Raw genomic sequence first — 61,280 nt, forward strand, 5'->3', positions numbered from 1 at the left:
CCCACTTGTTCCTTGGGAAAAAACAGAGACAACGTTTCTGTGTTACCATCTGAATGGTACCTCAATTTTTCAAGTTTAATTTGACACATCGGTTCCTGGTTAGGATGTCTTTTTTGGACTGAGAATTTTTTTTTTCATTTTAGTATTACTTCATTTTGTTGTTCCTATAAATATGGATGTGGATGCGCATGCGTCGAGAACAGTTCACATCTTTTTCGTAAACTATACACAAAATAATAATTTACTTAAAACTTTCCAACAATATCCTTAATTTGTATAACTGGTGGTGGTAAGATACTCATTAGTTAACCAGCTGTGTAGATAATTCATATTATCTTCCCAGCTTATTGGATGTTTTTGACTCGTACTGCAACTATACAATTTTCGGATAATTACACAATTCGGACAAAGAGTTGCTGGTTGGTATAGAATTATACTAATCCAGCAAGGATGGAACTAAGGCTGACATTGTTATGCCTTTTCATCTTTACAGTTGCACATTATATTTTTCCCTGCCCAGCAAATCAGAGTAATTTACTGTGCGACCATTTCCCTCCAAAATCCAGTATTGTTGGTATCTCAGTTGCCAACGTCCTCAAAACAGTAATTCCATCTAGAAAGCACAAAGAGAAACCCAGTGCTAGTAAGACCTCCTTATTATTTCTTTTTTGTCTTCTGGCATGTCAGACCCCAGACATTGAACCAAACCCAGGCCCGCCAGGCGCTTCCTGTCCTAACCAGTACCCGTGCGGGATATGTTCCCAAAATGTGTCCTGGTCAAAAAAAGGTATCCTGTGTGACAACTGCGAAACTTGGTTTCACACAGACTGCGAAGGCATCGGCAGTCATACTTACGATAAACTCTCAGACTCAAAGTTCAGCTGGTACTGTCAACAGTGCGGCTCTCTTAACCACTCAAGTTCACTGACTGAATCCCTAGATACTCTCAGTGACACTTCTTATTATTCACCTTTAAGTCACGACCACAGTAAAGCAAGTTTCAGCTTAAATAGCTCTTCTTTTCTCCATGAGCCCCCAGAAACCCCAAAGGCCTCATCTACCCCAATCCCTAAAAAGAAAAAGGTTACTACCAAACCTAAACTAAAAACATCTGAACGTCTCACAGTCCTTAACATTAATTGTCGCTCTGTCAAAAACAAAATCCCTGAATTACACCTAGTCATTGACCAAACTAAACCAGATGTTATATGCCTTACTGAAACATGGCTTAAGCCAGACATCAGTTCCTCCGAAATATTTCCTGATAATCTTAATTATAAGGTATATAGGGGTGACAGGAGTGAAGGTCAAGGCGGAGGAGTGATGATAGCTATATCTAACTCACTGATCAGCCAAGAACAACCAGACCTCAAGACTTCATGCAATATAACCTGGGCCAAAATTACCATCACTGGCCTTAAAGATATCTTTGTCGGAGCCTACTACAAACCCCAAGAATTAGACGCCGACTCCCTGTCCCAACTTTGGTTATCCCTTAGTAAAATACCCAAGGGCAGCATAGTATGGCTACTTGGAGACTTCAACCTCCCCGACATTGACTGGTCAAAAGAGTCCCCTAAACAAACTTGTAAAAACAGATCCTTTTATGAAGAATTTATTGAAAGATATTCCCATTATAATCTTGAACAAATAGTTAAGATCCCATCTAGGTTATCCAACACCCTTGATCTCTTCTTTACAAACCATCCATCCCATGTCCACTTGGTCAAATCCCTACCGAGTCTAGCAACCTCGGATCATGATATAATTTTTTCATGAATTGAATCTTAATAGGGGCCGCCCAACCCAACCTAGACGCCCTATAAAACTCTATACGAAGGCTAATTGGGAAGGGCTAAAATCTGACATGAAGGCTTTTGGTGCTAGCTTTCTCACCGAAAACCATTCAGACCTGAAGTAGCGTGGAATTCATTCAAGGACTGCCTTAATGAATCCCAGTCAAAACACATTCCATCTAAAATGTCAAAACCCCCGTGCCGACTTGCCATGGTTAACCCCAAGAATTATCAGGCTTATACACAAGCGTGATAAATTTTACCAGAAACTACACAAATCTCCCTCCCCAGCCCGCCAACAAAGATTCAGATCCCTTAAGTCTTCTATCCAGAAGCAGATAAGAGCCCAATACTGGTCATATATGGAAAGTATCATATTTGACCATGACTCACAACCTGGTAAAAACAAAACGTTCTACAGTTTCATCAAGCACAACAAAAAAGAAAATGTCGGCATCGCCCCCCTCAAATCAGATGGTCTTACCTATACGGACCCCATCCAAAAGGCTACTATCTTAAACAAACAATTTGAATCTGTCTTTTCTCCTCCCCAGCCCCTTAGTCTGAAGCATATATGTTCCAACGTTCTCTCATCCCCAGTCTCCAAGATGAATAAGATCCAGGTCACCACTGAAGGTGTGGAAAAACTGCTCCATGGCCTATCCCCACATAAAGCCTCAGGACCTGATGAACTATCCCCACGCATCCTAAAAGAACTCTACCATGAGATTGCTCCTGTACTTGCCCATATATACAGGTTATCTCTCGAATCTGGCCTAGTACCCAGTGATTGGAAAAAAGCCACTGTAGCACCCGTATTTAAAAAAGGTCTCAAGTCTAAACCTAGTAACTATCGCCCAATTTCCCTAACTTGCATTGCTTCTAAACTCCTTGAACACATTGTTGTTTCCAATCTTATGACCTATTTTGACAAGCATAAGCTACTTAGCCAGTTCCAGCATGGCTTTAGATCAGGTCACAGTTGTGAGACTCAGCTCATTAATTTCACTCAGGAACTTTACAATAACACTGAACAGGGTCAACAAACAGATGTTATTGTCATGGACTTCTCCAAGGCGTTTGACAAGGTCGATCACATAAGACTAATTTATAAACTACGAAGCCTTGGTGTCAACCCACAAATTACCAATTGGGTCAAATCTTTCCTGTCCAACCGATCTCAGAAAGTCGCTGTTGATGGTCATTTTTCGAGTGAACTTCCTGTACTGTCTGGAGTTCCCCAGGGGTCTGTTCTTGGGCCGTGTCTCTTCCTGGTATATATCAATGACTTACCAGACTCGGTCAAATGTAACGCAAGAATGTTTGCAGATGACACCATAATATTCCTTACCATCAACTCCATTTCAGATAGTGTATCTCTGCAACAAGACCTCATTAACTTAGAAACCTGGGAGAAGACATGGTCCATGGAGTTCAACCCGGACAAGTGTGAAGTCCTTAGAATCTTTAGAGAGAAAAATCCCGTGGTCTACCCCTACAAACTTCACAACATAGAGTTAAAAACTTGTGAGGCAGCTAAATACCTAGGCATAACCATTTCCAAAGATCTAAACTGGTCCAAACACATTGACAATATCACTTCCAAAGCAACTTCCACTCTTCGCTTCATACAACGGAATGAAAACTGACAATAAAAAGGTCAAAATTGCTGCCTATAACACCTATGTCCTCCCTCAACTCGAGTACTGTTCAAGCGTCTGGCATCCCTGGCAAAAAACCCTCACTAGCAAAGTCGAAAATGTCCAAAGGTCAGCTGCTAGGTACGTCATGTACGACTACAGTTACACCAGTAGTGTTACACAAATGCTGAAAACTTTAGAATGGAATACACTCCAATATAGAAGGTTACACAACTCATTAGTAATGTTTTATAAAATAAGGACCCAGACAGTTGCAGTCGATCAATCTCATCTTATTCCAACTAGAAACCTAAACTACTTAATCCCCATGTCTCACACTCAGTACTTTTCTAACTCCTACTTCCCAAGGACCATCCGTCTCTGGAACTCCCTACCAACTTATGTTAAATCTAGCCCCAGCCTCGGTATCTTTAGAGAGAGGCTGGCGGTGGTCAGTATGTAATTCTATTGCCTCTGCCCCATTTTAACTGTAGCATACTGTCTTTTTTAGCTTTTATTATTTTAACATTGTAACATATCATTTCTTTAACAACTGTTTCTCTGACAGCGCCGCCCAGTGATAGTCGGAAATCGACGGTTGGGTGAAAGATGTAGATGTAGATGTAGAATATTTTATTTTGTAACTCTTTTTTTATTGGCTATACGGAAAAACATACACCACTTTTCGTTGGTATAAAGTTATTGGTACATCAAATATTTATGTGTATTCTGTCATATCACTACCTGGTAAAGATGTTTTGTGGACTTAGAATTATTTAGATTGATTTTGGATGATCGTTTCTGTTAAATAACTTTAGTTTGTGACAAGATATGGAAATGAAACTTGTTTGGCTGAAATACTTGCGTCATTCAGGTGGTGTGACATCCTTTGGGCTTCAACATTCGAGTCAACTTTTGTAGTTAATATCTAAATATAAATATTTTAGTGGATATCTTTCATATAGGTTTAATAGTGTACATTCAATTCATGCATACACTCAATGTGGGAGATTTAAGGCCAACCAATATATGTCTTTACCCAGCACCAGTATAATCGAGATTTTAATATGCTTTTTGTAATTTGAAACTCTTTGAGGGTTTTAGAAGCTTGAAATTTGTAAGCTAAATAACACCATCTAAAACATTCATTAATATCATTTCATTCTTTATATTTATTAATCCTTTCATTGAATTCTGTAATTGCTTTGGTAATTCTAAATAACTTGAAGCAGCCAGCAGTGTATGGGGTCCATTTCTCGTGAGTTCCGATTTACGAGAACATTTATGATTCTTGCAAACCGTCTTATCAACGTCCTCGTAGGTCCGCATATCGCAATCCTCGTAACTTTCTCGTAACTGGTTAAACACAGTGACGCAGTCTACATTTTTTTTAACGTCGTGTGATTAAAACGGGCACTTGCTTAGTAACAAAACAACCGGCATAATCTAAACATAAACATGTAATAAAATCTATGAATCTTATTTAATAAGCATATTTTATAAAAGTTTTCTTCGGCAGAGAGATAAATGTTTAAAATAAATGTGTTCCAAAACACAAACAAAAATATTCGCACCGGAAAACTAGTTAGTTGAGATGATATTGAAGTGTTCATATTTCGTATGTTTGCATTCGGACTGGTAAAAAAGCAATTTTTATGCGTACATCATATTCAGAAGATCTGACGTTGTGTAAAATGAACAAAGCACAGGTGTAGTTCACACCTGGGATAAACATGTCACTTTTTTCAAAACTAGTAGGAAGTAATTGTACGGATGTGTAGCCTATATTGAACCTCGATGTGATTTCTGATCGTCCAAGAATTGGTTTATCGTGCGCAAATGATAAAGCATGTTTCATTTTTAAATGATCTGATAATATTTTAAGTAGATATATTTTACAATGATTGATCGTACCATAGAAGAAATTTACATACAATTCGAAAAATCGTGATTTTTGCGAGTCTAGATTGTGCGTTGGTGTATAATCTGAAATACATTTTCATCTTAATCACAGCCATTTGTATATAATTGTGTAACCACAAGGCATTAAGTCATCTTTTTATCAAACAAACTATAATAATGTCATAGCCTTTATTTTGCTATTGTCATAGCAATTCCCGGCGTCGGTTCGTTACTCTCTTTCTTATTCCGTAATATGAAAAGCCTAACATAAGATGAAATAGGCCTAATAGGCTACAAAATTGCACAAACAATAACTCACGCATTGTGTAAAGAAATACAAAATACAATATCAACAATATATCTAAATATTTTTACCACAACTGAAGTGAATTAAATAATTCAAAATGATTTGAATTTGAAGTAGGCCTACTAGTATATGTAAGATTTACCATCTTACAATTAGGAGTAGAAATAAAATCTGGAAATTAGATCCCTGGAAAGTAGATCGTAGGAGTAGAAAGACTGTTCTGAGGGCCGAAGGAATTCGGGGGTGAAAAGTGCAAAGGGATTTAAAAAAAAACAGACCAATGTATTTCTTTCTCTCATTCAATTTCTCATTCAGACACGACGATTGGACATACTAAAAAAAAACATGACAAGTGTGCACAAAGACTGCATGGACAAACATACGGATGAATTGCCTCTGGAACCTACGTTAGTATCTGTGATATTACGTACATTACCGTGGATCCCCGATTCAATAAAATAGCAGACGACACAAACATAACCCTCGGGAACCTCCGTTAATATTCGTGATATAACGTACATTACCGAGGATCCCCGATTCAATGAAAACGGAAGAATAGGCGAGCGGATCAGGCGACGCTCAAACCCCTAAAGCTTACTGGGTATCGTTTTGAAATGTTAAAATAAAGATATAAGTCATCAATTACAATATTTTCGGTTTACTCCGAGCTACAGTAAAATGCTAATGTTTGTATTGTGAATTTGGATGACGAAAACGGCCAATGTATTATGAAAATTTAAAATCATCACCAAATTTCTTTCTTAATTTTTCACGGTAATGATACCTCCAGATCTTTCTAGAAAACTCACTACTCTCACTCAAAATCTTGGAGCCATCATTACCATCACCCGTCTTATACTTCCTTTACATACGTTTATTCCCTAACTAAATCTCAGTTTTTCAACAGTCTATATCCGGAAACGCGCCTTTTTTGAAAATTAACTTTCATTTCCAAGAAATAATCTTTAATTCAGACAGAACTGTTATGTGAAAATGATACAAAACAAGACATTTAAAACTGACTGCTGAACTGAGACCTATGCATGTATCATTGAAGACTTTATATAAAATTTATACATGTGCCATGAAAGAATGTATAAAAGTATAGTTCCTTGTTACGGTCTGAGTACAGCATTCTGGATATTGATAAGTGTCACGCAGACGAATTGTTATAATTTGAAGGATTGTGTAAGAAATAAAGAAACTATTGATGTGAATCGGTCAGGAACATACCCTGAACATAACTTGAGGCAATTTTCGGACATTTGGGAAAACCATAGGACAGGCAATGGAGCTGATGTACAAACTTAAAAACAGTACGATTTTTTTACATAACCTGAAATGATTTTGGCCCTGTTAAATGCCCTATAAACTACAGAGGATACACCATTGAAAAAGATCCGATCTATCACGGCCAAATTTGCAAGATTTTCAAGTCCTTCTGGGTAATACATATGAGCCGCGCCATGAGAAAACCGACATAGTGGTTTTGCGACCAGCATGGATCCAGACCAGCCTGCGCATACGCGCAGTCTAGTCAGGATCCATGCTGTTCGCTTTCAAAACCTATTGGAATTAGAGAAACTGTTAGCGAACAGCATGGATCCTGACCAGACTGCGCGGATGCGCAGGCTGGTCTGGATCCATGCTGGTCGCAAAGCCACTATGTTGGTTTTCTCATGGCGCGGCTCAAATATACTTAAAATAACTATGAATGTGTAGAAATATACACAAGACAATGTACGGTACCATGTTTCCATGCATTGCGTTGCACCAGTTGCTTGGTAAGATTAATGAATGGTGTCTCCGTGTGGTAAAGGTCGCTGACTTCGAATCACTTGCCTCGCTGTGGGTTCGAAACATCACGTGAGGATGTTGTCAGTTTGGCTTACGGGAGGTCAGTATTTATAAAAGTGTCCACTCGTTCTTAAAAGAATGCCCGGATGGCACCTGTGATTAGTTATTGCATGTACTATTCAGAATTTTTCTAAATGACAGACATATCTATCTTACTCTGTCGAAATACTTGCAGTTGACAGGACAGGTGTACAGAAATAGTGTGCTAGTTTCTATGATTTCAACTAGCGACGTATATTTTGCCTATAAACTACAGAGGATACACCATTGAAAAAGATCCGATATAAAAAGATACGTATATTTTGCTCGCAGATGAACAGTTTTTAACTTGAATTCATCAAAACAAAAACATAAAGTAGAAAATGTGACATTAGTTGTAAACGTGTATTTTTGCGATTTGATCTAGTTTTTGATCCGAATTTCAGACTTGGTCGCGATTTTACGAAAATAAACATTACAGCCTTGTTTCGTACAGATCATGACGAAATGACACTTATGGCTGTTTCTTTCCTAACCTAGTGATAACAAAAAACTTCCCATACTACAATACAGGTTCAAACCCCAGCTTAGTATGTAAATCATATGAATGAGCATCTTTTTCACTTTGACCTTGACTCATCAACAGCAAAAACCTCAAACTGCATATGTTGAAAATAGAAAATAAGTCTGTGAAGTTAGGGTTTTTCTTGTTGTTTAATTCACACCGACAATTATAGGTCATATGGCGATTTTCCAGCTTTGATGGTGAACGAAGACCCCAGGTGCCCCTCCGTGCATTATTTCATCATAAGCGGGCACCGACCTTCCGTAAGCCAGCTGGATAGCTTCCTTACATGAAGAATTCAACACCCTGAGTGAGGCGCAAGTGTTCTATAGTTATTAAGCAGAAACTTTTCAGTCTAAGGGTCAGTGACCCTGACCTCCGACATACTGACACGTAAAAAGTATAGATCATTTACATTTAATCTCCCTAGGACGTTTAAAGGCTATAGGCTAAAGGGTTCTTCAGATATTGGCCGGAGAACATTTTCAGTCTAGAGGTCACCATGACCTTCAAATGATTATTTGATGACGACAGGAAATCATACTGTAGTTCTAAATCTGTCAGCTACAGCACTCTTCAAGTATACAGCAGACAAAGTTTTCAGTCCCAACGTCCTTGTGACAATAGAAGTCTACTTACCACAGACAATTCTATAAAGCGTCAGTAGGCCAACGCACCCTTGAAATATTGGTCGGAAACTGTTAACAGTCTCAAAATTACTATGAAAGTTATTCCACTCATCCCAACAACAGTAAGGGTCATCTGCTGTCTGCAGGTAATAGTCCGATGAAGTTTGACTACTGTAGGCACAAGTATTATCTAGTTATTGATCAGACAAGGCAATCTGAAAGACAGCTGTCCCCCGCCGCTGTTATAGATAGTGAAAGGGCTGATGGTAATGGGTGAAAGCACTGACGTTGTTAATTATATGACAACATCTATGAATTTGAAAATTCTTCAAGGGGTTTAGAAGATACAGACCTGACCCAAAATGAAGGCTCAAACCTTTGACCTTGAACCAACATGGCTGACTCATAAGTTCTTAAAATTGTCTTGATGAAGTGATCAATTGACAAAAATTTCATGAAAATAATTCAAGGGGTTTTGGAGATACAGAGCTCAAACCTTTGACATTGAGCCAACACGGCTGACTCGCGAGGTCTGCATATTTTATTGATGAGATGATCATTTAACCTAAGTTTCATGAAAGTCCTTCAAGGGGTTAAGGAGATACAGAGCAGACACGGTTGACTCATAAGTTCTGCACATCGTTTTAATGAGGTGATCATTTGATCAAAGTTCCATGAAAATCCTTGGAGGGGTTTAGGATATATACTTAGCGATAGAAATGTTACGGACGAACGTCAGGACAGAGACCATTCATATTAAAACGATGCAGACAGACCAACAATGAGCAAAACAATTCACCACATATTCTTTAAAGTTGGGCATAAATATGACATTTTGACATCTTCTCCCTATACGAGATTCAGAGACACAAAAGCATTTGGCTTGTGAATAATGGCCTTAGAGCTTGATCTTTCAGCTATTGACCAATCCTCCTGTTACAGCGTTTCTATTTAGTCATTTTAAACTGAACTTCACGGCATACATTTATGTCTGTGATCAATCACACTATGGTTAAGTGTTAGCTTAAAAATAAAAGAAGTTGTCTGTGCTTTTCAAATTGTATTTCCATTTAGAACTTTATAATAAATTTTCAAAAATCACAGCCTGGCTTTCAGTTCTGTAAACACCATGGCCAATCTTTGATGGATACCTGAAAAATAAAAAAGAAAGAAATCAGTCAAGATACACATATTCATAAGAGCTGTTCGAAGAACGTGTATGCCCCCATGATGGGTTGTTCCTCTGATCTGTATGACCTTGACCTACTAATCCCCAAAACATTAGGGATCATCTACTTCTAAAGCCTTATCATACCATGTATGGTAACTGTAAGAGCAATTGAGTACACCAGCTAATGCGACGGACGAATTAAGAAGGTCCAAGACCTTCACCATATGACAGTGAATATATTTATGACACACAGAATCATGAATAATAATATTTGTGATCAGTATAAAAGCATAAAATAGATCATGTGCCCTCATTTGAATAAATTTGAGAGATGACCTTACAATGATGCTATAGATGTCACAGGAGTGACGAATTATACCCCCACAATATGTCCTTGTCACAGAACTAAGCCAATGTCGATAGTGAACATACTTGACCTTTGACCTACTGACCTCAAAATCAATAGAGGTAATTTGCTGGTCATGATCAACTTCCCTATGAAGTTTCATGATCCTCGGCCCAAGCGTTCTCAAGTTATTGTCTGGAAAAGGTTTAAATGTTCCGGGTCACTCTGACCTTTGACCTTTGGAACTCAAAATCAATACAAATCATCTGCTGGTAATGACCAACCTCCCTATTAAGTTTCGTGATCCTAGTCCCAAGCCTTCTGAAGTTATTGTCTGAAAACCGTTTAAATGTTCCGGGTCACTGTGACCTTGACCTGTGACCTATTGACCTCAAAATCAGTAGGGGTCATCTGCTGCTCATAACCAACCTCCCTATAATTTTCATTAACCTAGACCCAAGTGTTCTCAAGTTATCATCCGGAAACCGTTTAACTGTTTGTGTTATTGTGACCTTGACCTTTGACCTACTAGCGTCAAAGTCAAACTTGACCTGTATTTTATCATGTTACACCTGTGTACCAAAATTTATGATCTTAGACCCAAGCGTTCTCATGTTGTCATCCGGAAACCGTTTAACTGTTCCGAGTCACTGTGACCTTGACCTATGACCTACTGACCTCAAAGTAGAACTTGACCTGTATTTCATGATGTTACACCTGTGTACCAAAATTTATGATCCTAGGCCCAAGTGTTCTCAAGTTATCATCCGGAAAGCATTTAAATGTTCCGAGTCACTGTGACCTTCACCTTTGACCTTCTGAACTCAAAGTAGAACTTGACCTGTATTTCATGATGTTACACCTGTGTATCAAAATTCATGATCCTAGGCCCGAAAGTGTTCTCAAGTTATCATCCGGAAACCATTTAACTGTTCCGAGTCACTGTGACATTGATCTTTGTCCTACAGACATCAAAGTCGAACTTAATCTGCATTTTATGATGTTACACCTGTGTACCAAAATTAATGATCCTAGGTGCAAGCGTTCTCAAGTTATCATCCGGAAACCGTTTAACTGTTCAGGGTCAATACGACCTTGACCTTTGACCTACTGACCCCAATTTTGAACTTGACATGTATTTTCTAATATTACACTTGTGTACCAAAAATTAAGAAAATCGGTCAAGCCTTTCATGAGTTATCTTTCGGAAACCATGACCCAGTTTCAAACTTTACCTAGAAATAGTCAAGACAAACATTCTGACAAAGTTTCATAAAGACTGTGTCACAACTGTGTCCTCTAAAGTGTTCACAAGTATTTCCTTTGATTTGTCCGGGTGACCTAGCTTTTGACCCCACATGACCCAGCTTCAAACTTGACATAGAAATCATCAAGGCAAACATTCTGGCCAAGTTACATAAATATTGGGTAATAACTGTGGCCTCTAGAGTGTTCACAAACTTTTCCTTTGACCTGGCCTACTGACCTAGCTTTTGACCCCACATGACCCAGTTTCAAACCTGACCTAGAGCTCATCAAGACTTAACATTCTGACCAAGAATCATAAAGATTGGGTCACAAATGTGGCCTATAGAGTGTTCACAAGGCAAATGTTGATGCACGACGGACGTCGGACAATGACCGGTCACAACAAAAACAAAGTTCCATAACTCAGCAGAATATATGTTAACTCTTATCATGCTGGACACGACTGATCCTGTCTTTGCGACCAGTGTAAATCATGATTAACCTGCACATCCATGCAGTCTGATCATGATCTGCACTGTTTACCATTCAGTCAGTTTATTTTTCATAAGTACCCCTTTTTACAGTTAATGGTACTGTGACAAATTCATTATAGAAACTTAGCAGGATAAGGGTAAGACCCTAACATGCACAATGCACAACTAGAGTTTGTACTGATCACATCTGAACTAGCTTCAAGACAAGGAGTTATCTACTTCTTTTCTATTTTTAGCTCTGGATATACCAAGTTTGAAGAAGATACATTCAGCTGTTCATGACAAGTGTAGGTTAAAGGTATTTCTTTTTTTAGCTCAGCCTCTAGCTGCCCCTAAAAGGGGACCCAAGTGCCCTTTGGTGAGGACCTTTAATTAATGCTACAAACCAAATTTAATGAAGATCCATCAAGCGGTTCATAAGAAGGAATCATTTAAAAGTTTTTCTTTCTTTAGCTTTTGATGGCCACTAAAAAGCATCAAGAAGAATCTTCTAAAGAAAACTATTTAATTAAAAGTCCATGACAGGATGTTACTGACCAAGTTTTGTGTAATTCTGACCGGTAGTTTCAGCGAAGAAGATGTTTAAATGAAATTACTAACACAGGAAGCCATGCGATGTACAACGAACCATCCACCTACACTAACAGCTCAACCTGAACAAAGTTCAGGTGAGCTAAAATGGTGGCACCATTCATGAAATACATGTACTGGTGCCAGTTGTGCACCTTGTGTCATGTGATGTGGGTGATGATGCCAAACAACTATTTTAAGTTTGAATTAAAACCATTTAATAATAACAGAGGTAGAGTGAATGTTCATCAAAATAAAACTTTTACCTAAAATTTAAGTAACAAGATGGCCAAGATGGCCTAAGGTCGCTCACCTGAGTAACATACCATAACAGTGTAAACATGTTTAACCTAGTGATTTCATGGAGACAAATATTCTGATCTATTTTCATTAAGATTGGACCAAAAATGTTGCCTCTTGAGTGTAAACAAGCTTTTTCTTTTATTTGACCTAATGACCTAGTTTTTGGCCCTACATGCTTCAATTTAAAACTCATTCAAGATTTGATAAAAACAAACATTATGACAAAGTTTTGGGAAGATTGGAGCAAAAAGTCGCATCTAGAGTGTAAACAAGCTTTTCTTTTGATTTTACCTAGTGACCTAATTTTTGACCCCACATAACCAAGATTCTACAACATTAAGGACTTATTGATAACAAACATTCTGACAAAGCTGTATAAAGATTTAATCAAACATGTAGGCCCTAGAGTGTAAACCTTTTCTTTGACTTGACCTGCTGACCTAGTTTTTCATCCAAGGTGACCCAGATAAAAAATCCTCTGAGATTTGATAGAGACAAACATTCTGAATAAGTTTCATGCACACCAAATGACAAATGCAGCCCCTATTGCAGACACAATGTTTTTCTTTGACTTGACCAGGTGACCTTGTTTTTGACCCCAGATGACCCAGATTCAAACTTTATCTAGATTTCATCAAGAAATTAATTCTGATAAAATTTCACCAATATCCATTCAAAAATGCATCCCCTATTGCACATACACCCGTTTTTTTGTTTATTTGACTGGGTGACCTAGTTTTTGACCCATATTAACCCATATTCAAACCTGACCTAGAATTTATTCAGACAAGCATTCTGACCAATTTTCATGAGTTTCAAACTTAAAATGTGGTCTCTACAGTGTTAACAAGATTTTCCTTTGATCTAGCCACATGACACAGATTCAATCTTGGCATTAAGATCATCAAGATAAACATCCTGACAAAGTTTCATGAAGATTGACCTAGTTTTTTAACTCCAGATAACCCATATTTAAAGTTGACCTATAGATTATCAGGACAATTATTATAACCAATTCTCATCAGGTCCCAATTTAAACTGTGAACTCTAAAAGTATTGACAAGATTTTCATTTGATCTGGCCTAGTGACCTAGTTTTAATTCCACATGACCCAGTTTCAAACTTAGCCTAGAGACCATCAAGATAAACATTCTGACCAAAATTCATAAAGATTGAGTCACAACTGTGACCTCTAGTGTTTACAAGCTTTCCTTTGATTCAACAGAGTGACCTTGTTTTTCACCCAACATGACCCAGATTCATTCTTTAAGTAAGTACAATTTGGCATAATTCATTAAAAATTTGTGTATTTTTTGGGACCTTGTGTCATTATGATGTGGGAGATGACATGGAACAACTGCAATGTATTTCAAGTTTTAATCAATTAATAATTAATAGAATGAAATGTGCACTGAAAATTTAACCTGAAATTTTTAGTACAAAAGGGGAATAATTCATGGAATACTGGTGTCAGAGTTTTGTCCCTTGTGTCATATAATTTGGTTTTAAGTTTGAAGAAAATCCACCTTGTACTAACAGGTGTAGACATGGATGCTGATGCCGGGGCAAGTAGGACAGCTCTCCATATACTCCACACAGTCAAGCTAAAAAAGCTTCAAATGAATTCAGTTTAGCAAGTACTTACTTGACTTGTATGTAGAAACTCAGTAGATAACAGGGCAGCATTAACAAGGTGTCTTGGGCTGTTGCTCACTCAGAACTGTCTTCAATAGGATGTCTTGTACAGTTGTCAACTCATATAATACCTGAAAAAAACCAAAAACATACATTTGTGTATATACATGTTTTTCCATCAAATAATGTAAAGAACCACCCTCAACTACTTCAACTGACTGACCAAAATTGTTCCAACCCTCATTTTAATTTCTCTAGATGAAAACAAATATCCTATTATCTTCTTTCAGTCATAATCACTTTGCTACTTTAGTGCAATTTTCTGAAAGAAGTTTAGTTGAATGTAAGAATTGTTTACAATTTGCTCCGTCTGCAATTCTAGTTTAAACACTTTAGGCCACACCAAATTGATAAGTTGTTCATCGGATTTTTTTCTGAAAAATTTCAGGCGGCGAGCGAAAAAATAATTTAAATATTTTTTTTGGTTTTTGAGAAAATCAGGAGCGAGCGAAGAGCGAAGAAATATATTTGTCTTCATTTGGCTCTCGACTGACTAATAAAAACCTTAAAATAGAATGTATAGCCCTTTTAAATTAAAAAGTAAGTCCCCAGGGATTGAGAAAATCTAACTCGCAGATGCACAACAACGCGAACTCGTGAAAAAAGGTAATAACATTGTCATACAGTACACTGTAATCAAATATTGAATCGAATATTTACTGAGCTATGAAAATGTAGCATTCTTAGCTGACTTTACAAAGTTTTTGATACATCAAATATCTATGTGAGTGTTGCTAGATTTATTAAAGCTTCTGATTTGAAACTTAGAACAGTTATTTACTGTCAAAGTCTACACCAGGAGAAACAATACTCTTAAGTCTGAATCTAGACAGAGTTACGCCCCTTTTTAACATAGAATATTTTTAATTAAGTTTTATATAATGACCAATAGCTCTGTACTTTAATAGCTTCTGACTATTATGCCCCTTTTACTGGCAAAGCTCTGATTTAGAAAAGTCGAGCATGATGTCTTATGTACAGCTCTTTTTTCAAACTTCAAACTTTCATAACATATTAAATTTGTTGAAACAAAGTCTCAATTAAAGTCTGAAATGGAGATTAACGTGCATTAACATTAGTCTACTAAATGATTGGAAAATTTGAAAATCAAAACTGTCCTGAAAACAACTCGTAATGTAAATTCCTTACCCCACCAACTTTCGTATGCAAATGCTGATCATTTGGACAGGAAAAAAACAGAAAACAGCTAAGTGACATGCATCAATAAGTATTTACCCTTACTAAAATAATGCAGATTGATGTTATCAAACAAATTAGTATGTTTTTCTTCATCCAGTTTCAATGAAATAAATCGATTTTTTGTAGTATGTAATTTGGTAAACATTTGAAGAAAATGGCGTAACTGCATAAAGGGGAAATAACTTTAATGCAACTAAATATAAGTATTAGGATTTATTATAGACGATGTGTGCGTACTATGTATTTATTTTGATTAGAATCCATTTGAGAACAATCTGGGACTGGAATTATAAGCATTTATACACTTTTACGTCCGTAAAAAGTAGCGCACCAAAATTTTGGATTGATTTTTTTCAATGGGGCGAGTGCAAGCCAAAAACAAAAAAAATATTTTTTTTGTGTTTCTGAAAATATACGAGCGGCAAATCCGATGAACAACTTTTTAATTTGGTGAGGCCTTATTGTGAAAAAAAAATATGAAGAAAAAAAAAACTGATGATCTACCCATATCTAAAACTTTGGTATGGGCAAAACAATAATTTCAACCTACAGTAATATAGAATATGTATATGCCACACTGTTAAGTTTCTATAGGATGCCATAATGATTGGCTGTAAAAACTAATTGTGTTTATGGGGATGGGTTCTTCTCATTCCTTTGTGAAGGTCAACAAGCAATTTACCAATTGTAGTTTTACTATTTTAATATTAGTATCTCCATACAGTAGTATTTAGTATAACGGATCCTGAAAATACATATGAACAATAACTTACTATAAATACTTACAATCATGTAAGACACAAAGTTGTTACACAAAATACCGTACAGTTCATATTAAGCATATCTCTTAATCAAATAATGACATCACAGGCTCAAATATATACATGTGTGTGTAGTGGCATATTACAGCTAAAATACATATACTTCAGGAAATGTGTAAACTCAAATGTACATTGCTATGAAATTAATTAAAGGTTACAAATACAAATTATGCATACCAGGTTGTGGACCTTAATCCACCATATGTCACAGCAATATCTTAGCACAGCATAACACACACACACACTCTGTGATCTGGTTAGAGGTCTGTAAATGAATAAATGGTTTATAGTGCAAATAGAGAATGAGACAGTGATATAAGAAAGACTGCCATTTATGAAACAAAATATTAACTGTCTGAACAGAATGAGCCAATAGCATAAAAGATAAAATCATTACTAAGCACTTTATGAGACCATTGAATTGATAATTACAAACTGTAATGAGTGATATTAAAAACCTGTATTAAATCCAATATTAATTCAACTGTTTTAAAATAAAAAGCTCAATACATGTATTCAAGGATATAAATTAGCAGGGGCCCAGTAGCCCATGGCCCCTAGATTTTGGGCTGGGCCCCTAAATTGTTGGAGAAAATGCCCATATTCCTAATGTTAAACATTTATTTTTGACAGTCTCGGTCCCTATACCTAAATAACCGAATATTTCTACAATAATTATTACCAGCATGTCCCTCCAATTGATCTGTCAACACAGGAAACAGCGATGATAAACAGAATTTATGTGCTCAATATTTCCTTTACACTCGCTTCCGCTTTGTGTCGCACTGACCCAAAGCGCGTGCTTTTGTATGATCGATGACGTAGTTCATCCACTGTTGTGCAACATGTAGATCTACACTCTGCAGTATTTTCGACAGGAAGTTTCGTCGTGGTTGCTCACATGGATGCCGCCATTTTATTTACGATATCGTAAATATTTATGAGACCCCTGACCCTCTCGTAACTTTACGAGGATTTTTTGTAGAAACTTACGATATCGTAGCTACGATAATTGTCATAAGACACCTGTCAGACTTATGAAAACGTTGCGAGAGACTTACGAGAAAGATACGAGAAATATTCTCGTAAGTATCTTGATAAGACGGGCCCATTTATATCTTGTTATATACTGAGCATCAACTGACTCTATTCTCCAGCCGCTTCCTTCTGAAATCCAATTTCCAATCCTATTTACTATTTCATCAAAGGGGTGCTCCGTAGCCGAGTGGTTAAGGTCGCTGACTTCAAATCACTTGCCCCTCACCGACGTGGGTTCGAGCCTCACTCGGGGCGTTGAATTCTTCATGTGAAGAAGCCATCCAGCTGGCTTACGGAAGGTCGGTGGTTCTACCAAGGTACCCGCTCTTGATGAAATAATGCACGGAGGGGCACTTGGGGTTTTGATTAAATAACGTTTTTTCTTTTTAGTACCTTTTATATGAATTCTTATCTTAATTTGTTTTTTTCTCCTGAAGTGCCAGATAATTTTGGAATAATCATTCTATCTGCTTTTCTATTACCCATCTATAAAATATATTTATAGGAAAAATATCTCTAAAACGTACTTAAAGGAAATTTAAATTGATTTTATAAAGTTTAACATTATCTATATCTTTTGAATAGTCTTTTGAAGTTATTTTATCTATATTGTTATCAATTGTTAATACCTTTATATTGTCTTATGACATTTGATCTAACCATTCTTCATGAATTGTATGTAATATTTTAAAATAATCTGAACTAACTTTGTTTTCTTTCGTTCTGTTTCGTTTTTGGAGTCTTTTATAGCATATGTTTGGAGTCGATTTTAACATAAACAATTTCCATCAATTGTTTTTTTTTCATATGTTTTCATAATGTGGTCGGTTAAGTTTATATATTGCTCTTTCGGGATCATCTATAAGACTGCTGTCTTGGTAGTATTTTGAAAAAAACGTTACCTTTGGTTAAATAACATCGTTCAAGGATGAACGTTTTAGCAGAAGATAACATATTTATATGGCTGTTTAATGTTGCTAGTTGAAAAGGAAATGAATATTTTATAGTCTCGTGAGCAGCAAGTTGAAACAAATAATATGAGTTGTGGGTTGCATCCATAACATTTTGCCATCCGTGGATTGGTTCTGGAATTATATTGTAATAGGGGTTATATTCCTTAATAATATCTAAAAACGTACTTTTTCCTGATGCAATTTTGCCTTCAACTGATATAATTTTTCTCGTTTATTTAATATACGTACAGAATATTTTTAATACAGTTTTTTTTAATTCTATATTCGTTTAGTTTAAATTTCTTCATATACAATTCAAGAGGCATTAAATGCTTTTTTTCTTTCTGCATTTCTAGCAGTATTGTAAAAAAAATATCTTCAATAACTTTTTTCTCTTCTTCTTTATTTACTTTTCCAATCCGTGCTTTTGTTATTAGTTGTTTTATTTTGTGATGGTGTAATTTTAAAATAGTTTCTTGTCTTCAACTTTTAGTATATTAATAAACATAGTAATCACTGATGGAACAGCGCCAGCAACTGCTACAAATATAGGAATAACAGGAACAACTGCTTAGGCAGGAGAGCAACCAACGATACCTGCTGTAATTTGTAATCCTGTATTTGCTCTCCCACAAAACTTATAACTTTTTCTGTAAGCAGCAGCAAGTTTAGTCAGGTGAATAATTAATTGATCTATTGTTTGATCATTTATATAATATATTTTTCAAATTTAATTATATTTGTTCCAGTTCACTAATATGAAATCCAACTATTAAATTTTTCACTATAACCTTTCCACTTTACTAAAGCTTGTTTTTTCTTATAGTCTCGTCTAATAACTTTTTCTGTTCTAAAAACCTCTTGTTTAGTAGGGAAAAGTTCTTGCTCATAACACGAACCCTGAATTACTTCATTATACAAATCTTTAATAGTGTATGTTCTGGGATTTGTTTTACGAATTCCATCAATTAAAAATATCTCCTCTGTCCAGTTTGGTGTATATCCTTTTTCAAAATGTCGTTTAAGTTTGCTTGAGCGGACTCGATCGCCAATTTTAAATATTGGTTTACTGTTTGGTGTCTTTAAATTGCCGTATATTAATAATAATATAAATAAGTGTAAGTATTGTTTGCAGTTAAGTATTTCCACATTACTCTTTTTAAACTTCTATTAAATCTTTCAATTACTACAGCCTTCCCATTACAAGTATGATACATGTACATATTAATCTTATTTTTATTCAAAATGGATTCAGACTTTTTATTATAAAATTCTTTTCCTTCATCTACCCATAAATCTGTAGGTGTTCTACCTTCAGAAATTATTTTTTTCGAATGCTTCAGGAACAGATTCTCCAGTTTTATTCTTTAATGGAATAACCCAAGCATATTTGCTGAATATATCAATAATGATTAACAAGCACTTTACACCTTTATTATATTTTGAAAAAGCTTGCATATCGGCTAAATCGGCAGACCAAGTATCATCAATATCATTTACTATCACTCTTCCTTTCTGAAATTTTCATTTGATTGGTTTATGTAATTCTTCTGCTATTCGTCACTCCAGTTTATTTCGGGGGACTTTTTGAGCAAAGGCTCTAGCCCCTTTTCCCGTTTTTTGTCTGTTTTCCGAGCCCAAGTTTGTATTTCATTTTAATTGCTGGTTTTACAACTAAATGTTTTGCAATTTTCTCTCCAAATGTTTTTGATTGAGTGTTATTTAAGTTGGAAAGCATTTGCTTGTCACATATACCTTTCTTTACACCACTGTCGTAGCAAAATCGTGGTCCATACATACTGCGTCTAGTTCATTAACAAGAGGACCATTATCCAAAGGATTTCCTGATCGGTAATAGTTATATCATGGAAGTGTTAAACCTTTCTTAAGTAATAAGGGTAACATTGCTTTATGAATGTCAAATGCATCTCCAATGCGTTTCACAAAGATGCCGCAGGATGTACACTGAGCTCTTAAGATAAGTCTACCATTTTTTGTTGTAAATTTCCTTTCATTTACACAATATATTTGTTTTTTGACTCATTTATATTATACGTATTTAATTTTTTCGTCACCGGGTTCAGAATCTGTTTTTTTTTAATTTGTCAGCAGTGATCAGTTTAGGTCAAGGGTAAGGGGTCAAAATGAGGTCAAAAGTGTTCGCTACATCATAATTTGAACTACTAACACTGGTGCAATACGAGTTGTTATTTCTAAACTATCTTAAAAATGCTAAATCAAGAAAAAAATGCCGGAGTCGAAAATCGTACCGAGGCCGTCGCGCCAATTAAAACTTTCTCGCTGTCATTACCAGCACACACCGAATGAATATGTTTTTAACAATCGTTGAATATAGATATTTTTAATAAATGCCTTTTAGCTGTGGTAAAGCGATAGAAATGCTTTTAAATTTGTAAAATTTAGTAAAAACAACTAATCTTCAGGTGTTCCCGTAACAATAGTGATCAAGTAATTAAGTATCTTGTAACATAAATTTCCTGATACCTTAACATTTTCTTTTTTTGTTGGCATACGATCTGGAGGCCGGTGCCTTAAAACTCGACTGTGCGATTACTATCTATGAAACTATCTGAAAATGAAAATACGTGGGAGGGATTTTGTCCATTTAGTAAACATTCAGCGAAAGGTGTTTGTCCTTTTTTATACATAGTTTTTACTAGCGAGCTTCTTTATGAAAACTATAATTTTAGCGATATGGTATAGAATATAGTGGGAAGAATTGGTCCAGATAAATTTTCAAGTCGTACGCCACATGATCAGAATAATTAGGTATGTCAAAGAGTACTGTTCGCAAAGCCACTTTGTTGATTTTCTCATGGCGCGGCTTAAATAGTAATAATGCGACACCACTTTTCTCATTTAGGGAACTACACTTCAAACTTGTTATATTTAAAATTCTAACACGGCCAGCAAATAACCTACAAACTTGTAGAGCAAAATCTATCTCTGCTTTTCTTAAATAATCGACGCGCGTGCAATTAGTTCATCCAATCGAGGTGCGTAGTACGATCGTTAAAAGTAGTTTCATTTTTTGTCCTGACACTGCTGAGTATGTCGTGTTAGAATCGAAATAACAAGTTTCCAAGTGTGTTTTACCTAAGAATAACCCAAGTTTTTCGTTCTAATGCGAAACGATATATCATTAAGGCCTATGATTAACCACGATTGGGAACTTATTATTTCTTGAATATAAATTATAACTAAAACAGACTTTCAAAAATATACTGCATGAAAAGTGTATACAAACATTTATTTTTCACGGTGATGTTCATGGGCGGATCCAGTTTCCAGAGACATGACCCACGGAGGTGGTATATAGATGGGATGGGGGTTTGTTATCTTCTATATTTAAGGATCTGTCAATTAGTAAAGTAAAGTAAATTGTTACGTTTCGTGCTGGTCAATATGGATTTTCGCTATGCTGCCTAAATAAACAGATACTAGGATCGTGATGTCCCGACATTTTTCGTTAACATCATAACTTTACACACGGCATGTTGCTTTCAACAGACATTTTCAGATCGTTATTTTTAAATGCTGACACCATACCTTTCGTTAACGAAATACACACATTTTGTCTGCGGTCACGGTTATGGAGTTATTACGAATCTACATTGAAACTGTTCATCTTGTAAGTGTTACATATGGCGAATGTAAATAACAAAATATGCAGATTTCGAAGCAATTTTCTTTTCCAATGAATTAATTTAAGTAATAAAAATATGGGTTATTTGGAATTGATTAGTCTTATTTTGTCGACATGAACATCGGAGAGAAAAGAGAAGGAATGAAATAAAACCTTGTTATTTTATTCCTTGAAAATTTACAGGAATACGTATGTATCTTCGTTTTGAACTGTTTGCAAAAAAAACAACAACAGAATATTACACCAAATTTACCTGTTGTTCTTCATTTTCAAATTATATGGATAATTATGCCATAAATTGCACGATCATATCTAAATGCACATACTTTACCGAATGTTTAGTCACACTATTTCATGCAAACAGAACACATATAACCCTTTGTGTATTTTATTGAAAAACATGTATGCTAAAATCTAAAACACTTTACACTAGTAGTATCAAGCGAAATTCTCTTAAAGAAAGCAACTAAAGTAAATAGAGGCGATCAGCTGTTAAGAAGTCAAAGGTATAATAGAAGTCAGTGGAAAAAATTGTCGCGTGCTAATTTTGTGTACTTGCAAGATATCCTAATTAATGGTTATAATCGAGGCCTCCGTGGATGAGTGGTTAAGGTCGCTGACTTCAAATCACTTGCCCCTCATCGATGTGGTTTCGAACCTCACTCGGGGCGTTGAATTCTTCATGTGAGGAAGCCATCCAGCTGGCTTACGGAAGGTCGGTTGTTCTACCCAGGTGCCCGCTCGTGATCAAATAATGCACGGAGGGGCACCCGGGGTCTTCCTCCACCATTAAAGCTGGAAAATCGCCATATGACCTATCATGTGTCGGTGCGACGTTAAGTCCAAAAAAAATAATGGTTATAATCGATAGGTGTGATAATCCATTCTAACACGATCCGCAGCAGCTGCTATATAAACATATAGCGAATTCGCCTATACATGAATCTACGATAAAATATAGCTCTTCCATTCCGCCCTACGATTGTAACATGACTGTGAGATTCTACTCTGCTTCCATTATATACAGTATAATACCGACTAAATATTCGATTTTTCAGTGCTAGTAGTAATAAAAAGTACATCAAATTTTCTGAAACAAACAATTTCTAACTGATGAATTTATTTGTTGATATTTTTACCGTAAGAAAATGTTTCAGCCCGGTAAGTTTCAACTTCAACACCAGTGCATCTATGTCTGGTCGTGTGTGTAGTGTACAATTCCTGCGTTGTAGCTAGGCACCACAAATGTCAACTAGATTCTACTTTGACAGTAAATAAATCATAATTCATGTTCCAATCTTCCAGACTCAAGTGTTTACGTGTTTATATGCCGCCGCAATGTCCTAGCGTGTATGTTTCAGTGCCATCATGTAGGTGACGTGTACTATTTTTAGAAACTGCATATATAAACTCTGCATTAAGTATTTATCTCTGATTTCTATATCCGACCTTAGATGTTATTAAAAATAACATTTTCACGGCAATAACTACTTAATAACTTAATTAAAATTTATTGAATATCGGAAAATTCCGTTTGATGTAACGCTTTCCATTCGTGGGGAGGTTTTTATAATAGCATATGGCCAACCGAATGACATATCGCGCTAAAATGTAGTGCTGTAAAATGCGAAGAATTTGCGTGGTTAGAATCGAAATAATAAATATGTTCCAATAATTTTATCAGTTGATAAAATATGGGCAGTCGTTCGGACGCGAATATTAAATCACTCGTGCTACGCACTCGTGATTTAATTATTACGCATCTGAACTCCTGCCCATATTTTATTAACTGATAAAATATAGGCACATATTTATTATTTCTTAAATCAAATTCAGTCACAATTTATCAATGCATGAGTTTCTTAAACTGATCTTATATTTTATCTGTCTTGCGACGCATAGTAAAGGCTGTTGTGTGATTTGGTGAAAATTGCATTTATTTTTTTATGTGTTTTATATGACTCGTAAAAGAATAATGAAATAAAGTGCAATAATAAATATATAGCAGGCATTTCCAAATATGTCCAGCCCTTTCCGATCAGCATGTTTTAAGCACTGACTCACATTTTGTCTTTCTTTCATTTTAAAACAGAAAATCATTTTACATTTCCAAATGATAAATAAAATACGAAAAAAATACTGAAATAATACCCAAAATAAATATATTAGAGATCCTTTCCGATGTTCAATCCTTTTCGGTGAGCGTGATTTATACGCTGATGTGTAAAATATATGTAAATTCATCTAAAACTGAAGAAAGAACCTTTTGTACTTTTATTTTCTGTTTTAACTTTTTAGTGAAATATGACGTAATAATCAAATAAATCACAAAACAAACATAGCAGACCGTTTCAGACCATTTCATTTACCGGCTCATATATTGTCATTTATTCGTAAAAACTGTAAGATCGATAGATATTTTTATTTGCATAACTCATTTTCTTTTTAAATAAAGAAATAAAATATGAACAATAGTTCAATAATATCGAATAATAAACATGTGACAGACATTTCCCGATAATATTAAGACCTTTCCAGTATCTCGTCATACCGGGTATAAATGGTAAATTACATTTTCACAATTTCAAAGTAGAATGAATTGCAGTTTTTTTGTTTGTTTCTTTTTGTTACCGATCCACTTATTTGTAAACGGAACGCCTATCGAACTTTTGATTGCCTGAATGATTTTCGATTAAAACTTCTCGTTTAGATACCATTTGACTTATTGGGAACGCCGCCAAGCTTTTGATTGGCTGATCGATTCTCGATTAACGCTTATCGTTTAGATATCATTTGATTGAAAGATTACTGAGATAACCGTTAGTCAAAGGCCTAGATCTTGTCAGTGGGCCAAGAGATATTTGTCTTCATTAGCTCAGTTGGGGGCTAATGAATATCACAGTATGGTTTCAATAAACAAGGGTCATTGTTTATTGGAAATACAGTCTACTTTATAAGTGTAACAATTAGTGAGAACGGGTAACATTGTATTTTTTAAATAAATATCTGATAACTTTTAATTAAGTTTTATCTATTTTGACAAGAAAAATATTTGGTGATTAAACATAATATTAAAATAAGAAGAACCTTCTTTAGGAATATATCGCAAACTTCATTATGTTTTAGGAGTAATATGCAACTTCTTATTATTTTTCAAGTACTGTCAGGAGCTACGCACACAATCAAACTTTACTTTTCTTAAAAACATCTATTGCAGAGTACTGTAAATACCATTTGTCTAAGATTGAAAACCGAATGTCCATTTCAGGGTTATAAAGTAAAGCACGAAAAACGTAAACAAAAAACGTTAGGCAAACCGCAATCAAAAATTCAGAACAGACAGAACACAATAATTTGATTATATCCAGTAATATTATATTCCATAATTTCATGTTTATTAGAAAATCATTTTCTTATTCTTTTTGAAAGTTTTCTATATAAAGTTTATGGAAGGGTCATCTTCACCGGTATGACCTTTTTCATTATTATTATGATACTAGTATTATAAGATATTGTTTGTCAACACAAGAAAAAGTCATTGAGTTTTCACTATAATACATGTACCTGAGTTTTATTATCATTATTATTTTTGATATTATCACTATATTTTTATGCTTTTAATTTGTAATATTATAGAATAATTATAATCTGATGATAATAATTGTCTGTATAATAATAATAATGATAATATAGATATAGTTATAATAATAATGATAATAATCATTATAAAAATAATACCTATTATTATTATAATAACATCTATTATTATTATTATTATTATTATTATTATCATTATCATTATTATTTCACATTCAACAAGGGAATATTAATTTCTTTCAACTCCACTGTACGTTTGGTTTTCATCTTCATGGTCTAGTTTGGATTCCTGCTGTGCTAATTGCCCTCTACTCAGCTACTGTTACATTATCGCTGATAAACAGCAGATAAGATGAGAGTTGTATATTGGATTTCTGTGTGTGTGTGGGGGGGGGGGGGGGGGGGGGGGGGGGGGGGCGTGGGGAGTGTACACTTATATAGTAATGAATCTAGGTCTTTAACGGAAACGGGAACCGTTTCGAAAGCGTTTACAAACGAGATTACAGGGAAATTTATCGCGAGCGCCACTGTACATTATACACTGTACACGAGCATGCAGTAAATCAGATAACGAGCCGCAGTGACCGGTACTGATGCTTTGTATGGGCTGAGGTTTGTATAGCGATGCATACCGATTCTGATACGTATACATTGAATACCACAATGCAAAGTAAGTGCCTATTTAATATGTTTCTGATCTCTTAAATTTATTTCATTGTTAGTAATTCCCGTGGATTGTAAGTATACTAAAGCTGGAAAAGCCTCGTTAAATCTACTAGTTTGTGTCTATATCGTCTGCGTCACTAAATTTGCTCTTAGAGCTCCAAGTGTTTTGCCTACTATCATCGAAGGCGATCAAATTCTTCTGATCTCTTTATTTTATTGTTAGTAATTCCTGTGGATTTTCAATGTATTGAAGCTGGACTATCCTATTTGAGACTACCAGTTTATGTCTTTTCCGTCTCTGCCATTAAATTTGCTCTTAGAGCTCACAGGAATCTACTTAATCGAAGACGACCACCTGCAGCTGCTCGACCATCACAAGTAGCCTGTAAATACGGATTAAAGTAAACAAATTACAATAACGGTTTTAGATTTTCTATATTGTACAATTTTCCTACAACATTTCATTAATGTTATAAAAGCGCGGTGAGGAGGTTGATATCACTTTAAAATGTAAGAAGTCATATGAGAGCTTACTAATTATTGAGATGCTGTCCTATAATATGAGTTCTGCAGTTACCTTGCAAATTAATTCATTGTGATGTAAAAAAACTGGGGTAGAGAATACTTACTATAACAATACATGTATACAGAAAAGAAAATGTATTTATGTTAAAATGATGTACGTTGTTGACAATTAAGGTACTTCTGCATTGATTCTTTCGAGAGTGATTTGAAAAATATGGTCCTCACACATGTTTACATGAAGACTGTCGCAAGTTTAATGAAATTCTCACATTCGTAGTAGACGTTATGGTTATGTGTATATGATTAAATAGATTCGCACGTTTCAAGCTGATTTTGGATGGTTTAAACGTTTTGATATCAAATTTTATTTTTCGAAGATAGTAACGCTGTCGTCTTGAAAAGTTACGTGTTGTCAACCAACGTAATTCATGAAACATTTTTTGTTTCCGTATGCCGAGTGCAGAATTAACGTTAGTCCATTACGTCCGGTTTGGTAGAACTGATTATAAAATTACATCCATTATTTGCTAAGTTTTACTAAAACAGTCTGCAGATGTCGTCGTAAATGTTTATGGCCTTTCTGCATACAATTCAACTTTTGTGAAAAGGGTCGGCTAACTTGGGAGCAATTACGTAAAAGTGGCATTTTTTGCAAATATTAAATCACTGGGTTAGGTCATATAGATACATTATGATACCTGTATGAACAGTTCAAATAATTCAGATTGCTTTTCCATTTGAGAGGAACGTAGTTGTAAAACGTACATATGAAGTTTAAACTGCGTAGGAGTAGATTCCATAGTATCATTGTTTCATGATAGTATAGACCTGTTTGGTACTGTATGCTCTAAGTGATATTTGCCAAACATATGCAAAACGACCCTTTTTATCTAGTTTTAAAGATTCAGTATTTATTTTTGTATAGCTGATAATAGGAATTATTTGAAAGTAATTCAAAATGTTTAGGTGTCAAATGAGCTGAAAAAAGATTTCTTTCAATGTTAATGACCAATTTTACAATAAAAATAGCTTTTATCTTTGAAATGCGTGAACATACTTTATTTATTTAATTTCATTGGGACTTTACATTGCATTCTTTAAAATCGCATGAAACTGCAGGTCGTCCTTAAAAGTCTAAAAGAAAATATGAATATTTGTTAGAAATTTAGCCGTTATTGCCCAAAACTCAAACTCAATATGTGTCGCCGATCTTCAAAGTGTACAATAATACCATGTTTCCTCACTATATAAACCTTAAGATATATTCTTAAACATTTAATTTGTTAAAATTGTTTAATGTTCTTTATAAATAGTCTTTATTGAAATAAAGGTCAAATAACTTAGAACGTGTTTTGATATGGTTTTACATTAAAAAAAAATCTTTAAAATTTTTGAATTTATTTGAAACCTTAGTTTCAACGGTACATGCATATTTGTAAATCCTTACTGATGAAAAGGCACGTACATTTTGTTTCCTGTTCTATTCTTCTTTTCTCGTTCCTCGTTCAGCAGCTTCACGCTTTCGTCTTTCTTCTTCTTTCTGTTCTTCATATTCTCCTCTGACATCAAACACTGGTTGGTTCAAAAGTGTCATCACTGATATAGCTCCAACTGCCATACCGACGGCTGCACCCAATGGAGGACCAACCATCATACCAATACCAATACCAATACCAGCACATACACCAAGTACACACTGTAAAAAGCGACAAATTTATTGTTGACGGAAAATATTCCAATATCGTTAAAAATTGTTTGTTTTGAATAATCATTTTCTTCTTGAATCCAATTAGATAAAACATTTTGTTTGAAATTTTAGTGCATATTCATCAATCCTATTTGATAAAGATGCAAATACCATTCATACCATTTTTGTGGGTACACTCGTTCCGCGCTCATATTCTTCAAGCTTTCGTCTTGCTTCATCTTGCCGATGTTTCTCCTTTTCTCTTTTGCGTTTTTCCTCATTTCGCTGTCGCATCTCTTCTTCTAAATTTCGTCTTTCTTCGTCTTGCCGAGTTTTCTCTTTTTCTCTTTTGCGTTTTTCCTCATCTCGCTGTCGCATCTCTTCTAATTTTCGTCGTCTTTCTTCTTGCTGTTTTTTTCTCTCGTCTTCCTCTCGCTTTCGTCTCCTCTCGCCTTCGTCTTTCCACTTCTTGCGTTCCTCCTCCGTTTTTCTTTCTTCTTCTCGCAGGCGTTTTTCCTCTGCCTCTCTTTTGCGTTTTTCCTCATTTCGCTGTCGCATCTCTTCTTCTAAATTTCGTCTTTCTTCGTCTTGCCGAGTTTTCTCTTTTTCTCTTTTGCGTTTTTCCTCATCTCGCTGTCGCATCTCTTCTAATTTTCGTCGTCTTTCTTCTTCTTGTTTTTTTCTCTCGTCTTCCTCTCGCTTTTGTCTCCTCTCGCCTTCGTCTTTCCACTTCTTGCGTTCCTCCTCCGTTTTTCTTTCTTCTTCTCGCAGGCGTTTTTCCTCTGCCTCTCTTTTCCCCACATCTTTTCTTTTTTCGTCTTGGTTGTGCTGTCGTCTATAAATGATGTTTTCCTAAATATATATAACAGGTAAAGGTTACAGTGGTTTATGGGTATCTTAAGATACAAATATAAATCATTTATCATTTGTGAATGGAAAATACATTTCTCCAATGCTCTGGTCCTAACTATCTCATAATTTTCCATACCAGTTGTAGTGATACTAATCTGATTTATGGATTATTATGAAAACCGTGCAATAAAACAGTATATGTTTGGGAAACTGAGAGAAGTCTGAAAGAAAGAATAAGTGAACATTTACGTGATATCAGACAGCAGGTTGATAAGCCTATCAATCGCAATTTTGTTGGTCATACTGAAAGGGACTTGCAGGTAGTAGTATTGCAAAAGTTATACCATAAAGGCCGCTTTTACAAACAGATAGTAGAGGAAAAATGGATAAAGAATCTGGCAACAAAATTTCCATATGGTTGCAATGTTAAATATAAGACATATATTCACTGACAGACACATGCGGAATAATACTGGAAGTGACGATACGTCGTGTTTAAAGGAAATGATGTCACGTCATTACGACAAAAGAAGTATTATGTAATGCATGTTACATAGCTGTATCGATGACTTTTCATGTTTCGATAAAGACCAGATGGCTGAAAATTCAATTAAGAGAGATTATAATAAGAATTTTTATATATACTTCCCTATGGAAGATGTTTGAATGATAATTTTCCGTAACTTAGCATTATCCTACGAGTTAATTTTAGAGTTTTATATTTCAACTTTGGTTAATCATTGCTCAAGTCAATTATTTCTGAATATTTGAAACAAAGTTTCGAAGAGTTTCCCTAGTTTGCAATGAAGGAAATGTTTTAAATGAAACACTCAATGTTATTTTTTGCGACTAGTGTTACTTTTAAGAGATTAGGTTACCATTTCTCCACTATGCGTATACGAAGTAAAAATGTATTAAAATACTATGAATATGGTATAACGTAGAGCCAATACATCAACATATTATTCTGGTCAGTATCAACAAATACACTCAAAAGTATTTTTTTGAAATTTTACCCTATGGAGAATTTTTTCATGTGTATATCTTGCTTTTTTGGAACATTGCATTTCCTGTTTGATATTTGTTTTAAGAAATAGATTTGTGAAGGACTGGAAGTAAAGAACTTAGAGACACTTTCAATATTGTCGCTGATACATTGTTTAAACGTATTACTGCTGTCTCATGTTATGTGCAGGAAACAGAAGTGAACAGACTACAGCACAGAAACTCAAATTTCTATCTAATTTGATCAAGTTGAAATGTTTAAAATTAATTTCGAGACAGTATAAATGTAGTTTGTGGATACTAGTATGACAATAACACGAACCATGTATGAAACATAAAATTGTGGACTTTGAATGCAGAAAAGGTCTAATGTCACACACTGTCGTGAATTGTAACATATATAAATCCAAAAGAATGTGTGTCTTAAGTAGTTTTGCACAAGCAACTCAAATTTAATGTAGAATTTGATTTAAACCTTATTTTTCAAAACTTCTGAATATACTTAATTGTAAAAACGCTTTTAAACCAAAGTAGAAAATACCAGGTACTTGAACATGCAGCTTTCTAAAAGGCTAGTTAGAATTCACGCTGTCATTTGTCAGAGATAGGCTACGCTTGTAAATAAATAATATTATTACAAAATTAATACCGCTATTGTTTTGGTGCACTTTGCGGACTTACGATAAAGTCAAATATATTTAATATATCAATCTGAGCAGTACACTCCCTGTAAATGCGCACTACGTAAGCGCTCAAGCCCTTCTCACACACTATACCTATAGTGTGGACTTCGTTAATGTGTAAAGACGTGTAAAAAAAGACAAATTTCACCGACATCTGGTTAATTGTAATGTGTTATTTTTTAGAAAAGTAATAAAAGGAAAAAAAAAAAAAAATAGCTCTCAGCTCATTTACACGTCGGATAGTTAAGCCTTACCATGTATGTTATACTTTTTCGCATTTATGCTTGATGATATAGAATACTAGAAAATTGTGACACGAACATACTGTTAACTTTTCCCACTTTAGTCTTTTAATTAGAGTTCAGCAATGCATGGTTTTAATAGATGTATTGTCACCTTGGAATAAAATTTGTTTTACAATAACTTCGAAATTCCTCAGAAATAATATCATGTACCCCACCCACCTAATTCATAATTTCAAAATAACATAGGCCTAAAAACAGTTGTTCTTCATCATCAGCCACATCATATGGCACAATGGTTTATACTCTGGCACCAATACTTCTTGAATTATCCCCCTTTTAACATAGAATTTCAGGTGCACTTTCACTTTTTCTCAGTTATTGCTGAATAGATTTAATTCAAATTTTAAATAGTTGTGTTGTTTCATATCATCACATTCATCATATGACACAAGGTCCGTAACTCTGGCACAATTTTTCTTGAATTAAGCCCCCTTTTTAGTTAGAAATTTATGGTAAATTTTGATGCATTTTCACTATATCTGTTATTTTAGAAGGGATTTGATTAAGACTGAAAATAATTGTTCATTTTCATTACCTAAAATTTAACAAAAGGTCTTAACTGTGACACCAGTATTTATGATTTATCTCCGTTTTTACTTAAAATTTCAGGTTAAAGAGTTTATGCATTTTCACTCTATCTATGTTATTACCAAACAGATGTGATTCAAACTTGAAACAGCTGTACCATATCGCCATCTACATGATATGACACAAGGGCCATCCCTTTGGCACCTTAGGTTAAAGTTTTAATGCAATTTCATTTTATCTCTTTTATTATCAAATGGATTTGATTCAAACTTAAAATAGTTGTACTACATTATCATCCTCATCATATGATTGAAGAGCCGTAACTATTGCACCAAGTTTTTCTTGTATAATGCCCCCTTTTTACTTAGAACTTCAGATTAGTTTTGGTGCACTTTCGCTATATCGTTGTTATTACTTAATGAATTTGATTGAAACTTAAATTATTTCTTCCAGATCATCATTCTTATCATACGGCACAAGGTCTGTCACTCTGGCACAAATATTTTAAGAGTTACATCCTCTTTTTATTAAGAATTTCAGCTTAGCTCTGATGCTTTTTATATTTCTGATCTTACTAAATGGATTTAATCAAACTGAAAATGGTTGTTTAACATCACCACTCACATTATACAACACAAGTTTGATAATGCTGGCACCAGAACCTTCTAAGTTATGCCCATTTATACTAATTAATAGAATTTTCAGTTCAATTTGAGATGCACATTTGCCGTATCTCCAGTATTTAGTTTTCTAAATAGATTTGAATTATAAGCCGCTTAATATGACACATGATGCATTACTTTTGCAGAAGTTTTCCATGAATTATGTTTATACTGATTTAATGTTTTGAGACGAAAGTTATTGTCCATTGTCCACATTTGAGTCATTAAACACTCCAGTGACAACTCCAGCTTCCCCAGCATCGAAATAGTCGAGTACGCTGTCTCCTATGATAGCTCTTGTAAGATTTTTCAATCTATATATCTACAAGCGCTTTCATAAGAAGGACTCGTACATTAAGGCTGATTACTTGCAGAACTGAAAGTCAGTGTGTGAATTTCACAACTGTATATATTTCAGTTGTAGCTTCTATAGATGCCTCCGTGGCCAAGGTCGCTGACTTTGAATTCATTGTCTCTCACAGACGCGGAATCGAAACCTCACTCGGGGTATGAAATTCTCTGTGTAAAAACAAAATCTAGCTGGCTTATCGAAGGTCGATGGCTCTACCTAGGTGTCCCTCTAAGCCTGGGAATGCCTAGAGGGTCACCTTTGGTCTTTCAACACCAAACATGCTGGGCATTCGCATTATGACGTTAATTGTGTCGTTTCGGCGTTACTCTGAACCCAACAAAATTAAACAGATAAATACTGTTCCCGTTTTCTGTTTGTTTCTTTTATTTAAATGAATATACAACAGGTATTTGTTTGTTTCAGTTTTGTTATGTATGTGATTGCCACTTTAGGCTTTGCTTTACTGACGAGTCATTGTTTATTGACCTAGTTTTGAAACATCATGAAAATAAGTTTTATATTTTCTATTTTATTCCAGAATGATATACTACAATACTGATATTTAGGGTGTAACAGTTATTCTTAAAGTTTGGATTGGTTTTGTTTTTTGCAGAATATTCTTTTTATTCAAAGTGTTACATGAAAGTTCTGAAACCTTCCATGATAAATTAAATAGGAAACTGGCTGAGGAAAGGACAAAACCTTCAAATGTTATTAGCATTCCCTGTATTTCTTTATAACAGAATATTACCAGTTTGGATGTTGATGTTAAAGATTTGAAGCAATTGTTGCATTGAGGACATAAACGTTATCTTTGAAGAGAACATTTATAATCTTTGGACATGCTTAAACATGTTAAATACATTTTGATTTGTGAATAATTTGGCGTTATTACTCATTGGATTTTGATTTGACAAGAACAGGATTTTGAGTATTCTTTAGATTGGATTTCACGGCTATTTGACATTTTTCAGTATTTGAATTTTTACTTTTATGAATAGAATTTTGTTATGGTTTATAGTTGCTGTTACTTTTACTTATTGCAACATACAATCGTTACCCTGTGATGTAATAGTTCAACGTCAAAATAAAATACGTTGACAGCGAACAATACATGCGATATTTTTATGAGTGGTTTAGCATGGTTTATATTTGATCGTACATGTAAACAAACCTATTTCATTTTAGAACGCTCTTCTAAGTGAAGTGTATAATGTTTTTATGGAATTAAATGTAAATAGCTTGAATGACAACGAAAAATCTTCCATTCTACATATAACGTGCGAGATGGTAGTTTTCACACTGTTTAACATGTCCGAAACGTTGCTAATTGGTACTGTTGCACTTAGATTATCGTTTACATTATCATAGACTCCTAGTTTCTTTTACACTATAAATTAAAGCGAAAGTGTTCGATGTAATATTGAACTGAAACAATTATAACAACCTATAGGACAAGCATAGTTAAGAAAGTAAGTTCAGTGATTTTATTCTGAAACATGTTTGATCTTTTGTAAAAATGCTTTTTTAACAAAGTGGAAAATGACAGGTACTTCAAAATGCAGCTACCTGAATTGTCATTTGTCAGGTAAACTTTTGTAAGTAAATAATATTATTTCAAAATTAATACAGCTACTTGTACTCTTTGGACTTATGGTAAAGTAATGAGTAGTAAAACTTGTGTAAATGCTCTCTACGTTAGCGCTTGCTCACAAACCATACCTATAGTTCGGACCCCTTTAATATGTAAATGCATATGAACAAAAATGGCACATTTTGCCGACATCTTGGTGGCTGTAATGTTGTTTTTTTTTTATAGAAATAACACATTAAAATAGAAAAATAGCGCTCAATTCATTTACACTGATAGTTTAGCTTTATCATGTATATTATAGTTTTTCACATTTATGCCTGATGATAAAGAATACTTGTACCAAAAATTATGACATCAAAACACTGATAACCTTTCTATATTTAACCTTTACTTCAAAGTGAGGTTTCAGTTCTTCATTGTTAAAATCATTGGAAAAAAGTTTGTTTTACTGTAACTTCCACTTTCCTCAGAAATAATATTCGTACCCCACCAACCTTATCTGTATATTTTAAAATGTTATAGGCCTTAAAGGCGCTCGCTACAGTTTTTCCGGACGGGTCGATATTTACCCCAACACTGTGCTAATTTGTGTGTGTTTCTAATCGATGTAGCTCATTGCGTTGCATCGGTCTTCTGCGCATGCCTGGAAGTCATTATCTAATGTCGCGCACGGCAAAAATGCGCAAATTATTGTATGTTTGCATGCATTTAATGTATAATATGTATAATATACTGACTAGAGGTTTGGGTAAGTATCATCATGGTTACGTAATATATACATTTAAAGAACTTTTAGCTCAAATTGCTTCAATCCGACATATACTGGAGTCTGTAATTTATACCGGCGCTCCAACTCTGCATTGAGTCACAGCTGTTCCTAATCCCGTACCGTACCCATACCGTACATCCGTATTCGTAAACTATAGGTTTTGTTCGGAGAAAGGCGGAAACTTTCATCGTTCTATGACATCAAACACTGAAAGAGTATTTCTTACCAACCTGCGTTGTATAAATGCCCGCCACACCCCACCTCGTTGTAATTTGATTTAATGATATACTCCTAAACCTTAAATGAGCTCAAGATATGTCTCAAAATGGATAAAACAATTTACTAGATGCGTACTGGTTGCGGAAAACGCTAACTAAGACGCAAAAGTAATTATAAATACATGTGATGTATTCTTTGTTCTTATAGATAAGACTTTCTGTTAGTCTTAAACTTTTTAGAAACACATTCGTACAGTGATAGAAAATGCCGAAGTGCCTAAAGCCAGTCACCATTAATGTGAATGGTATTTTACTCAAGTATGATAATGCACACAACGCCATTAATTAACAGAGCTTTTGATTTCGGTAAGAAGTGCATAAGTACACTTGTCTGTTGTTGTTGTTGTTTTATTATTATTATTATTATTTTAGAAAATATTTGAAACGATCAATCAAGCGTATCTAGATAAGTATTTATTGTCTTGTACATACTTTGTTCTTTGACTTATACGCAAAGCTACCGGAAAACCAAAAGATATAGGGTGACCAAGTGAAATATAGTACAACAGTACTAAAAGGGTAATCAAGAGTATTTAATCGGATAATGGCGGAAAGAAAAAGAAATCCCCAATTCTTATCCAGTTGACATTTTTATGTCTAATGTATCCAGTTCCTGTTTTCATTTCGGTGCGGATCTATAATTGACATTTTCGTAGCCTTTACAGGGAAAATTTTGCATTTTTAGAAATGTCAACATTTATTTAACATGTGTTCACATCCATATCTAGCTGTCAGTTTGAAAGATATTTCGTAGTGTTGACCTGTCAGACAAAAATCTCTCTTAAAAGATACATGATCTCTACTTTTCTTGATTTTTTTGTGGTTAATAGGTCATCTAGGAACATAAGGCTAGTAATTCTTTTTAAAACGGGCCTGTCTATAACCCCACTCCCTCCAAATGCCATATGAAAGTCAGAAGATGGCGTTGGGGCAAGTTTTTATGTATGTTTCAGATCAGAGAGCCATTTGTCAAAATATTAAATCAACTACTGAATAAAGGTTATAGAATATTGCATAAATACACATCGACACATTATTCGTTTTTACACGTGCGCATGCGAAACAAAATGGTCGAACAATCTGAAATCTGAACAGAAAATATTTAAGAACTAGATTCTAATTTATTTTAGGTGTAATTATAGAAAATAAACCGGCGTGGAAGCCATCTGGTCTAGTCTCGTAATGGCGGACAGGTTTTTGAACACTAATTTTTCACTTAGCATGGTCATAGTGGTCTTAATTAAAGCTGGTTTCTGTTTAAATACATTGTTGATGATTATATTTATGACATTTTGGCAGAAAAAAAACGGGAGAGGAGGTTGTATTTGGTGAAGTGAAAAAATGGAAGAATATCCTACTGGTAAAGTCACGTTCTAAAAACGCTGCCTTCCCAAACGCGCACACGATTAAACATGCACACACTACACACAAAAAAGCAACCACACAAGGACAAAACAAACAATTAAAGGAACACATTGGGGCACCGCCTTGGAACGGTTAATGGCAAAACCACCACTGGGAAGCTTAAACAGGTTAATAGTGCATCTAACCTCACTCTTACCCCCACCATGTTCCGAAGTCACAGGACAGTGTAAATAAAAGTTATTCCCGCCAGGTGAAACCCTAACATACACAGAGGCAACAGAAAATGCTCTTGTATATATATGCATTCCTTAAGAACCTAAATCGCATGTACTCAATTCCTTTTCAGAAGACAGAGCAACAAAGGAAACACCCTTAAGGAAAATTGCCATGACCAAACATCTTACTAAGTAAGAAGTAAGACTTTGAAGAAACTCAATTGTAATATCAGCAATACTTCCAGGTACTACCAGGTCACAGCAGTGTGACTTTCATGTGATTTTACAGTAAGAAAATGTGACAAGAGAAATCTCTCTTAGAAGAATCATGACCACTACTTTTTTCTTCATTTTATATCAGTTTTATCAAAACTCCTCAAAATGATGTAAGGATTTGTTCTCCGAAGTAGGTCTAGCTATGTTCGGTAGCTCTTTAAAATGTCAGTTTTATAAAGAATATAAAGAGAATACTATTTAGTTGTGTCTGACCTTAAATGAAGTAAGATAGTGTCAAAAGTGTGTATATATACTGCTTTTTGACAATTGGATTAATCATATCATTAGTAGGCAAACTGCAAAAGTCGAAGTCTTCACCTCTAAAAGACAAAGAGCAAAGCAAAAGTAAGCGAACAAACATGTCTCATAGTTTCACTTTGCAAAACGCAGCAAACGAAAAATACGCAGTATATCATGGAAACAGTAAAAAACAGACTAGTCAAACTTTCAACCATTTGTATCAACCTATACACATGAACTATAATACGGGTAACCAGCAAATACAATCATTGCCATATTTACCACAATACGGTACGGATGCCGTGCATTGTAGGCAACCAATGACACGCCTTGGGCAAAACATACCAGTGTATCAAGGTATGACAAGTACTCCACAGTCGCATTCATAATGGCCCGTCAAGTTTAACAATTTGTAGATTGGACAATGTTGACAAAATTGGGTGAGCTAGGCCAGATAAAATCTATGATGTCAGGATTTACGGTCAATAAAATTGAAATGAATGTGACAGAATTCGAAAATAAAAAAAACCCCTGCCATTTCGACAGCCAGACCACGGAGGATATTAACCAGATGCACCAGGAGTTAGATGCATTTGTTATATGGAGACTGAAACACAAAATTGCGAGAATTTTATAAAAGAGCTGAAATGCAGTGAATTCAAGAATAAACTGATATTTTTCAATGTAGCCGATACACGAGAAAAAAATAAGAGCAAAGAATACATACGATTTCTAAGATAAAAGAAATCGACATGAAGGTGTACAGTGATAAAGATATTGAGTTTCAGAGTGTTGAGCATATGGGAAAATATAACCCTGAGAAAATAAAAACAACACGACCATTGACTGTGAAATTTAAAAGTCATACAGAAAGTGAATATATCAGAGTTTCCAGTGGAAATCTAAAAGATGAAAAAATATAGGCGTGAGCCAACAGTTTCCAAAGGAAATACAAGAAAAACGAAAGTCTCCGATACCTGAAATAAAGAAAGCCAGAGCAGAAGGGAAAAGGGCGTATCTAAAGTTTGATAGGCTAGTAATTGTCAACGAATTAGCCAAGTCAACAGAAGATAAAAATAATGAATATTAGGATCAGTCTGAGAGTGTTGTGAGGGTTCTTTAGTATAGAAAAAGCAGTGAAAAAACTGGAATGTAAAGACTTTTTTTAACTTCATTTCTCAATATGCTCTGATATTTTTGTCTAAAACTTGGGCCACAGTGAAATCAAAAATTGACTTAAAGGATTATGTCCCCTTTTTCTTGTATTGGAGATTTCAAAACAGATGTGCTAGGCGAGCAAGTAGTGGTAAAATTGTTTACGTAAAAGAGTGGCATGCAATAAGTTTTGTGAAAAATGTCCTTAGGCAGTGGACGTTTTTACTTAAACTCTTTTTACAATTTTTTTTGGGATAATTTTACATCAATAAAATAAATATTCGGAGGTACAAAATTAGGTGAGACAGATTTTAGTCTTGTTATGTGTTCACGAGATTTAATTCCTACCTGGATTAACGTACCCCGGGAGGGGTACGTTCCAACGTTCTTCAAGTCCCAACGATATCGTGTTTCAAAATATCAACGACACACACTACAGTTATGTTACTGTGTCACTCCATATGTCTTTAACATGATAACATTATTTTATTGCAGTAAAATATCAGCAAAGGACATAATCAGATTATTTCAATGTTACACGTTGCTCTCATGATATATCAGCAGTTGATTTGCATAACTCAGTAAGACCATGTATACTACAAGTTAAAGAAATGAACGTTATTTGAAAACTAGAAAAAAGCTTATATAAACCCGCAATTATCTATGCAGATGTTATATAATATTTTATTATTGTCATAAATGGTCTGACAATTATATTTGTAGTTTGAAAATAAATCTTGCCGGTAATCTTTACAATGTCACGAAGTGTAACAGAAACTCTAAACGATGACACAATCACATCTTACCAGCTCTCATCGATGTTTTTAATTGTATTTGTACAGATTCACTACAAAATAGAATATCATCATTTTTTATATGTCCCTTCCAGAAATATTGAATGCGATTCCATTTGTTTCACACATCAGATAATTCAGTGCAACACAGCATCAGATGTTATAGTAATGTGAGTGACATTCTTTATGTAAACATGTAGATTGTAATATTGACAATGTTTATAATTGGGTCCTGAAAACAAGTTAATTCGCCATAGAAGGTAGTTGTAATAGTCCCAAAACAAACACGCAAAAATATTTGGTAAAAGTTACATGTTTGGTGATATTCCAAATCACGACAACATCATTGTGATAAAATTATACACGTTCTTTCGTATGGATTTTCAAACAGATCATTGCATGTATAATACAAAACTTTATGTATATTCAAATCCATTGTAAATAAAATGGTATTGATCATAATACAAAATACAGCTAAATTTTCTTTAGTTTAAATCCTAACTCTTTCTCCTGACCAACGCTTAAGAGAACAAAATATTATAATACTAGCCTAGGATTAGAGTAGATTCATTTCTGTTTCTCAAACAGATCGGTACGTACAAAAAGCACCAGAACAAAAAATCAATTCTATTTTACATATCAATTCTATTGCGTGATTTACTCTTTAAAGATCCAAAACTCCTTCTGACTTTTATGAATAAAGTTATGTTTGTTTTACAAACGGATTCTACATATAAAATGTTCAAATATATTGGCCGACAGTGTACAGAATAAATAATTTACCAGACTGATTATTTAATGATAAAATGAATCCAAAGCTCGATATTAACTAACCTTTTCTAAAGTGTCTTTTTTGTCAATGTCAATCCCTGTTTGAAGTTCTACTTTTGTCCCGACTTTTCGGGCAAGTGCCTCCGACAATTTATCAACTGTGTTAGGCGAGTCGTCGTTTTCAAATAATCTAAATGCATTCCTTAATCCATTTTCACCTCTGCATTCGAGAGTTAGATAAACCGACCCTTTCCCTGTAATAAATCTCCATTTTACTATTTAACAACATAACAGTTACATAACAACACACTAGGACTAATTCTTGAATAAAGAAGTTACCTGATTTTTTTTTATTGCACACTTTCGTTCTTACACTTTTCTATGGTGGTTTTGTAAGAAACAAACGTGTGAAATTATGGACATCATTGTGAGCCTTATATAAAGCATAACATGAAACTCGCGTAGATGTTGCAATTGTAAAATATAATTTATTTTTAATATAGGAGTTCTGCCATTGATGAATAAAATTCATTCTAACAGACAAAATATATAATTCAAAATATTTTTCTTTTCATTCTACTTTAATCAACTAGACTAATTTCCTATTATTTATAATTAATATTGTTCCAATTTTAAATGAAGCTCTGTAACAGTAATATGATATTTTAACAATACCAGTTTCTAAAAGAATAAATATCAAGACAAATCTACCGTGTCGCCAAGAACAAGAACATTTAAATTAAATGAGAATTTATGGTTAAGGCATGTATATGTTTTAATAATATAATTTCTAATCGTTACACTTCAATTGCGTTTTTGCGAAATGCGTATAACACTTTCATGATCGAGATCCGGAATACATTTTCCGGATTTTGGTATAGAAAAACTGAGATTGCGAACGGTGAAGAACTGTTTTAAAATAAATAAGAAGTGACTATATACCCAATGTTACACATGAAGTGGTTCATATTTTAACTTAGTACTACGAGGACTGTTCAAAAATAACGTGCGTAGAGATTTTCTCTAACTTTAGAGATGCTTTCTTAAAGTTTGCATTTATTTATATTTGTAACCTAAGTCACAATAAGTTTTTTTTTAGAATACTAAAAAGTCATAATATGATGACCGAACATTGTTGTGGCGTCTGTTTAAGTGGTCTTAAGTAAAGGTGCTATTCCTCAAATTTTTTACATAACTAAAAGATAACTAACTGATTATCTTTGCGAGTCACTGGTGACAGTACATTCATTAAAAACATTAATACTCACTTAGTATAAACTTTGTTTACTCCCGCGTCCCACGTCTGAATGACTCCATACTCTCGGTGTATGTCGTCCTGGCATGTTGCTGCATTTGACTTTCAGACAAACAAGTATACTGACAGTACGAACATAAGCGACCGAACTCAAATCATAGCAGATAAAAAGCGACTGCACCGCTTACGCGTAGCTGTGGTAATTAAAACGTTCTGCGCGCTTTGCCTATCAGTGATTATGTTAAAAAAGAAACATTATAACCAAATTACAGACAGTTTGCGAATTACAATGATATATTCCACATTGCTCTTTACACAATATACGGTTTTTGACAGCAAAAGTCTACGGTATTTTTGAACAACCCCTGTACTTATATTGAGAACAAGTGTAGTTCCAATTTTAATGTGAAGTTTGAGGTTTTTGTTTTATTTATTGAGTAAATATCTACATACGCATTGTATAATCATGATAATTGCTCAACATTTATTTTCATGGGAGAACATACATAGGGCGCTGGTTTTCAATACGTATCAGTATTTATATTTTCGGGGAAGGTGACATGTTATGCTAACTGGCAAACTGGCTGTATGTAGTGTTCGAATCTTTAAAACGCTCTGAGTTATTGAAAATGACAAGATTAAATTATTCATATGAAATAAAAAATGCACTGAATTGGTGTAATGTAACCTGAAGATCATACTACATAAAATGTTGTCGGGGACCGTAATTTCAAAATTGTATATGGTTGATGGGAAGTATAGGTAATACTGCACTGCAATTTTATTGGACAAACCTGATTTAAATACATTTTCACTTTTACATTTCAGTCTGATAGCTGCACAATCCGGATAGAAAAAAAGGAGTGAATTTTAACTGTTATTTTAGATTCTTAGTTTTAATTTAATCTTAGTATTCCTATGTTTATACGTCGCGTCCATCTTTTGCAGACATCATTGTTATGTCAGAGATTGTTCCGACCTAGCAACATATCCAGATTAAAAAATTAAAGTAGACGGCTAATGGTTGAACTAATTAGAATACGAAATTATCTGATTTATAATGTTGTGTTAAATTGATTTTTACTGTCTTAAATTAAGAGACTGTAATTTCGTACATGCCACCAACCATGACTAGTGTGGTCCGCCCGCTTAGCTCAGTAGGTAAGAGCGTCGGTCTACGGGTCGCGGGGTCGTGAGTTCGATCCTCGGGTGGGGCGTATGTTCTCCGTGAGTATTTGATAAACGACATTTTGTCTGAAATCACTAGTCCCCCACCTCTGATTCAAGTGGGGAAGTTGGCAGTTACTTGCGGTGAACAGGTTTGTACTTGTACAGAATCCAAGAACGCTGGTTAAGGTAACTGCCCGCCGTTACATGACTGAAATACTGTTGAAAAACGGCGTTAAACCCAAAACTAACAAACAAATGTCTAGTGTGTGTCTATATCAGACAAAAGGCATACCCAGCTTTTATTATATTTGACTTGCATATCCTTGTAGGTTGTCCCCCTTGAAAATTATCCGTTTACCAGGTGATGTCACTTTGAGCAATAGATTATATTGGAAATTTATTTTCAATGATTAATTTCAAATATTATTTTAAGTTTATGAATATTTTAACACATATTGCAGTATACATCAATTTCTCACCTTCAATCTAATGTGAAAATATTTATTCCAACTGAACATCTTCTTGCTTCCAGTTTTGTTTTAAAAGTATAAGCTTCGCTTATATTGAATATACAGTGAAAATCACTAAACTTTTCAATTTCTTTTAATTTAGAGGCAAATAAACTATATTTTCTAAAACTTGACAACTTATTAACACATATGCAGGTGTTCTTGACTTTATAAACAATACAATGATATATATATAATTGTAATAGTGTACAAGCTTCTTGCTTTCATTTAACGTCAAAGTATCTCAAGAAATTAAAAACTGTTGGATTTTTCTGATGTTACTAAAGCGGTGACAAATTACGAAAGTCATATACCAGCAAATGACTTACGATTCAATATAGATTTTGGAAATAATAACGTTCATATTTGTCTCATTAGACAAAAATAGAAAAAAAATGAACAGAACAGAATAAAACAGAGATTTGATTTTTCACCCGACTGTTTAAGTGATTGCAGCTGTGTGGTATGAGAACAATATAAGAATCAACATAAATTGCATTATTTCCGACTGAAAGCTAAACATCTTTTGAGTATTGAAACATTCAACGACAGGGAAAAACTACGTCAAAAAATAATTTTCTTAGGAAATAGTGTAATTTGCAAGTTAGGCTCACATTGAAAGCTGGTGAGAGGGAGAGAATGTGTACATTTATCTTAACAAAAGACAAAGCATGGTTTCCACGCTGTGCAAAGAAAGAGTGAAATTTACAGACGCGCAATATCGTGTCTATTTTAGAAATGAAATCCAAGCTTGAAAACAAAACAAAATTTATGACAGCATGCTTTCCATGAGTTTGCACGGTAGGATTATCTCTTTAGTACGACCTACATTTTTGTCACGGTTTTGTTCGTGTAAAGCATGCAAAAATAGCCACCTTCACAGCTAAAGACTTAAGTTTACACGATAGATTTGATTTCATGATTGAATGGTATAGTTTGTACAAACACATATCTGAGTGGCATATTTGACTTATGTATAACATTGATTTTACATGTAACTTAGACACTATAAATAAGTAGACAGGGTGATTCAGAGCTTTATTTTTAAAAATGAGTTCGGATCTGAATGACACATATACATCAATGCTGATAAGAAAATTAAGAATCTTGAAACATAATGAAATAGATTCTTTCTTTCCTTGATTTCTATGGAAAACCTACGATCAAGGCCAGTTAATGAAACATGTGTTTGCGTGTTTTAGTAACATGTATGTTTTTTAAGTTTGTTCAATTGCTTGGGTTCTTTAGCCATTGAGGGTCAAATACAGTGACTGCATAGTTTATTACATTATTTTATCTTGTTTTAAAGAGTAAACTTCTAGGCATGAAAGTTAAACAGAAGTAACGTTTTATGGACGAGAACAATCAAACAAAAGGGGAATACATGTATCTTCACGCAAGTTTCGTTTTTCTCGAGGAAAACTATTATACATGCCTTTGTGGGAAAGCTCGTTTATAAAATAATTCTCGGATTTTTATATTTAGCGGGATTCAAAGTTTCAAAAGAAAAGAAATTTATCTAAATGTTTTCGTTTTCTGCTACATGACAACACGAATTTGGCTATATTATAAGCTAACATTCTGTTTTTTACAGAAATGTTTTATATCTTTACAAGAAAACTATTTCTGAATGAATCTATAAAACATGATTTATATCAAAAACTGGCAACATGTTTTGTTGCTTTCTATGGAGTAACATGCGAGCTAAATTGCCGTGTATTACCTAAAGCAAAATTTTAGATCAAGGCAAAATCCATGACAAAAATTATTGACTTGGGTCATGACTGACACGACTTTAGCTAATGTAAGGGAGACAATCCAATTTGAAGGGAATTGCTTTAACACAGTCAATAATTAAGGGAGAGAATTCTTGCAAATTCTCGTTAAAAGCTGACCATGAACATGAAAGAAATATTCGTTGCCTATAGATGGAAGAATCTAGCTGTAAGAAGCAGGAAAACGGTAAAAAAGAACAAGCTTTCGATTACAAATTACACGTGACATTATGATCTACTTCCAGGTTCTTTTAATGACACATCGATCAGATAAAAGCACGCAAAAGAGAGAAAACTTTAGAAACTTTGATAACATCCAGCATTATGCCTGGTTAATTTTGCTATGGAAAAGACAAAATAGCCAGTAAAACTAGACCCTACCTTTTCACTTGTGTTAAGGTTCATCATGTTTTATTTCTCCCTGAATCTGGAAAATTTATGTCGATTTCGCGTGATTATGACACGGTCGTGATCAGGTCCATGATTTATATATGTTTTTCAAAACTTGCCCACATGCTTTTTCTTTGTCCAGTACTTACAAAATACATAAAAATTTTCTAAGATAGCTTTTAAAATTTAATATATATTTTGATTTCGATTTTTTTCTTTGCTTTAGAAATTTAAATATATTGATTTGAATATGCTCGATTTTACGTATGTTACCGGCTTTTATGGTGTTTCTGAAAAAAAATGCAGAACACAGTAACTTGTCTTTTCACGAATTAAATTGTCTTGCTAAAGATGTAAGATATTGTTTCCTGGACTGTTGTGCGTTGCCATAATAAGATTTACACGCTCTGAAAATGACGACTAAAAGTCTGCGACAAACATGACGTCGATAACAAGGTGCTTATTTCAAAACTGTCCTATAATTGTTCAGAAAAACTTCTTTGCAATTGAAGACCCTTATTACTTGCTTGACATACCCATGAAAAAATATGTTATTGGTGTAATTACACCGTTGGGAAAAAAGCGTGACTCGCACGTTTTAAATTCATCATTCGCCGCCGTGAAGATACACGATGGTGGAAATCATGTCTTGCAAAACAGACAGTAAGTAGATTTCTGACTTTTGCACTTTTGAAATAAAATATTGTATTTGATTGACATGACAAACACTTGTTTATCATATTTATCTGTTTTCAAATATATGCATACAGCCAGTTAACATAGTGTACTCTGGTACTCACGCATATAGCAGGTAATAGTGACACAAAAATTTTCAATGCATTAACCATGGTCAGCTTTTAACGATAATTTTCAAGAATTTTCTCCCTTAATTATTGACTGTGTTAAATCAATTCCCTTCATATTGGATTGTCTCCCTTACATTAGCTAAAGTCGTGTCATTCATAACCCAAATCAATAATTCTTTGTCATGGATTTTGCATTGATCTAAAATTATGCTTTGTGTTATACATGGAAATTAAGGTCGCATATTACTCCATAGAAAGCTACATATAGAAATATTAATCTTGTAAAGATATAAAACATTTCTGTAAAAAAAACAAACATTATGCTAGCTTATGATATTGCGAAATTGGTGTTGTCATGTAACAGAAAATGAAAACATCAAATAAATTCTTTTCTTTTCTTTTGAAACTTTGAATGTCGCTAAACATTGAAATCCGAGAATTATTTCTTAAACGAGCTTTCCCACAAAAACATGTATAATAATGTTTCCTCGAGGAAAACGAAACTTGTGTGAAGATACATGTATTCCGATTTTGTTCGAATGTTCTTGTCCATATAACGATACTTTTGTTTCTCTTTCATGCTTAGAAGTTTACTCTATAAAACATGATAAAATAAAGTAATAAACTAAACAATACTGTATTTGACAGGCAATGGCAAAAACAACAACAACAAAAAAAAAAAAAAAAAAAAAAAAAAAAAAAAAAAAAAAAACAACAACAACAACAAAAACACAAGCAATTTGACAATCTTAGAAAACACACATGTTAGTAAAACAAGCACACACATGTTTTATTAACTGGCCTTGATCCTAGGTTTTCCAAAGAAAACAAGGAAAGAAAGAATCTATTTAATTATGAATCAAGTTTCTGACTTTTCTTATCAGCATTTGTGTATGTGTATCATTGAGATCCGAACTCACTATTTTTAAATTAACTCTGATTCACCCTGTCTAATTATCTATAGTGTCAAAGTTACTTAGTCTTGTATAATCAATGATGTACACAAATCATAAATCAAATATGCCATGTACATACTATACAATGCAATCATGAAATAAGGTCAAGATATCCGTGTAAACTAGTCTTCAGCTGTAAAGGTGGCTATTTTGCATGCTTTCCACGAACAAACAGTGACAAAATGTAGGTCGTACTAAAGAGATAATCCTACCGTGCAAACTCACGGAAAGCATGCTATTATAAGTATAGGATAGACAACGAGTGCCGTTGTCTACGGGATATATACAACGAGCAAAGCGAGTTGTATATATCCCGTAGACAACGACACGAGTTGTCTATCCGACTTAGACCACGTGACATAAAAACTGCAATTATTGAAAACTGTCCCATGCGTTCTATAGAAATTAGGATTAACGTGTTTTTGTAAAAGTGATATTATCTTTGTACCGTTAGCGCTTGTTTGTCAGTAGGGCATGTGAAAGAATGCAGGTTACTTTGTATATATTCAGTTTTACTCAAATACCGGATTTACTAAAATTTGACGTTCATTAACACTTTGAGTCATTTGCAATCGCAAATGCTAAACAGTTAAATATGGATTTCTCAAAAATACTCAAAATTGCTGAACAATTAGGTTTTGTGAGGAGTTTGCATTTTTGCGAAACACGATGACAGATACGTTGATTCAAGAAGATAGCCGGGTTCCGAAACCACAAAAATGGCTGACAGCAAATCGGAGGTAAACATGTTGGATAAAAAAATATTGTTGTTTCAAGTAATCTGGTATTTTAAGTATGGACTAGTGCTTACTGGTAATATACATAATCACATACAAATTATCAGATTCTATTAGAAATCACTTTTCAACAATCGGTATAAAGTGACAAAATAATTATGGTTATACTCATTTTTGTTCTTATAAAAATAGGAACCAGTATCGGTGTTTAGTTATTTACTTATTTATTTATCTATCTGTCAGGATATAGTTAGTGCGTACATGCTAGTAGGACTACGAACACTTTTAACTATGTCGTGCCTTTCTTGTAAGAATGATGTAGTTGTTCTACTTTCTAACAGGGCCCAGCTGTTCGAAACTTTAACTGGCTGTTAGTTTAGTTTAGTTTAGTTTATACTGATTTGTTTTAGCTCGATTGTGATGAAAGCTTTAAGCTGATTGTAACCACTCTCGAGTCCGTTTCCATGGAAAACCAGTACCAGGGTCATATGAGAATTAATGGTCGTGACCCCAGTGATGCTCGAATCCACGACCCCTGCATTAAGCTGTTAAACTAACCGCCTGTTAAATTTCTATTCAAGATACTAGTCTTGTTGGGTGGGAAACACTAGTATGATGTTTTAATTTTACTGTTAAGATGATTTAGTGTTTATAATACTTAATAAGTACATTTGTTTTTCTAAGTTTTCTGAAGTATCGAAATATACTAATAAAGTTAATCGACCTTTAGCTCAATCGCCTGTTAAAGTTTCGAACAACTGAATCCAGTTGTTTGCAAATGTAAGAATCGTGCTGACATGTCTATTTTATAACAAGTGAACATAAAAAGTTACAACTGTTGGAAACGTTTCAGTGAATGTGTAAATTATTTTTTACGTATTTACCCAGCCGGTTCTACACTACAAATATGGATTTTCTTGTAATTCAATTTGATTTTTATATGTATCAGTCTTGAATTTCAGTCATGTGAACCCTTTTATTGATATCCAATAACATGGGTCATTTTTACGATATTAATATTTAGACGTTGTCAACTGAATTTACTTTCAAGTCAGTCTTATTTTTTATCCCATTGATAACTGGTGAGAATATTGCAAGGTCATTTAACAATGGCGTTAGCCTGTATTGTTAGATGGTAAACTGACACGAAATTCACGCGTTTTTCCCCTAAGTTTCACCCGATATATATACAACGCTACTGTTGTATATGAAATATAGACGGGTACAAGTCTGCTTTGCGATTGGCTATTTGCGGATTATCGTGGTCTAAATATTTTTTGTTGTTTTGTTTTCAAGCTTGGATTTCATTTCTAAAATAGAAATGGTATTGCGCGCCTATTAATTTCACACTTTCTTTGCAAAGCGTGGAAACCATGCTGTGTCTTTTGTTTAAATAAATGTACACATTCTTTCCCCCACTCACCAGCTTTCAAGGAGCGCAACTTGCAAATTACACTATTTCATAAGAAAACTATTCTATGACGTAGTTTTTCTGCTGTCATCGATTGTTTCAATACTCCAAAGATTTTAGCTTTCAGTTAGAAAAACTGTAATTTATATCGATTCGTATTGTTCTCATTAACAGTTTGTTGAAAAATCAAAGCTCTGTTCTATTCTGTTCTGTTCATATTTTTTTTTCTCTTTTTTGACTTTGAGACAATTATGAACGTTATAATTTCAAAAGACTATATTGAATCGTACGTCAGTTGTTGGTATATGCAGTTCCGTAAATCTTTACATCGTTTAAGCTACATCAGAACTTTAAGAAATCCACCAGTTTTTTATTTCTTGATACACTTTGAAGTTAAATGGAAGCAAGAAGCCTTTACCATATTACACTTATAATTATACTATTGTATTGTTTATAAAGTCACGAATACCTACATATGTGATAATAAATTGTCATGCTTTGGAAAATATAATTTATTTGCCTCTAAAGTAAAAGAAATTAAAAAATTTAGTGATTTTCACTATATGTTCAATATAAGTGATGGTGATACTTTTTAAAGTCAATTGGAAGCAAGAAAATGTTAAGTTAGAATCTATATTTTCACATCAAATTAAAGAGAAGAAATTGATGTATACAGTCATATCTAGTAAAATATTCACAAACCAAAACACATATTTGAAATTAATCATTGAAAATAAATTTCCTATATAATCTATTGCTCAAAGTAATATCAGCAGGGAAACCAATATTGATTATCGGATAATTTTCAAGGGGGACAACCTACTACGATAAGCCAGTCAAATATAATAAAAGCTGGGGATGTAGCTAGAGTAGAGTATAAACTGTAATGTGATATAAGCTGTCCTCAGCTATTGAAGTTCGAATTTCATCGCTAATATTCTCACTTATAGACCAGGAAATACGTCAAAGTGCAGCATCACGCCAGGGCGGCATGCACCGGGAGCATGACAACCTTCGGACGTAGGAGGCGAAAGTAAACAACCTTTAAACTATGTGAATGTCATTGTTAATAATGCATGCTATATCGTTTTTGACTCGCATCGGCTCGCATAGATAATCAGGCAGTCGTTTAGTTTTGTAGAAATTTTGGCGAAAAGCAACTAAAATGTTCCGACTAATGAAGCACACGACACAACAATACCCGGCCATCTTTGTTTTGATTTTCAAGTGAAGCAAGCGATTCGCAAATGTCACATACTTGCTTTAAACAAAACAAAATCCGTGACTCCAAGTTAACTTCAATGTATGACGTCTTAGATAAAACCATTTACTTACATTTAGCAACATGTCTGAGATGCTTGACATAAGCGTTCATACTTTCTAGCATTCTAACCAAACAACTCATTATGACCTAGGCGTTGCACATGTTCATAAAGATTAAAGCAAATACAAATACATTGTATTGTATAATGCTAACGTGGCGTAACTCCTGACTGTATGATCAGAATCACATCAAGTTAGCAGTGCAGGAGCAGAAAAATTGCAAATCACGATGGTATATTTTTTCTTTGTTTTATTAAACTTTATAAGAAGTAAACACAATTTTGGTATAAAATTATCAAAAAAGTATTGAATAAAAATATTTCAACCATATTTCATGCTCAATTGCATCGATAAAAGACCTTTTCAGGCATGCACTTATAAGCAGAGATAGAAAAAATTACTGTGGATCTAATTTTTCGTTGTTTTATAAAATGTTTCAGTTTAGCATGATGTGTTACAGTTGTTGGGTGCAACTTCTCGGTGTGTTACAAGTTTAGGATGATCCCTTTTCGAAATTCCAAATCAACAATTTGAACACCTGTAGATTATCTATATACTAAAATAATATAAACTTTTCAACGGAAAGCAAAACTGTTGTTCTATATTCATTGTACATGATACCGCATTTAATCGTCGTTTGTACTAAGTCTTTAATTGGCAGGGTACAAGTTATATGGCCCAGGGAAGTGTCTACGTTTTTAGTATCTTGAACAATGAAATTGGTCCAATCGCTAAGGTGACTAAGTCTTAGACCAACTGACAAACGATATAGAAAGTACTTTGTTAAAACGTATAGCTGTTAAGACTAAATATCTCATACATAAATTTTCCTCCGGCTACCTTGCCTAAATGACTCGTGTACCAATGATTCGTATCACTCACTAAATAGTTTCAGTTATGAGCTAGATAATTTCAGGGATCAGGCAAATCACTAAATGTTTCAAACTAACAATCTATCTTCAGTTAATAACACTTTGCTCAAACTCCTATAGGCTTGAGAATCTATACTTGACTGGTCTTTTTGTTGATGATAATGTATTTGAATGAACAACATACGGGTCCTATCGCATAGATGCTCGACCTCGGTCCCCTTAATTGAAATTGCAACTCCGTACGATTGCCCTGACTCCTGGATGCTCAGCGCCTATATGCTATCACATGTAGCTTTCAACTACCATATATGTATATTACCAATGCCTTGGCTGTACTTTGCAAATAACGCTGAACCGTCTATCTCAGTAGACTACCAAACTCTTGGTCTCTGTCTCAGCTTTCCGATGCTCAGCTTATATTTGCCATCGTCTATAGCATTCAACTGCCCTTAAGGTAAAACTCCTATACATAATGTGTGATGCTGGGATCCAGCTTTTAATATAACGAACCCAAATCAGCCACAAATGACCTAAATCCTATTATTAACAGCAACTCAACAATCATTATAGCAAATATAGTATGAAAAGGGAGTCAAGGTATATCTGACCTTATGTGTAACATCATCAATATATCAAACATACAAATCATTCTGACATTAATCAACTGCTCCTTTATAACAACGATTTGTGTAAATAATATGCTTAAAAGAAAATATTCACTCGAAATCGATAATGGAGAATTTAAGAAATCTAAAGAAACTTCGTACATGTGAAATAATCTTGATTTTAAATAACAAAAGATACTTTTCTTGACATTTCTTGTTTCCAGCTGTTTTTTTTTATCTGAAAGACCTCCTAATGCACAAAACATATTTACTTAATTGAATTAAATATTTCAGTAATATCATCACAAAGGTACAATCTTTTTTAACTAGAAAACCAAAAATATCATTGTCACAAATATTTTAATTACAAAAATCAACAATCGAAAATGTTTTTACATTTTAGTATATACAGATGCTGATTTGGAATTTCGAAAAAAAAATGCACTTGGTATAATATATTTGTTAGGTCTTAACCCGCCCGCTTAATTCAGTAGGTAGAGCGTCAGTCTACGGATCGTGGGGTCGCGAGTTCGATCCTCGGGCGGGGCGTGTGTTCTCCGTGACTATTTGATAAACGATATTGTGTCTGAAATCATTAGTCCTCCACCTCTGATTCATGTGGGGAATTTGGCAGTTACTTGCGGAGAACAGGTTGGTACTGGTACAGAATCCAGGAACACTGGTTAGGTTAACTGCCCGCCGTTACATAACTGAAATACTGTTGAAAAACGGGGTTAAACCCAAAAACAAACAAACAAATACAAAGATAAACGCATGTTTATAAGTGATTGCTTGAAAGGTTTTTTAACGATGCAAATGAGCATAAAATATGGTTGAAATATCTTTTATTCAGTTCCTTTTGATTATTTTATATCAAAATTTCGAATTCTGTTATAAAGCGTTTGGCAGACTTCAATATACTGTGTTTCGCATGTTAAGCCATGTCTCAAATGACGTACATACCATTGATCTGGAATTACAATTTATATTTTTGCACTTTCCTCTTTTTTTTTGTCAACAAACCACCACCAGCGATTATCATCCTACATATGCTGTAGCGTTTTCCAAGAAAACTGTAGCAGCTGTAACATGATATCCTCCATAACCGAGTTTCGTGTAACAGTTCCTCCCACTGTGAATTTGATCTCAGCATTTTTCTGTTCAGTTCGAATGTAAGTTCATTACACCACTTGCCTATCTATGATGAATAGTGAATATTATTGAGTCCTTTCCATTCAAGTATAATCATTAGGAAGTGGCTAAAGGTCCGGTGACCAGACATCTAGACCCGGAGGCTAAACGTCCTGTGCCTGGGCCTCTAGATCTGGAATCTAGAGGTTCGGTGACCGGAAATCTAGATCGGATAGGTCCGGTCACCGTATCTTAGTCCAAATTATTTTACAAGAGATGAATATCGTTTTAATTTTGGCTAGTCGATATCCCTTTATGTAGACAACGTAAAATATCAAAATGTAAAATCGATCTACTCGAGGTCTCATTATTTAGCTACGGACTTCTAGACCCGGAGTCTAGAAGTTCGGTAATCAATTTACTTTGTTACAAATATAAATATTTTATAATTGTCATAAAGTTGCTGCTTAAAGGTAGTTTTTGTGTAAATATTATTCACTTTGATTGGAGACATATTAAATGTTAAATTTCATCTTCGATTCCTGTCATTAACTGTGGCAGTGGAACAAATTCAACAGATTTATGAGCACAATCCAATTCCAAAATACTAAAAATAAAAAATAAGTCTTCAATCCGGCGAAAATAGGGAACTGATGAAAAATTCCATTTACTACTACGCTTAAACGGCTAATTGCTATTGCATAAAAAAAGAGAGAAAAAACATTGCAAGAAAAATTGTTTACTGCAATGGAGAATATGCGATATTGCATAAGGGAAATACTATTGTCATTGTGGGTCCAGTCAGGTCGATCCGGTGTTTGGTTTAACAGGAGCTGTTGTTTTCTTCATGCTGTAAACAATGGTTATTTTACATTATTATTATTATTACTATTATTATTATTTACCAGATTTTATAGCGCTCTTTTCATCTATAAGATAAACGTTCAAAAGCTCAGTACAAACTACATATCACAGAATGATATGGACGCACAATACAACACAAAAAAGTATATTTAAAAATAGTTCAACATTAAAAGGTAGTTAGCTAGAATCAGGTTTGATTCTACATATTAATTATACTAAATATTGTAAAGTAAAATAAACGACAGTCAATTACGTCTATTGCACAGTCATACAACAGCTTGTTTTCCAGTGTAAAGTTAGTTTCAATAGACCTTGAAGAAAAAGTTTGTTTTTAACGATTTTTTGAAAGCATCCAAACTTTTAGCGTGGAAGAGTATTGGAGACGGACGGATTCATAAGAAGATGTTTGTTTCATTTTAAAGAAATGATTACTGTTTATTATTTTTTTTACTTCCTGAGCAATAGAGTTAATGGAAATAATGCAGAATGACAGTACTTAAGACATATTTTTCATATAAAGATTCCAGTATGTGCACCAACATTTCCACTCTATAAGTAGAGTAATTTAGATTTCAAAAGTAATTTGCTGTGACATGCCATTTGCCATGAAGACTGTCACAGGTCAGTACACATGTCATTTTTATTTGTTTATCATTTGCCTTTAGTTAGCATAGTAATATGCTTAATTTGTGTGAATATTGTACATATAATCTACGTCGGCTGAGAATTTCTTCCATTTAATTACGGATTAGTCTTTAATATTGAAATAAAATTGCATCTTTGATTCTATGGCACTTGCACTTTCGTTTTACACATTTTTCATACATTTGATGCACTCCTATAGCTGATTCTGTTTTAAAACAAAGGTATTATTATGTCACATCAGACAATGCTCATGTTGAAAATATTCTTACATTTTTTTTGATGTCCAGACGCATTGCAGTGGAGAGCATTGAATTGTTATTCACACGAGGGTTTTCTGAGTAGAAATTCAGTTAGTTTCTAGATGTAAACGGATTAATGGGATGTGTAAATAGAGTGAATTGTTTAACAGCAATTTAAGAACAAGTAGTCTTGAATGGTCTCAAACAGTCTACGATTCGACGTTAAACCCAACAAAAACTAAACAAAATTCATATATATATTCTGCTTTTCAAACCACCCATGCAGAAATCATTTCTATATAAAAAAGATATTTCATTTTTGTAAACAGATATCTAAGTCTTAATCTTACATCGTGCGTGTAATTATAAAGACCACACCTTCAAACTCATTTTCCTGAACCTTTCACACCGCCTGCGTTGTTTTTGAAAATCCATGATTTCAATATGTATTCACCCAACATTACCCGCCCCTGAATTTTAAAAGTTCATGTCAACCCAACATAATAACATTTTATTTAAGGCAGAACATTTTCAAAGTACAATGTATTATTAAAGGAAATATATTGTAATTTTTCTTTAAAATCCTAATGTCTTTCAAAATAGGATGCTATAACGCGCATCCCTGGGTTACTATGCACCTGAATATTCAAATTTCATGCCAGTAGATACAGGAATCATTCCTGGATAATCTTTTGCGTCATATTGGTAGATATGTCTAAACTAATATCGCCCGTGTGATTATAATGCCCGCATGCTGAACCGCATTATTTTTTTAATAAAAAGCCGCTCGTGGGTTCCGAAAACAAATTCAAGTATTTTATGCCAGTAATTTCAAGAATCAATCCTGAATAATCTTATGCGTGGTTTTGGTATATATGTTTTAAACATATCAAAGGCCGTGTGATTATAACGGCCACATATATGTATACATAAATTATCAATTAGTATAGCATTCGAATATATTTAAAGTCATCTACTTTTATTCACCATACTATTTGTTTTATACATGAATCAGTCGGCCAAATTGTTAATGAATTTTATAATTATTATTATTATTATTATTTATTTATTTTACTCAGCTATTTGTCATTATACTCCTTTGACAAATTCTTCTTTTTTACCATCAATTAAAATCCAATGTAACTCATTCTGAATGATTACCAGTAACCTAAACCAAAATGTACATAAACTAGCAAACATACAATAAACAACATCAAAGTTCACTCTAAACTCCATTTTTTCCGCTATCTAAAATCCAATATAACGAATACTATATAATACACAATGCAAAACGAAAATTTTTGACTGAACATAAAAATTCCCTTTTAACGGTAACAATCCAACTGCAAACAACTGAGATACACAAAATATAGTCTCGATCACACGTTGAAAGCATTTTTTTCTATACAAACTCTGTACATTTACCTACAATATACCACGGAAAACACGAGGACGACGTCTGTATTAAATTAATTGTCAAACTTTATATCAATACTACACCAATACTTACCTCCTACAAAACCATGCATGATTATCATGCGCAAAAACTTTCAACATTTATCTTCTAATACACATGTAGTATGTATACATTAAAAAGCCATAATGCTAACGAGCTAATATTTCAAGTTTCCTAAAAAAAATTTCACCTTTACCTATAAACATCTCTTGCCTATTTCAAGCAAGGGTCTCTTAAAATTAGCCCGAAATTAAAATAGCGCGATTCACTAAAACAAAATCTAAACATACTTTGAACAGAAAATGTTATATCTAATCTATACAAGTACTCGAAGTACGTTGATATTTCCAACGGCAGTATTGCAATTTCTTTTCGTGCAAGAACTGCAGTGTTTGGGACATTGATTCGAATTGAAAAACTTGCATTATGCCTTTACATGTATCACTACGATCTCAAATTAAAAAGTGATCAATATTAAACTGTTACGTAGCTTTTATCAAACGAAAATTTCTCGTTGTGCGTTACAATATAAGGGAGAATACTCGTAACACCGTCTCATTATGCTTGCTGGAGTAATCACCCATTTTATACTCGTATATATTTATTTCAAAATATTGCTGTCTTTTTTCCCCTTTTTTTAACATCTCTAGGGTCTATAAAGTATTTACAGTCTATAAATAGCCAATGAACCATATGTACCAACACTTTATCTGAGACAACGTATCACATATTCGCAACTGTAAAGATCAGAATCTTATTTCATACTTTAAGCAGTTAAGTTTCAATGGCGATGACCAAAATGTTTCGGAAATTAATATGAACTCTCTATTGTACATATTCAATTTTACACGTCTTTCACTAATTATTTTAAAATTTGTAATTTATGCACGTTCCATTCTCTCGTCGTCAAAGGGGCGGATCCGCCCTATTGCAGCAAAATACCCTTATCCAAGACTGGTGGCTAAACTACGGATATTAACCACATATCAGCCTCCTTGATCATGGAAATTCATGACTCAAAACAAAATCGCCATCCAGTCACATTTTTCTTATGCAATCACTGATACATACACGCACATTCTGTTACAGTCATTACTTTTATTCGAACATACATATCTTCTCAACTGTTGCCTCTACTCCTCATAATCTCTGGAAATGTACACCCACATCCAGGATCCAATTGTACAATTTCATCAGACAACTCATCTTTATCCGCATACAGTGAAATATTGCAAAGTGGTCTTTCTGTTATGCATCTAAATATTCAAAGTCTCAAGGCTAAAATTGACATTTTAGAAATATAAGTTCAGCCTTATGATATTTTTGTCTTCACAGAATCCTGGCTATCTCCTGTAATATCAAATGACGATCTTCTCATACCTAACTTTCAAACACCGTTTTGCTGTGATCGTAATGCTCGCATAGGTGGAGGAGTCACTATCTATATTCGAGATGGCCTTCTCGCCAAACATCGTGACGACCTTTCTGTTGCTGGATTAGAGGCTCTCTGGCTTGAAATAAATTTCAGACATCGTGTCATCCTTGTAGGAGGCATCTATCGTCCTCCAGATTCAAATAATCAGCAATGGCTTCTTCTTGAGCAGTCCATAGACCAAGCTTTTAACCAACCTTGTGATAATATCCTAGTTGCTGGTGACTTTAACATCAATATCCTAAACACTCAGACAAACAAGATATCAAATCTAATTTCCTCTTACCAGGCAGAACAACTAATTTCATCACCAACACATTTTACAGAAAACTCATCCTCTCTTATTGATCTCATTTTTGTTAAAAATAAAAATCACGTACTAACAAGCTTTGTTGCCGATCCAATCATTCCTGACATGATTCGATTTCACTGCCCTATTGTTGCTGTTCTTAAACTAGACAAACCTATAAACACTACATTCAAAAGAAAAGTATGGTTGTACGACAAAGGTAACTATGATCAATACAAAACAATACTGCATAATACTACCTGGGACACCATAACAGAAAACACTGACCTTAACAAAGCCACTGAAGACATCACACACGCAATATTAACTGCAGCACAACATTCAATTCCAAATAAAACAGTCACAATAAGACCAAACGACATTCCTTGGCTAAATAACACGATAAGAAAGGCTATTAGGAAGCGCAAGAAGTTACACAAAACAGCAAAACGACTTAACACTGAATAAGCTTGGACAAAGTTTAAAACAATACGTAACGAGGTTACAAAACTAATACGAATATCAAAACAAAACTACCAAAATAAACTCATTGAACAAATAAACTCAAACACAATAACAGCGAAACTCTGGTTCAAAACTGCTAAAAAACTAACAAATAAAACAACAGCTAAGACAATTCTAACGCTACAAGACCAAAATACACAAGCATTTACAGACCAAGAAAAGGCAGAACTCCTTAACCACTTCTTTTGCTCACAATCCATCATAGATGACACTAATGAAATTTTGCCACCATGCCTATCGTCTACTACAGCTACCCTAACGAATATTCTTATTACACCAACAGACGTCTCTGATGCTATATCCCTCATTGATCCATCTAAAGCATGTGGTCCTGATCTCATCAGCCTTAAACTTCTTCCAGAAGGTAAGGCAGAACTTTCTGAACCTCTTTCCAAGTTTTTCAATAAGTTATTGTCGCATGCCTTCTTCCCCTCGTCCGGGAAACTAGCAAACGTTACTCTAGTTTTTAAAAAATCAGATCCCTCTAAACCTTCGAACTATCGACCAATCTCCCTTCTAAGCTGCATAGGCAAACTTATGGAACGATGTATTCACAATTATCTCTACAACTATCTCACTCAAAACAATCTTCTCACTTCTCTTCAATCAGGCTTTATCAAAGGTGAATCTACAAGGAACCAACTGGTATATCTTCATAACGACATCTGCAATGCTCTCGATAACGGCAAAGAAGTTCGAGCCGTGTTTTGTGACGTGTCGAAGGCCTTCGACAGGGTGTAGCATCGCGGGCTTCTTCATAAGCTATCCTCTCTAGGTATTAAGGGCTTACTTCTGGACTGGATAACATCATACCTTTCCTCGCGTAAGCAACGAGTTGTGTACGCAAATGCATTTTACTCTTGGTCGACCAGCAACGCTGGTGTCCCGCAAGGATCTATTCTAGGACCTTTGTTATTCCTAACATACATTAACGACATTGTTTCAAACATCGGTTCTAAAATTCGTCTAGTCTTACTAGTCTTTATAACATCGTAGATGATCCAGCTTTAGCAGTTCCACTCTGAACGCTGATCTTGAAACTATACACTCTTGATCCAAAGCATGGCTTGTGACATTTAACCCATCAAAAACAGAATCCATGGTCTTTTCAAGAAATCTCTTCAAACCCAATCATCCTCAATTATATATGAACAATATACCAATCACTGAAGTGACTGAACACAATCATCTCGGTCTCATCTTTTCCTCTGATCTAAAATGGTCCTCACATATATCTATTACTTTGAAAAAAGCTTGGTAACGAATTGGAATAATGCGATCTCTTAAATTTCTATTAAATCGACAAAGTCTCGAACGAATGTACTTTTCATTTATTCGTCCAATCCTGGAATATTCTTATATTGTTTGGAACAACTGTACAGAAGCTCTAAAAAATGAAATCGAGGCCGCCCAGAACGAGGCTGCTCTTATAGTCACCGGCGCCACTAAACTCTGAAACATCCAGAAACTCTTACTCGATCTCGGCTAGGAACCTCTGACAGAACGACGAAAAAAACATCGCCTTGTTTTGTTCTATGATATGGTCTATGGTCTATCACCCGTCTACCTGTCTTCACTAATTCCTGAAAACCAACATAATATCAATACTAGATTTAACCAAGGGGCCTCCGTGGCCGAGTGGTTAAGGTCGCTGACTTCAAATCACATGCTCCTCATCGATGTGGGTTCGAGCCTCACTCGGGGCTTTGAATTCTTCATGTGAGGAAGCCATCCAGCTGGCTTATGGAAGGTCGGTGGTTCTACCCAGGTGCCCGCTCGTGATGAAATAATGCACGGAGGGGCACCTGGGGTCTTCCACTATTAAAGCTGGAAAGTCGCCATATGACGTATCATGGGTCGGTGCGACGTTAAATCCAACCAAAAAAAAAAAAAAAAAAAAAGATTTAACCAAAGAAACATCAGAAATATCCTTTGCCAGTCACATTCATACAAATCTTCCTTTCTTCCTAACACAATAACCGACTGGAACTTACTTCCTCAACATATCAAATCATCCCCTTCAGTCAATGCCTTCAAATCAGATCTGAATAAAAACCTACCGGAATCAAATCCTTTATTTAATGCAGGATCCAGCAAAGGCCAAATTCTTCATGCTCGATTACGTCTAGGTTGTAGCTCCCTTAACTATGACCTCAACCGCCGAGGAATTACAAACACCGATAGATGTGATTGCGGTGAAATAGAAACTGTCGACCATTATCTGCTTCATTGTCGAAAATACCAAAATCTTCGAACCGACATATTTTCCAACCTCCAATGCGCTCTAACTCTTAACAATCTCTACTGTATGGTGATGAACATCTATCTTATTAACATATTTTTTCCCTATTCACTGACGTCCAACGATTTATCATCTCAACAAATAGATT

General features: G+C 34.4%; 1 protein-coding gene and 1 long non-coding RNA gene across 2 annotated transcripts; both read right to left on the bottom strand.

The window, feature by feature from the left end:
- Window positions 1-9,722: 9,722 nt before the first annotated feature.
- Window positions 9,723-16,824, bottom strand: LOC128553068 (uncharacterized). The gene is made up of 3 exons (XR_008369244.1): window positions 16,701-16,824; window positions 14,453-14,573; window positions 9,723-9,826 (listed from the first exon to the last, which is right to left on the bottom strand). It is a non-coding gene; the product is annotated as an uncharacterized LOC128553068 (long non-coding RNA).
- Window positions 16,825-22,328: 5,504 nt separating this feature from the next.
- Window positions 22,329-41,843, bottom strand: LOC128553067 (uncharacterized). Its single transcript, XM_053534177.1, has 5 exons — window positions 41,789-41,843; window positions 40,564-40,754; window positions 28,837-29,508; window positions 28,435-28,665; window positions 22,329-26,827 (listed from the first exon to the last, which is right to left on the bottom strand). Exons 1-4 carry the CDS (start codon window positions 41,841-41,843, stop codon window positions 28,450-28,452), a joined length of 1,134 nt encoding a protein of 377 aa, XP_053390152.1. The 3' UTR covers window positions 22,329-26,827; window positions 28,435-28,449.
- Window positions 41,844-61,280: the final 19,437 nt, after the last annotated feature.

Source organism: Mercenaria mercenaria, unplaced genomic scaffold, assembly GCF_021730395.1.
Source record: "Mercenaria mercenaria strain notata unplaced genomic scaffold, MADL_Memer_1 contig_3448, whole genome shotgun sequence".
Lineage (NCBI taxonomy): Eukaryota > Metazoa > Mollusca > Bivalvia > Venerida > Veneridae > Mercenaria > Mercenaria mercenaria.

What these genes read in the sequence shown, in the direction of transcription:
- LOC128553067 (XM_053534177.1), bottom strand. Translation starts at nt 41,843, where the DNA reads ATGCCAGGACGACATACACCGAGAGTATGGAGTCATTCAGACGTGGGA. An exon ending in TTCAGACGTGGGACGCGGGA is followed by an intron (nt 40,755 to 41,788) that starts GTAAACAAAGTT and finishes GATTTATTACAG; the next exon opens with GGAAAGGGTCGGTTTATCTA. An exon ending in AAAAAGACACTTTAGAAAAG is followed by an intron (nt 29,509 to 40,563) that starts GTTAGTTAATAT and finishes ATATATATTTAG; the next exon opens with GAAAACATCATTTATAGACG.